The sequence below is a fragment of the Melozone crissalis genome, unplaced genomic scaffold (assembly GCF_028551555.1).
Source record: "Melozone crissalis strain CALT ecotype California unplaced genomic scaffold, PUWL_Pcris_2 ptg000033l_1, whole genome shotgun sequence".
NCBI classification, from domain to species: Eukaryota; Metazoa; Chordata; class Aves; order Passeriformes; family Passerellidae; genus Melozone; species Melozone crissalis.
Window position 1 is genome coordinate 12978202 of NW_026535811.1, and position 72089 is coordinate 13050290.

The 72089-nt window shown below is 39.7% G+C and overlaps 1 protein-coding gene across 1 annotated transcript; it reads right to left on the reverse strand.

The window, feature by feature from the left end:
- Window positions 1–25724: 25724 nt before the first annotated feature.
- Window positions 25725–54485, reverse strand: MTPN (myotrophin). Its single transcript, XM_054282114.1, has 4 exons — window positions 54345–54485; window positions 32841–32954; window positions 31796–31879; window positions 25725–27290 (listed from the first exon to the last, which is right to left on the reverse strand). Exons 1-4 carry the CDS (start codon window positions 54414–54416, stop codon window positions 27204–27206), a joined length of 357 nt encoding a protein of 118 aa, XP_054138089.1. The 5' UTR covers window positions 54417–54485; the 3' UTR covers window positions 25725–27203.
- Window positions 54486–72089: the final 17604 nt, after the last annotated feature.

A 72089-nucleotide genomic window follows, 5' to 3' on the forward strand; every position in this document is an offset into this window, starting at 1 on the left:
CATAGTTTCTATTTTAACAATTTTTATAACCTAAAACTATATTTAACATACTACTTAAAACAATTAATACAGCACTACTTTCTAACATAACATATATAATATTCATCTTAATATTTACCAACAGCCAATAATAAAATACGCATTTTTCACACAGATGTTTCAGGAAAGGTCACTGGACATCTGTGTCACACATAGCTTATGCTGCATTGGACTGGAGGACTGACACAAAAGTAAGGGAGACATAGAAGAGGAGATGCATGGGTAACAGAGCAATGCTGGGAGTTTATCAGCAGCAGCATCCTGCAGAAAGGCACTTCTAGAAAAAACATAGGACTGAGCTCTATCCCCCACACCCTTTGCAAAGTTTTAACAAAATTCTCTTTTCCTCTTGTGACTGAAATGGAAACCTGCAGAGCCGCGGGTCAGAGGCCGGCTCGGAGCTGTGGTTCACAGCCAGGAGCGCTGTGGTCCCCAGGGCTGCAGCAGCACAGAGCCTGTGGCCACCACAGCAAGGGCAGGCAAGGACACTGCACAGCACCCCGGGGCCAGCAGCAGCAGCTGCTGCTCTGTGCACACAGCAGCTCTGCAGGGTGGAGCCCTGTGACCGTGGTCACAAGGGTTTTGAGGTGAAGAGAGAGACGAGAATGTTGATTCCATGATCAGAAGACTTGATTTATTATTTTATGATATATATATTACATTATGACTATACTAAAAAGAATAGAAGGAAAGGTTCTCAGAAGGCTAGCTAAGCTAAGAATAGAAAAGAATGATAACAAAGGAGCTCTCTCTGACTCTGCCCCTGACAGAGCTCGGTCCTTGGTTGGCCATTAATTGTAAACATCCAACATTGGCCAATCACACGTGCACCTGTTGCATTCCACAGCAGCAGATAACCATTGTTTACATTCTTTTTCTGGGGCCTCAGCTTCCCAGAAGGGAAAATCCTAAAGAAAGGATTTTTATGAAAATGTGTCTGCGACAGAGCCCTTTGGTGGAAACCTCCATTAGCTCTGAGCTGCTGCAGGAGCTGCACAGGCACTCGGTGGGGCTGGGCAAACACCAAACACCCCTGGGCACCTTGCTGGAAGGGTTTTCCCGTGGAAACAGATTTCTTCTTGTTCTGCAGAGCACAGAGGGAGCACAAGGAGCCCTACAGGAAGCCATCAGCAGTCAGAGCTGCCCTGGGGTTCAGAGGGGAAGGTCACACACCTCTCATTTTGCTGATGACTTGTTTCCCACAGGGATGGCACTGCTGGTGAACTACTCACTAGCACTGTCCAAAGCCCTGTGCTGTATCTTGTTGGAAAGGATGAAAGTTTGACAAGAAAGTCTCACAGATCTGTGTGCTTAGCAGAAAGATTTTTAAATGTAGAGTCTGATGAAGGAATAGAGATGGAAGCAAGTTTTGATATAGAAGGAAAGAATTGCTGAGCCAGTCTTACTGGATAACCAAGGAGGCAAAGGGTGTTTTAGTTAGAAGGGGTTTTGTGACTTACAGCAAAGGATAAACACACCTCAAACAAGAAGATGTTTTTAACAAGCAGAAAGATAGCACAGGCAAACAAGTGTGCAGATGTTGCAAGTAGAAAAAAGGTCTCAGAATTTTCCACCGCAAGAAAACTGAATAACAACTTCTAGCTTAAACTGTAATGTACTAACTTTAGTGATCGGAGAACAGTAACATGAATATGGTAATTATAGTGGTTATGATAGGCTATAGATAAAAGTTAAGGTATAGATTGGTTCTACTGTATTAAGATGCTCAGAAAAGAAAAATACATAAAGCAATGTAACCAAAACTCAGGGTCTCCAGGCCTGCCTGCAGCTGGAGCTGACAGCTGTAGGCACAGGCTCTGTCACTCACCACCCTGCACTGCTGTAACATCTTGGATGGAATAAACTGCATTTTGGAGAGCCACCTGGAGTCCTGTATCCCTCATTTAGGCTCTTACACTATCTCCCCAGTCTGGGGCTGCTTCTCTCCCCATAATTGTGCAGCCCCTGGGAGCCAGGGCTGGGAAGCTGAGGGAATGATCAGATTACTGAAAGGCAGGGCTGGGGAGAGCAGGTGGAATTGTAAACTGGCAGAGGGAGGAGGCAGAAAGACCAGAGCACAAAGCTGCTGTTTCCAGCTACTGGCACGGTCAGGTTATTCTGTTCAAGGCCAAAATTACAGCTGAGGCAGAGTGTCCCAGGGAATCCATTATTACTGGAGACAAGAGGAATTGGCACCAGCTGCCTACAAGCATTTGTTTGAGGGAAGTGAGGGCTGGCTGAGGACAGAATTCACCTGTGACCTGGCTGGAGAGAGGGACAGAGAATGCCAGGGACAGTGTGGAACATGCCTAAAAGCAAAAAAAAAAAAAAGAAAGAAAAAAAGAAAATATAGAAGAATGAAGGAGACAGAGCAAAAGGGGGTGGGAGAAGGAGTAAAACCACTTCAAAATCCGAAGTGTGTGTTCATCCAGAACAAGGGTACATTGCCTTCTGTCTGCACATGCCCAGCTCTCACCTGAGAGGTGCAGCAAGATAAGGCCATGTCCTTGGCAAATCCCTTTATTTTGCTGTGTGTTGTCTGCTAGCTGGAGATGCCTGCTGGCTGTTCTTTTACCATGGGTCTTGTTTGCCTGACTAGGCTGTAAACTTAGAGGTGCTCATGCACCATGTCTGGCAGCAGGCATGGTCCCTGTGCCTCAGAGGAGCCCAAGGAACTGCTGCAACACAGCAGTGGCACAGACATTTTATGAAAAATCCTTTCCTTAGGATTTTTCCTCCTTAGAAGCTGAGAGGCCTCAGGAACAAAATGTAAACAGTGATTATCTGCTGCTGTGGAATGCAACAGGTGCATCTGGGATTGGTCTCATGTGGTTGTTTCTAATTAATGGCCAGTCACAGTCCAGCTGGCTCAGAGAGAGAGTCCAAGACAGAGCCTTTGTTTTCATTCTTTTCTATTCTATTCTTAGCTAGCCTTCTGATGAAATCCTTTCTTCTATTCTTTTAGTATAGTTTTAATGTAATATATATCATAAAATAATAAATCAGCCTTCTGAAACATGGAGTCAGATCCTCATCTCTTCCCTCATCCTAAGACCCCTGTGAACACCATCACACATCAGTCCATGAGTTCACTTGAATGTTCTGATGCCCTTCAGCTGCAGCAGGAGGGATGCTGCTGCAAGTCCAGCAGCATCCAGAGGGATGTTGCTGAGGCTGAGGATGCTCTGAAGCTGTTAATACCAAAGCAGAGGAGAAAACATGTGAAGGAGTAAGTGAACTCTCATCTTCGCGAGTTTTTAGCAGGGAAGGAAGGAAGAAGAATGGATAAACAGCACTGAAGTGAACAAGGCACTATGATCTACTGAGGACATGCAGATCTAGGCCCAGAAATCTGGAAATAATCAACATTTTGATGCTCCCAGAGCAGAGCTCTGAAGCAGGTGCCCACACTTCTTGCACAGGCCTTGGTGAGCTCAGGAGCCCTCTGCAAATCTTTTCTTTAAGGCACTGTAATGAGGTCAGCATTGTTACTCCCAGTTTACAGATGAGGAAACTGAGGCAGAAGGAGGAGAGGTGAGTGAGCCAAACATGCAGCCTGATCCAGCTACAGGCTTGCTCAAGCTCCTTTTATGATCTCTTCCAAAGAAAAGACAGCATCATGCCATCCGGGAGTGCACACAACCCAAACTTATTTCCTTGCTTCATCAGCAACAAACACTGCAATGACATCAGCTACTGCCACTCTTTTCTGAAAGTTATGGTTTGAAGGGATGGGTAAAGCGTTTTCCAAAATCAACAGAGTGCACTAAGAAAGGAAAAAAGAAAATAAGATCTGCTCTACATACAAATTTCACATCAGAGACAGAACTAATGTTTCCTATGAGCTGGGAAGGGGCAGAGCACAATCCTGCTAAGCAGAGGGTAGAGTACAACACTGCTGAAAGTCTTGTTATGATGTTTAGTTTAACAGTTTCAAAGAGAATTGGGAGGGGAGGTGTTTTCACTCGGTCTGTGGTTTTATTCTGAAGCAATGCTAAGGTTGTGGCAATTCCCAGGCTTGTTCTGATCTCCCTGCAGAGTTGTGGCTTAGTGATGGAGATCTGAGGGGTGAAGCACTGCTTTGTGCAGACTGCTTTTTCACCAGATTCTGGGTGTTGCTGTTCTCTGTTGTACTGGTTGTTTGGTTTCACCTGCCTCACTCTTATCAGAAGAGCACAATCTACTCTGGCAGACTGCATAAACAAGACCAGAACCTTCAAAAACAGTATCTTTGGTATTTTTCTTTCTGCTATGCAAGCTGAAAAATACACATTTCTGACCTCTAGTGCAAGTCAGATGACTCAGAACTGGAGACAGACTTTAATTGGGACATTTAACCTTAAAACACCATTATATCAAAGTCATATCGTTGACCTTGGGAATTTCTTAGAATGGCCTGTGTTTTTGAAGAGATAGATAGAGGTAGATAGAGAGATAGATAGATACAGATAGATAGCTATAGAGATAGATAGATAGATAGATAGATAGATAGATGGATGTACTTTCTTTTTTCTTAGAAGAGGTTCACTATCTATATACACTGTACTTATGTCAGGAAAAGCATAGTGAAGATGCAATAAGCTTAAATGCGCTGAAAATAAGGATGTCACTGCTAGGGCTCCAATGCCAAGCTGGAAGAGAAATAAAATTTGTTTCCATGTGAATTTAGTGGAGCAGTAGAGGGAGTCTGATGTGAAAGGACTCTGGGAAGCAGCAGTGGTGGGCAGGGTGTTGGAAAGGCAAACTCCTCTGAAACCTCTCACCCTAAACCGCAATTGTTTTAATGAGCCAGGACAGGAACCAGCAATTTACTCACTGTTCTCATGCCCTGAAGGTGCTGGGGCAAACAGCTCATTCCGGAGTGGTTTGGACCTAAAAACATATTAGAATGCTACAGACCCAACAGGACTCCGCAGAGAGATGTTGGGATATTGGCATGCTAATTCTGGTGTCCCACCGGGGAGCTGCTCAATCCATTTCGTAGGAAAACAAAGGGAGAGAGGTAGTTGCACAATATGCAAAGGCTTTTGTAATTTTCATTAAAGGCTGGAGAATCCCCAGGGTTTTATTTAAGCGGAGAAGCAGCGGGCAAAGCTATTTCAAATGCACACCAGCACCAGTGCAGAATGGGAAATGAACTAACAGCAGCTATAGGTCAGTGAAGGTTGCAAGGTAAAAAAAAAATAAAATAAAAAAAAAGGAAGACCAGATAATTATCCTTTCTTTCCTAATTGACCCTTGTTTTCAGTTTCTGCGTAGCTTTCCAGCCCTGAGGGAGAATGTGTTTGCAAGACAGATGCCAGGTGATCCAGTTCAAGGTGTCCCATCACTTCTGAAGCTGAAGCAAATTACCTGAACTTGAGAATAAGCTGGCAGCTACAACAAAACCTGCTGCCACTTGTTATTTTTAGATCAAGAAAACGAGATATGTGGCCACAAAGGAAACCCCACCTGCATGCTTCGAGTGTAAGGCTGAGGACATTTTTTTTTCCTCTTAAAGGGCACCACTCCCCTATGTAAGGCAGTTTTGACAGCCTTGCAGAAAGTCAGACTGCCCTCTGCAAACCTCTGCAAACTCTAGTGAGTAATGCTGAAACAAATTTAGAAGCAGCTCTCTCTGGTCCTTATAAAAGAACCTGTAGAACTGTGCTTTTCTATGCTTTCTAATGGCTCTGTATTTTTTTCTCTTTCCTATAAGAAAAGTAGGTCATATCTAGCAAGATAAGATGTTTGTTTGGGGTTTTTTTAATTACATGGAAAAGAAATTCTTGCTTGGCATTCTCTAAAAAAATAAAATAAAATTCTGGAGGAGAAGTAACAAGGTAATGTGACTCATAATCTTCCAAATCTATATTAGGGATAAACCACCTATCCTGCAGGAAAAGGGGTAGTCATAGGTTGATCTAATCCCCACCAATTCCAGACAGTACATAAAATCTTCCAGCACCACCAGAGGTAGACTCAGAATCAGGAGAAAGAGGGGTTTACATGTTGCACCCAGCCCCTGACTCCACAGCATGGAAATAATTCTTCCATGTCACAGAAGATCATAAAGAATAGCTTGAACAGGGCATGAAGCAATTACTGCTATGAGCTCTTCACAGCTCTCTGCTTCTCAATCACTCCTCCCAGCCACAGCCTCCTGGAAAAATTTACATTTCTCTCCCATAGCTCAGGCACATATTCTACAGAGCAGGAAGAATGATGGGAAAATTAAATCCACACATTAGACTAAAGTGCTTCCCTGCTCGAGTAAGATGTGCTACATCCACAGGAGAAGGAGAACAAGCCATTGATCACTGTGTCACAGGACAGGATGGAGCTGCTGAATTAGTATTGAGCTGGAGTGTTCCTTCTCTTAGGAAGCCAAGCTGCATTTCACAGGTGTCATTTATAATGAAAGATAAGGTTTGTATTCATCTGCAGGCTGGGTCTATAAGGAGAGATTCACTTCCCTGGCCTCTGAGTCACGCTGAAGTGACTCCAGCTCTCCAGCAGGCAGTCACGGACCTCAAATACAAAATGCACAGCAAAGCACCCTCCTGGTGTCCCTTATCATCACATATTCACCTGGGCTATGGCACCTCCTGTCACCCACAGAGCCATGGGAAAGGGAGACACTGGAGCGTGACCAGAAGGAGCTTCTGCCTTTGAAAAGGGCTTTGTGTCTTTGAAAAGTGCCTAGTTCACCTGAAACCTCCCCTAGAGAAATAAATGGTGATGCTAAAAGTACTGCCCAAGGGAAGGACGTTTCTAAGACAAGGCCTTTCTTCTTTGCAAATGAGAGTTTGTTGCAAAATAAAATTAGTTTAAAAAAAAAAAAGGGGCAAAAACCCACAACCCTGAACTAGTGTCACAGACATCTTTTCCTTAGGATTTTTCTTCCTGAGAAGCTGAAAGGCCTCAGGAACAAAATGTAAACAATGATTATCTGCTGCTGTGGAATGCAACAGGTGCATCTGTGATTGGCCCATGTTGGTTGTTTCTAATTAATGGCCAATCACAGTCAGCTGGCTCGGACAGAGAGCCCCGAGCTGCAAACCTTTGTTATTCATTCTTTGCTGTTCTGTTCTTAGCTAGCCTTCTCAAGAAATCCTTTCTTGTATTCTTTTAGTATAGTTTTAATGTAATATATACCATAAAATAATAAATCAAGCCTTCTGAAATATGGAGTCAGATCCTTGTCTCTTCCCTCGTCCTGGGATCCCTGTGAACACAGTCACAAACTAGATCACGTGTCTGTCATTTGTGACCCAATCTAGGACTGTGTGTTAGAGAGATGTTAGTTTTTCTAGTGCTCCAGATGCAGAATTTTATATGTACTTCAAATGAATGCAATAGGAAGCTTAATCCAAGTTGCACGTTCTCTTTCCTATTTTTTGAGTGATTTGACAATGTTCCTGAATGCTGTGTTTAGGGCCTCTGATTGTCTGGATGTGCTGCCTGTTTGATGAACCCAAGCACTGTTTCTAACCCACACTTAGCTTGCCACCACTTTAATAACAGTCCTTGAATAATTAATTGTGCACCTGCACAGAGCCTTCACATGAGCTGCTTTGGAGGTGTCACCAGAGTCACACAGCTCAGCCCTCTCCTTTGCAACAACCCTAAAGGTGCTGGCCATCAGAAGCCAGCAGAGTCGCCTGGCATCATCCTGAAAAAGTCAGAAATTTTCACAGGCTCAGATGCTCAGCAGCTTTACAGTCTCCTCCTCAATCTGTCATACAAGCACCAAAGAAGGGAGCAGGACCAGACAGCATGGGGCAGGAGAAGACGCAGAATTATTGAAACCCTAAATAAGACTATTTTGAAGTTTCATCATCAAAATCTCTGTTTCTTTTCCATTTCAGTCTTTTGTGATGCATCCAAAGCTCCTAGGTGTGACTTACACATATAAGGACAGTCAGGTTACCCAGAATGGTTTGGAGCTGGCTTTAAGTAATACTCAAATATTTAATATTGCAGCTGATGACAATGGCTGCCCTCCAAGGGAATTTGATCCACTAATCCAAAATGCAAAGCAAGGAGACAGCAAAATGAAACTGGTCACTTTTTAATTTTTATTTTTTTTGCCATAGCTGTTTGCGTCACTGCTGCTTATTGCTAGAATTGACTGAAATAAGGAGTGCTGAAATATATACAAAATAAGCTACACTATTTTTTGCCACAGCAAAAATACTTGGAAACCAAAGCTAAGCATGCAACACTGTTCTCACTAAATTCAGATGAGGATTAAAGTCAAATTCAGCTTTTGGAAAATCTTACTAGTTCCCAAATGAAATTTCTAAACTTAATAAAGTTTGCTCATTGACAGATATTCTGCTCCAGCCGTGGCCGAGGTGAAACTTCATGAAAAGGGAACCCAGGATTCACCTGGCATGGAATACATGGCTCTGCAAATAATACAAAAATAATACAAAATCCAGATCTAAACATGAGTTGCTTTAAATGTGAGATCACATTGTGAGATTCTTGTGGCTGTCCCATGCAGGGCCAGAGTTGGATTTGGATGGTCCTTGTGTGTCCTTTCCAACTCAGAGTGTTCTGTGATTCTGTAATTCTGAAAGTTATTAACAGAGCCCACATGGTTTTTTCCCACAAGCCTGTTATGTAACAGACTTGTAGAAATAAAGTAAGATCTTGAAGCCAGCTTTTGTTTTCCTTATTTTGCTAATGGTGGGTATGAGAACACATATTTTGGGAAGTAAGCAAGAATTCTTTCATATACAGAAATTAAAATAAAATTAATTAATAAATGAATTCCGTAATAGTAAGGGAAATAAATAACAAAACCATCATATTTTCCCAATATTGCATCTTTCTAAAAGCAAGTAATCCTAAAGCTCTGAGGTTTTCTAAGTTTTCCTCTAGTTTTCCCCTCCTCCCCACTTTCTTCTTTTTATCTTAATTATTTCAAAAACATCCATTTTAGCAGGCAGGAAAGTTTACCTTTCCCTAAAGCCTATTAAAACCAAGTGAACTTTTTATCCTTGAGGTATAGGAGGTCCCTTCTTCAGTTTCAGTGTATCTGATGTCTTCTACTGCCTCCACAAAGGCCTTCTGAAAATGCAAAATAAATGTGTCCAAGTCAACAGGAAGCAAAAAACCTGGGATATAAAAGGTGCCTGTAGTACCTTTGAACTTTTCTCTGGGTATTTTTAAGAGAGCTCTCTACAAATGAAAAGGGCAGATCTCATAATAGCTGAAACAGGGCTTGAAGACATTTAATATCTCAGCATTAACTATTCATTATGAGGCCATATGGATCGGTTCAATAAATGGTGAAAGAAGTTATTGAGAAACCAAGCCAAGAACACTGAACATTCTCTTACCCTGCTCAGCCACAGACTTACACATTTGTTGTTGAAGACCAAAATGCTCTTAGCTCACTGAAGGCCCTGTGTGTCTATCTAGAGTCTCATAATCATTTTTCCCAGTTTGTGGGAAACAGGTTTCCCATTTTCCTCTTTTCCATTCCTTTTTTTGGCCCTTGCTCTGATGATTGATCCTCCTCTCCTCTCTCATCCTCAGCATGACAAAATCTGTACTAAAAATGGCACTGGGAGCTGGACGATTGAGATTGTTCGCTAATGATTCAGATCAAACCATGTGTGGCATGGAACTTGTGCACGAAAAACCTGAATTTTGTCACATCAGGAGATTATAGCTGTCCCAGATGAGTACAGCACAGCAGATCATTTTTCCAGGAAGGAATATGTTATAGCAGCCATGCTGTTAGGTGCTGAAGTAAGTGTTTAATGCGTTATCAGCTGACAAGCAAGGTGAGAACATCCTTAAAATTAGGTACAGTTAAAAGCCCTGCAGAGTCAAAGCTTTATCCCACTTCCAGATATTCTTAGAGCTGTAATTATTTGTATTTGTCTCTTGTAACTTAATAAAAACCTAGTAACTAGAGAAGAAACAGAGTGGATTTGTTTGCAGCATGATAAAATTTAGAATTAACCAACATTTTGTTAAAGTACAGTTGAAATCACCTTCCTGATTATTTACAGCTCCTTGTTTTCTCCCTAATAATGTAGGACTGGCTCAAAGAGGCCACTTTTATGATTGATATGCTTTTGTGTCTTGGAGTCCTTTGAGATTATGATATTTCTTTGTAAGCAGGGTTGCTTTTCAGGTTTTTATACTGCCTCAAATGTGTTTCCTGTAGACGCTGGTGTTGTTGAAGGACAATGGTTTATTCAGTTATTATTTTGCACTGAGTGATTGAAATTTTGCACTGAGTAGTTTTCATATTGCACTAAGTGGTTTGTTTGTATCACATGGTTTGTTCAGTTCTCCCCTGTCACTGTCATATTTCCTGAAAAATCCTCTTTGCCCAGGATTCTTCTCCTGGGAAGCTGAGAAGCCTCAGGGAGAAATGGAAACAATAATTATCTGGTTGCTTCTCCCTGCTTTGCTGCTTTGGATGAGGCTGGAGATTGTTTATCCAACAGGCGCATGTTTGATTAGTTTCATGGGAATTGTTTTGACTTAATGACCAATCACAGCCACCTGTGTCAAGGCTGTGACAGGACAAGGTGAGAATGAGAATTGACTCAAAGTCCTCAGAAGGCCGATTCATTACGTTATGATATTATATTAAAAGAAATGCTATACTAAAACTATACTAAAGAAAGAGAAAGGATACATCAGAAGGCTAGACAAGAATGAATAATAAAAACCTGTGACTGACCAGAGTCCCAACACAGCTGGACTGGGATTGGTCATTAAGTTAAAACAATTCACATGGAACCAATCCAAGATGCACCTGTTGGTAAGCAATGTCCAAACCACATTCCAAGCAATCAGATCATTATTTCTTTTCTGAGGCTTCTCAGCTTCTCAGGAGAAAAATCCTGGCAAAGGGATTTTTCAGAAAATATCATAGTGACACTATACGTCGTATTTGCCTTGACCCTCACCATTGGATAATTTCCAAAACCCCTACACCCTATAAAAATCCCTACTTCTGCCCAGTTCAGGAGAAGAAGCTGTCATCGGGGACCTTTGCAGAAGCTGTCAATAAAAACATCTCTGTGGAGCCTCACACGGCCTTCTCCTCTCTTTCCCTGTCTGCCAAAGGCACTTAGCAAGCAAAGAGCTGAAATCACAAATGAGCTGATAATCCCTAAAGAGCTGATAACACCCAAGAGCTGAGCTTGCTGAGGTTGCCTGTGGCCTTGGAGCCTGCCTGAGGGGCCTGGACAGGTCATGATAAACTGGACATCTCTATTTGGGACACCCATGGCAGCTGCTTTTGGGAGGCCCCAAAACACCAGAGCCGCCTCACGAGACATCCCTGGAGTGGTTCCACCGTGCTATAAATGAATGTTCCGATTTAATAATTAAAGAAATTTATTAAATGATCAAAAGTATAAATTTGGAAAAGGCCACAAGCAATTTGACCCTGAGCCAGGCAGTCAGTGCTGGGGGGACTCAGGACTTGGTCTCTATCTCACCAGATTCCCTGTGGGTCTCCAAGGGTCCCTTCTAAGGGGTCCATTTTTATACAGTCTCTCTGGCTTTGGAAGGGGGTCTTCTTTAGCACATTATCACATTTCCCAGAACCGGTGAAAAATTGCTGGAATCCTGTATCAGGGAAACAATTTCCGGGAATGTCTCTGGCTGGGGTTTAGTCAGATGAAAGAAATCCCTTGGAATGTACATTTCTGGATGTACATCTAAATCTGGATGTGTCTTCTTGGTGTTTGAATCTTTATCACTTAGTCTGTTGCTATTGCTAAAGCCTATCAAAAATGCCTCCTGCTGGGGTCTTGTCAGATGAGAAATTCTTGGGAATGTGCAGCTCTGGTGGCAGTGTCTTCCTGGTGTTTTGAATTTCTATCACTTAACTTGCTTGTTGCCCAACTTTACTTTCATTTGCACATCATTTGCTACTAATAAAAAGTACCAGACTTGTACCTTTGTACCTTGTACCTTTAAGCACAAATGAATAATAGAAGGTAAATTGTCCTGAAATATTTTTTCAAAACTTTGGGAATAGAAGCATAATAGCAGAAAAGAAAAAGGCTTTTACAATCCAAAATGTTTCTATTAAAGGGTAAAACAATACCCCAGGCCATTTCAAATTAATGGGGCCTTTTAACACACATTTCTTGATATATCTTATTTGTATCTGTTGAAGTAAAATAGAGCTGTGAAGCATGGCCAGAAGTGGTGCTCTGCAGAGAAATCTCTGCTGGAGAAGCTGCAGAATTTTCATAATTTCAATTAACTAAAATGAATGGGGGAAATCTCCAAAGCAAGTTGGCAAACGGTTTGTTTTTATAAATCCCATTTTCCTGGAAATAAAGATCCATTAATCAGCAATGATGATTAGTTTCATGAAGAAAACTAAAACCTATTAAAAAACAAAAATAAAAAGTCCTGTCTAGACCTGTAGACCTGTACAGCTAGAGAAGCACAACCTCAGCACTGAGTGAAGAGAGGCCAGTGATGGCAGAAATCATATCTCAGTGGAAATTGAAATAAACTTTACTTCTAGAAGCTGTTTTCACACTGGAGTACAAATACAGCCAGTGTGTAAAATAAAATATTACACTTTGAAATTAATTAATTACACCAGCACATAGCCTGTGCCTGAGTAAGGTATCAGAACTGAACTTTGATCCATTGAACAGCTTTGTGTTTTTAACACTGTTCAACATCCAGTATGGCTCTCAGAGCCATTTTTGAAATATTTTTCAGGTGGTTTGCAATCTGTTTTTCATAGACAGAGCTGTCACAGTGACTCAGTAGGATTCTGCAGAGTAGTCAGTGTTAGAATCAATACAAACAGCTGCAGGGGATGCACCCTTGGAAGAAAGAAGAAAAAAAACCAACCCCATCTTCAAGATTTATAATTTTCTTTTTAAAATTCCAAGCCTTTGTCACTTTTCTTTTTCCATAAGGTCTACACAGAGATTGCCTTCAACAAGCACAATATCTAAAAACATCTGAAAGTATCTGTAAAGTGCACTGAATTACTCAGTTTCAGAGGGTACCAAATCCAAAGCCAACCTTTAACAAGCCCAGAAAGGCAGCTGAACTTCTGATTCTCAATACGACTTTAAAATATGATAATCCATATAAATTGCATAAATATGCCTCCCTTGTATACATCTTTTTTCAGGCATGTATTTTAATGCTGTTTTTAAAAAAATATTTAGCTCCAGTTAATATATATACACCCCCTCAAGAAGATGAAACTTCACAAAATTGTTGGCCTAGGAGGAGTTTGGAAAAAGCACATTGTTGAAAAGGTTTACATGAGTAACTCCTTAAAATAAAAAATAGAAAAAAAAGAAAAAATGTTTTTAAGAGCATTTAGCGATGGAGACTCCATAGGCTTTCTCAGAAATGCTTCAGAAATTCACTATTTCTTGATACCAATTTGATACCCATTTTAGTTTATACCCATTTTTATCTCATCCACCACAGCCATGGAGAAAGGCAGCTTCCCTTCCTCTTTGCAGGAGTGTTTTACATATCAGAAGGGCTGTTATTGCATGTTTTCAGGACCTTTGATCATTCTTGCTGCTTTCCTCTGCATTCAGGGCACTCAGAGTTTATCCTGCTGGAACTGAGGACTTTTGATCTCTCAGAACTATTTGAAGTGGCAGCTGATGTCAAACATTAGCCTGCTATGAGCTGTTTACCTGTGTGCTTTGTATCACAGAGCAGAGACACCAGTGTTTGGCCACCACTTCTGGACACCCCTATAAGGCCCTAAATAAATTTAGTACCAGCAAGCCCCAGAGGAACTTGACTAAGAATTTGGAGGCTGTGAATTTTCCTTCTATTTCTGTCCTTGACCATGGTGCTTTTATCTCCAAGTATCTGCTTCCTCTCTCAAACCTCCCACATGCAAATGGTGCTTAAGAACCAGGCATTACTAATTTTATTTTTCAGCTCTTTGCCCATGCTATCATTGTGTCGGGGAACTCTAGCAAAGTTGATACATTTCCATTCAAAGTATTCCTTCAAATTCCAAAGGAATGGTTTGTATTCACACACAGATGATAAGTAATTGAAACACAAGACACTCTGATGGCTTGTCACAGGCTGTTTGAGATGTCAGCCTGCTGGAAACCTTGGATTTTCAGTTGCAATGCATTTCTGGAACATATTGCAGAGATACAAGTTCACTCCATTCCGGGGCCTGCAAAATTAATGATCTGTCCCAACTTAGTTTAGATGGAGATGAAGTCGTGCATGGAGGCTGCCTGAACAGCCACTGGTAATTTGTTGTTTGCTACAAGAGGCAGGGGCAGGGAATCAATTCATTCATTCATTCATTCATTCATTCATTCATTCATTCAGGAAAGGAATCGATTGCTCCCCTAAGCATATGTTTACCCTTGTAAAGAGCAGTTTATAGAGTAGGATGCTTCACAAGGACTTTGGGGAAAACGAGAACTTTTAATTGCCTGACCATTTACACGTTTGGGACGCTTGCATTCTCTTGCTTCCTTTGAAGTCAGAGTCCAGAGCCTCCAAGGACTGTAAAGTTACAGGATAATTACTGATTGTTAAGGAATTATACTTTGTAAAATAATTGTCCCTATAGTTTCTTCTCTATTGCCCCTCACCCCTGGTAGCCAATTGATTTTAAAGAAGAGAAACTTCTGGATAGAAAATGTTTAAGTTTTCCAAAGACTTTTAACAAAAAAAAAAAAAAAAAAAAAAAAAAAAAAAAATCCCTTCAGAAGAAGCTATTAAAGAAATGTGGCAATCAGCACGGATAAAAGTCATGGCACAGTTTAAAACTGGAGACAGAAAGAATTGGACATCAGGAGCCATTTCTCACTGCTGACAGAGGTTAATACTGGAGCGACCTAGGGACCAGCCTCAGGACAGAGCTGAGCACATTCAACCCAAATCAATGAATTAATGAATTGAAAGGGAAGGTGAGCACCAAGGTGACCATGTCCCCTAGATTATTCTAGATTCTTGTGGCCACTAGCATTTACAATAAACTTTTGAAAGACCCAGCAAAGACCTAGGGAATGTGCCAGATGTGATGAATCCACAGACAGCTACAATTTTTGTCAGTACTGTCAATTAAGAAAGAAAATTTTGCTTCTTCTCCCTAACAGCAGTTAAATTAGTGTGTCAGGATTATCATAGTTTTGCTGTTGTTGTTAGGCTGCATTTTCTGCTACTTTAGCTCTCTTTAGGAGCAGGTGAGAAGTAGTGCTAACGCAGGAAAAGAGGTTGGGGCTCAAACCACAATGAAGAGAGGGGAGGAATTCTGCTTTTTCAGCAGCATTTGTTATTTTAACTGTTTCACCAAACCACAGCACAAATGATTTGTCTGAAGATCAAACAAAATAACAAGGAAATCAGCTCTCCTGAATCCAGAGATGGTCACACCATTCTTCTCAGCAGGGGAAAGCACTGAACAGCAATATTCTCCTGGCTGTGTCTCCACAGTGCCTTTTGGTGGGTATCTGTAACTCTGCCACCACTGCTGCAACGACAGCAACACATTTGTAGGAGCCAGGACAGCTCATGTCACACCAGTGGCATAAGGACCCTTCACACCAGACCCCAATATGCCACTCTTTAAATAAATTTTCCTCTCCCTCCAGTGTGGGAGGCCCTTTCCTTGGGCCAACATCTTTTTGCATGGGAAACCATTGTCTTTCAAAAGATCAGCCATAGACAGATAAATATTAGAGACTCTTTACCTGCATAGATGAATTTGGTTTGCCAGTCACTGAGGAATGGGAGTGAAAGAAATCTGCATTTTGAACTGAGAATATTCCCTCTTGTAGAAAAACTACCCATTAAAAAAAGCCCCAAAGTCACACCAAAAACACTCACAGAACAAAGAATCAGTAATATGAACTCAAGAACTGAAGCCCACACACATCAGTTGCCATTGGCCATTAAACCATTGAACTGCTTTTCAGAGTGAACACACACTTGTTCTCTCCAATATTTGAGTGTAAGGTTGTGCCTACAGCAAGAGAAGTTCTGTAAACTTTTCAAAGTTTAGCAGAGAAAACCAGGAAAATTTAATTTATTTTGAAATATTTTTTTGATACTTATAGTTCTTCTCCTTTGACTCGTGGAAGCTCATCAAGCAAGGCATGCAAGACCACAGAGTATAAAAGGTGTTCAGCAGAGCTTAAAGCAGTCCTGGAGGTGACAGCTGTGAAAAATGAAGTCATTTGCAGCCACCCTATGCAGGCACTCCTGCCACTGAGAGGCAGGAAGGCAGGGAGCTGCCTCAAGGACAGGAGAACCCACAGCTTTGTCACAGTGGATTAGCTCACCTTCAGCCAGATAGATCTGTACTTTCCAACCTCCACTGGGATTGCTGGCTCCAGAGTGGAGAGAGCTTAGTGCTTGTTTATTGCATTGAAACAGGCATTTATCTTTGTTATTTCTGTATTCAGGATTACTGCCTTGGGTGAGTGGCTCTCAGACTTTTCTGTGTTATTTCTGTATTCAGGATTACTGCCTTGGGTGAGTGGTTCTCAAACTTTTCTCCGTAATCGAACCAGAAGGAAGTTTCACAACCTCAAGCCAGCTGTATGTAAATTAAGAGAATGTGGTCATTCTCAGAAAAAGACAGAGTCTGAAAGTGTAGAAAGCCTGTGGAAAGTAGCTCTTGGTAGTTATTGTTTGCTTATACACTGCTAATTTTAAATAGGCTTTTACATTTTATAAGGGCTGCCGTGCTTGCCTGTTTCGGGAAGAAACATTACAACTGCTTTCCTGTGCATTTTGCAATACTATATTTCACAATGCTCTTTCAACTCAGCAGAATATAGTGGTTTTACAGTTCAAGGTTTAAATAATAGCACCATTTGGAAAGCAAATATTGAGCCAAAGAACTTCAAAGCTGCAACATTCGCTAATTCAGCTTCCATGTATTTAAAACTGTCTAAACTTCAATGTATTAAAAACTATTTAAAACTACAATAAATTTAAAAAAAAGCTAAATGAAAAAGCACAATTAATTAATTTGAAAATATTATCTCAAGTTTGGACTAGTTTCTCTTGTTCTCTCCCAAACTGCAGCACAAGTCCCCTGAACTTTATCAACTTTTGCTTTACTATACTGAGTCAAAGCTGTCTGCAGCAGAAACTACTGGACTGTGTAAACATGAAATTTATTAGTGAATGCATTGCAACAGACACTCATTGCTTTCCTTTCCTGTAGGGTTAAAACTCTTTCTCTTGCCCCAGCCACAAAGAAAGCTTTGCTGCAAGAATAATTTTGTTAACCAAATTTTTTGCAATGCACACTGTGCATTATTTTCCTTTTATTGTGTTACCTGATAATTTTCTGGTTTCTCTAATAATACTAAAAATATCCTGCTTTGCCCCTCTTATGTATTACCTCTAGAGATGTTTTCTGTAGCATCACTTTCCAATGCAATTTCCTCCAGAACTCAGCAATTCATAATCAAAAAGAGAGCAATGGTTTGGACCCAGCTGCTGTGACAGCACAGCCACATGAACTGCACATAACCCTGCACACTTCAGCTTCTTCTTTTGTGTCTATTAAAAAGTCCTCCCCACTGAGGCTCCACTTTTTAACCACATCTTATTTTCCGGCCAAGCATTATTTCTTGACATGCAAGCAGGAGAAATTCAGAGTTGTTCAACTTGGCAGTAATACCCTGGGCAACTGCATTGCACAGGTTAACAGTGCTTAAACTCACGAGCATTTCCTCCTTCTGATCCTACCTTCCCAGAGGGAAATCACAACTGGCAAGGTCAAACCAAATCTTGTCAAGGAGGGACTTGCTAAATAACTCTGAAACTCAGGGAGGCACAGATTTTCTGGGCCCTGAGTTTATTTATATGTTGGAGAACCAGAAATCAACAAAATTCTCTTTTTTCCTCTCCCTACATACTTCTTGTATGAGTCTGAATTCCTCTGCTGCAAAAATAACTTGTTGCAGGAACAACGCTCAGAGTTCAACTTTATCTTTGCAAGAGCTAAACGCCACAGATTAAAACAGTGAAACTATTTAACACCCTCCCTAATATTTCCCCCTATTTCTCAAGTGAGGGAAGCACTACATCTCCCAGGCGTAGAAAAGATGAAAGTTTTTGGGAAGTGCTGGCCTCCTGTAGACACCTGTGCCTGGATATCTATGAAAAGAACACCACACAGAAACATTTGCCTCCTGACATGGTGGCAAACAGAGCAGATACATTTTGCTTATTCACAAACCTTTGAGGCTGAGTATCTCATATTTCTCTGATGTAGTCACACAGCCTTGGGGAAACCAGTTATAAGATGCTACCAGTATTGGCATAGGTGTCAAAACACCAATAAGAACTTAAGTAAGTGGCAGAAACACAAAGTCATTTTTCTGGTTGTTTTTGTTCATTGGTTGGTTTTCTTTTTTTTCTTTCTTTGTCTTTCTCTTCTTTCTCTTTGTTTTTTTTTTTTTTTTTTTGTAGTTACTTTTTTTTAATTATTATTATTTTGAGAGGGGAGGGTAGGAGGTTGTTTATTTGTTTTGCATTTGGAAAGGAAGTGGCAGAATACCAAGGTTATTTTCATACCAGCTTTTAATGTTTCTTACCAGCTGCCTCTCAAACCAAAGTACAACCATTTTATTCCTCATTACAAAGAAATTGTTGGGATTAAACAGCCCTAAATTATTCAGTTCTCAAGAGGAAATTCTTACATGTTGGGTACCAATTGTGATAACAGTGATGTCTGATGTGATCCATTTATGTAGCATTCAGTTTTTACAAAAACTTCATCAGTTCTTATTCTTATCTAACCCTGCCAAAGATATAAAGCATCAATTTTTAACCACAAAATTCTATCAAAGTCCAGGAAAATCAGGGAAATTCCTATCTCTTATTACCTGCTAATCAATGGTCCATGAGTAAGATGAATTACCTTTTCTCTTTCTTCCTAAATGAAAGAACAGTAATTAAAGGGGAAAAAAAATCTACTTCTGTGTTAGGTATTACTCTGACTGTTTACACACACAGAAGTTTCCCTCAGGCAACAAGGAATTATTCTACTTTAATCAAAGAACATACACAACACGACTCCCAGCTTTAGAAGACCCAAAAGACACAGAATAATGAATTCATCTACCATTACAGATAGATGAATTTTTGAACACAAAGGAAAAACCTGACTGAATTCCTCATTATGACAAAAGCAACCCTGAAAAATAATCCCAACTGCTGATAATATAATAAAAAGTGACATTTCTTACTATTAACCTGTCAAAAAATACCTCTAGTATGATTTCAAAGCCTCTGCAAGACAAGCTTTGTATTTGTTCTTAGTCAAATACTTTCCAGAGTTGAATCCCTGACTAGATACCTGCCTTCATCACTGCTGCACTTACAGGAAATAAAACTTAAAAAGAAACTTGTTAGCCTCTCAGTGTGCATCCACAGTGATTCCTTCATGGGACTGCTGCCAAGAGCGACAAAGCTTCACACTGGGGGTTTTGGCCACAGAACCTTTGGAGAAACATCCCAAATCCTCAGAAAATCACTGAGGGATGACCCATCCATGGGTGCACCCTAGCACATGTACCTACTGCCTGGCAAAGATTTGAGCATTTCCTTGGGAGAGATTCCAGTAGGATTTGCTTTTTTTTCTGCAGCAAGTTTTCGCCAGGCAGGTCAAACTCACATAAACTGTTTCAAATCAGCGTTTCCTCACTTTGGTATTTTATCACTAGATAAAAATAAACATAGATAAACAATCTGGTTGAAACCTTTTTTTAAAAGGTAATAGCTTTCTGCCTAGATGGCCATGAGATTATTGATGGATTTACCCAGTCACCGGTGCATTTGGAGGCACACAGAGTGTCACAGCTCCTCTCCAGAGTGAAAGTCTTGTGTGTGCAGCAGGCAGCTCTGCACTGGCATGGGCCCCTGCTTCACAGCAAAACTGCAGTGCAATAAAATCAGCATTTTCCAGCCCAAATGGCTGAGGAGCAAGAGACACCTAAGATCTTCTGAAAAAAAAAATTAAATTAAAACTAATAAAACCCAATTCACAGAGAACATGTTTCATCTCTCATTTTGAAGCAGGAAGGCAATGGAATCTATGTTCAGCATGAACATACACAAGTATTACCAAACACTTAAACTCAAAATATAACAAAAGCCAACAATTTTAATTAATTAGACTATATCTCACAGATGCACAAAAAAATTATTCATTAAATTAGCAGGTGCTCAGATTTGTCAAACACAAAACCTGAATGCAATACACCTTTCTTTGCCTTACCTCAGCATGTACTGCCCTCCAACTCCCTAGTCTACAGCTCAGATTTTTATAAACTTGGCTTATAATTGTTACTGAAAAGCATTTAGTCTCCAATAGAAACTGTGAGGAAATCAGCCTGAAATAGAAACTGGTCTGTGAAAAACTACTCAGTCGCTAAGAGATCTTCTTTTTTATCCTTCACTTGCCTGCCTTTTTCATTGGTGCAATATTTTAAAATCCTGCAAAACCCAACTCTAGCTCCTCTTGGGCTCTTTATTTTTTTAAAGAAAGGATGGCCAATATATATTCAGCTTTTTATAGTGAGAACACAGCCTCAGAAGGGTTACACCTCCTTATTAAGTGTACAGGTTATGCAGCCTCATTGCTGTAGGCTGGATTTATTTTTTTCAAGTTACTGTTTAATATGGCTCTGTAAATATTTAAATGTAGAGCTACCTCCAGCAATTTCATTAATTTATAATTTCAGGTCTTGTTCTTATGTTTGCAGCCTCTGACACTAGAAATCTGTGTGTGTTTCCTCCATCTGTCTCATCTCTAAATGCGCTCTTCTGTGCTTCTGAGAACATTACTGATATTGACTGCAAACTGCACTAAAAAACCCTTTTAGGTGTATCAAGACCTGAGAGATAATCCTCCCATCAGCTTACACCTTAAGTGACAAAAAGAGAAGGAAAGAAGTTGATAACTGAGATACAGAGAAGTCTGTGTGATGCCTAGAGAGGCTACCTAGAACAGAAGCTGGACAGTGTTAAAGGAATAAAGTAGTTATTTATTAAAAAGCCTTCCAAGGATACACCTTGGGCAGTATAAGAGCCCAGCCATGGCTCCATCCAAGATGGTCCCAAGTTTTGACACTTATTATAAGTTTTGGTCCATTCACATATGGGATGGAAAGGGATTATTTGGTCTGACTAAACTGTGAAGAGAACTTGCTAGCACTTTATATGAAGTTCAGAGTTAAACATTAATGCAGTAGAGAATCTGCAAAATAGGAAAGCTAAAACTTCTTTAAGTTTTATCTGGCTAAGCATCATGTGCATAGTCACAAAAAAAAAAAAAAAATCAGCTGCTGTTGTATTAATCCCAGTTCTAGTGGCAGCTCACCAGTATCTCAAAAACTGTCCCAGATTTATCTATGGTAGGGGGTGCAGCACTAATTTTTCCTAGCAATCTTTCAAAAGTATAGATGTGAGGTATCCTTGAGCACAAATGTTCTTGTATAACAGATACACACAAATGCAGGCTAATTTTGTTTTTGGCCAAAATATTGTAGAAGATAAATTTTTGTTGTAAAAGGTGAAATTATTGCTTCAAAAAGAGCGATTAAAAAAACTCTTCAAAATAGTGTTGCAACAAAAAGCCCACCAAAATATTTATAAGTAACTAGAATAAACTTTGAGAAAGATTTCTGGAATGTAAAACCAAAATTTATTTGCCATAGATCTGGTTTGGTGGCTGCACTGAGAAGTTGGCAATAACCAACCAACCAACAAGATATTTTGTGTCAATTAAACAGTCTTAGTTTTCCACTGAAAATAATACAAGAATAAATAAAAAGAATAATGAAAGAAAAAAAAAAAAAGGTGGCTGGAAAGGTCACAAGACGCATCTACTCAAAACAAAAGGCTACATATCTTAATTAAAAGTGTAAAAGGAAAGAGGAAGCATAATTTAACTTCCATGAAGAGTTACATACTTTTCAATACTTCCCACCTCCAAATACTTTTCAGACAGAAGAGTTAAAACATTAATCCAAACTAGATCTTGCTTATTTTACTTTGAGATAAAAGCTTTGGTGGAACAAACTAAATATTCTTTCAAATGAGGGATTACTTTCATTTAGAGGAAAAATAGTATGAAACACACAGAAATAAATGTTTCAGAAGTGAATTATTTAATATATGCACCAAAATTGAGCTCACCAGCCAAGAAACTATTTTTGAGACTGAGTTTTGGACCCTTCAAATTTATGTTCAGCTTGAGACAACTGCAATAAATTTTCCTTTAATTAATTTCGATAAATGGATTGAGACATGCAGTCTGTTGTGGTTTTGGCACACTGTCCTGCCTCTTAACTCGAATGGCCACGAGATGAACCTCAGCGCATGAAAGCCTCTATTCTAAATTTTGAAATGCTGCAAAATTGTGTAGTAAACAAGGAGTGACTGAAAGCACAAAAGAATCCTGTGTTCTGTGGCAGCCTGCAGTGCACCCACCCCAGAGACATTCAGGACATGGGAGAATGGAGAGGTGCACTCAGGTGCTCTCCAAACACCACCTGAAGAGTGAAGACACATGAGATTCCAGAATTTCTGTTTAAAAGAAGGCTCTCCAAAACATTAGGTCACAATAGCAAGCAATGGTATTTAAATGCAACACTTCCAAGTTTAAAATTAGAAAACATTGTTTTGACTGCTAAGGTGGGAAGAGAGGAGCCCTGATCCTAGGAAAAAAATGTTCACTTACTTCCCAAGCAGACAAAATCTGCATGGGTTTGAAGACTCTGAAGGCAGTGCATGAAACCAAGTGCTTCTCAAACACTCATCTAGGAAGTTTGTGGCCTAGCTTAGAGTTGAAAGCTGTTTCCAGACGTCACATCATGAGAAAAACATAAATATTTTGAGGAGAGCTCTGAGAGTATAGAGTTCTCCAAACTGAGAGAAACAATCAAGTGGTGCAATTGAAAAAATTCTTTTCAGGGCCCAACATCCTTTTGGATGGGAAACCAAAAGATCAGCCATAGACAGATAAATATTAGAGACTCTTTACCTGCATAGATGAATTTGGTTTGCCAGTCACTGAGGAATGAGAGTGAAAGAAATCTGCATTTTGAACTGAGAATGTTCCCTCTTATAGAAAAACTGCCCATTAAAAAATGCCCCAAAGTCACACCAAAAACACTCACAGAACAAAGAATCAGTAATATGAACTCAAGAACTGAAGCCCACACACATCAGTTGCCATTGGCCATTACACCATTTGAACTGCTTTCCAGAGTGAACACACACTTGTTCTCTCCAATATCTGACTATAAGGTTGTGCCTACAGCAAGAGAAGTTCTGTAAACTTTTCAAAGTTTAGCAGAGAAAACCAGGAAAATTTAATTTATTTTGAAATATTTTTTTGATATTTATAGTTCTTCTACTTTGACACATCTTCCTGTACTTTTCTTTATAAGTGTCTATTTAAAAATAAATCATATCAAACACTTCAGGCAATTAGAGTCAAATCTCTACTGACAAGCAAAGTTAAAAAAGGAAGTCCTGACAAAGTCACTGCAAAGATGTCACAAGAATAATGAATAAACATTTCTATACAATTTTATTCATACTTCACAGCTGCGATTTCTGTTAATAACTGTTTTCAATTTCTTTGATGAAGGAGAAAGCAATTTGCTTCAGTCTTCACAGGTAATAGAAGGAACATTCCTCTCTGTACAGACTGTCTCTTAGAATTTAACATGAATAGAAGGTCTTCAACCTTAACCATTTAATCAGGAAAAGCAGACTACAAGGCCACAAAAATTATCAAAACCCCCTTTAAATGGATGCACTTTAAAACCCCCCCAAAACAACCACAAAGAACATTATATATTTAGTTTTCAAAGCAGCTTCTATTCCATGTTTCTTACAAGCAGCAGCTAAACAGTTTAATCACTGTACATGTGAGCTGGAACTTAGATGCCTTCCAGACAAATAAAAAGTTGTAGCCTGAGGTTAATAAAACACAGGAACAGAAAAAGAAATGAAACTCCAAATTCTCATATCGCACAATTCAAGTTTATTCCATTCATTCTTGCAACACAAACTTAAAAATACAGTATCATTTAGCATTCTGATGTCTATGAACCATGATAATGATGAACCCAACTGTGTCAAAACAGTTAACAATGGTGAAAAGAGAAAGTCAAATATCAAAATGCACAGAGCACTATTTTTCTTCTGTCACTGCGTAGAAAGATGATTGTTTATCCATTTACAAAATATAATTAAGACAAGTTTGTTTTGAAATTTTGCATGCAACACTGCAATTGCTTGACCTAGGACACTCAATTCTTGCCAGCCTCTTCTACAAATAATCAATGTTATGTTCAGTTCCATTTAACTATTGTACTCCTTTTCTCATTCGCTCCCTGTAAGAAAAAGGGAGCAGAGGGTACAAAATTGAAAATATACTTAAGTTTATAACTTATTCAGCACAAATTTCAAAGGAAAAGGTTTAAGAACAGAGTGGATTTCCAAGTATATGCAATTCCAGTCTGACAAAGTATTTAAATTCTGTTTATAGAATGAAAAATAATTTACAGTTTGGTATTTTTATCTAGTTAGGACCTACTCAAAGATAGAGGAAGCCACCCATTATTTTTTCCACAAAATAGCTAACAAGAAAGAAACAAATGAACATGCCCAGTCTTGAGACAATTACAAATGTATAAGCTTTTATTTTTACCTTTTTTTTTAATCCTGGGCAAAATGATTAAACACCTGTTATGTAGTGCAAAAAGCAGAAAAGTATTTCTTCTTTATAAGCAAGCATTAACTGCCATCTTTTTAACTCTCTCAAAAGGCAGCTTGGGTATATATTACAGCCAAATTAACACTTGACTCACTGAAGTCTGTTTGCTTCTTTTTCCCCCCCAAGGGTGAAGTAAGAAAAAATAAGGTGTCCCCATAATTGTAGAAAAAGGGAGGCAAAATTGCCTCAGTGAATCTCCAGAAGAGTTAGTACAAAGATGATGTTTCTTTGCTCACTTAAATGAGAGTTAAAGGGAAGGACAGGAAAGAATACAGAAGAAAAAAAAAAACCAACAAAAAAAATACAAAACCACTATGGCCAGACAACTTGATACTAATCAACACAAAAAACTTGAATAATCAAGTTCTCCCCGTAAAAACAGATTGCAGTTTTCTAGACTAGTATTTGAATAGCTAAGTATTTAATAGCACAATATGGAGGCAAATTGATGCCAAAGATTGTTACTTTCATAGCTGAATAAAGAGTTAAACCTATAGTCTGTGTTCACACTATTACAATGACACGACAATCCAGCACTGATCAGAGACAAGATTAAAGAGTCCTCTTATAAATAGTTATTAAAAGCATTGTTCACCAAATATTCTTGTTCTTTTATCAGCAGTTCATCAATTGATTTATTACTGATTTCCAACCCTCTGTTCTTCCTTGCCACCTACCTCCAAGAAATAGAGTAATTGCACTGTACAGTTTATGGCCAGAGTTGATTGTTTTCTCCATTGCTTTTCTTTTGCTATGTGTAGATGTAAATCAGTTCCTGCTCTCATTTTACACTCTCAATGCAATGCATTTCATATCAGAGACATTCAATCCTAATATGCAAGTTTATTCAAGTAAAACTAAATCTCCATTAAATATGAGTGGTAGTCACCAGTCTACTTCTATATATATCATCTCAATTTCAACAGTGATACCAAAATAATATCAGCTACTTTTGCTTAAGAATTCACCTTGAGAAGTTATATTATATACATTTGTTTTTCTGTATTGTGTTTGTTACCAAAGTTTGAAGTCTGTATTTCAAAAGAGAGGAAGATGTAGAGTTTGTGGAATAGAGCCTGTTACTCAGTTTTAAGTGAACCAGGAGTCTAATGAAAGTTTTCAGGATGAAAGCCAGCAGCTCAGATATTCCTGAGGACCACAAGGTGTGACAGGAGTGCTTACAACATCATTAAATACCTTCCCATCAATGTTCAAGACTGTCATACTAGTATAGTAAATCTTATCTAAAAGTCAATGGTTAATGTGGTATGGTCACACTGGGAACTTCCAGAACAAGCCTCATGCCTTAATGGAATTTAAGAGGTTCGTCCATTTGACAATGAAACACTCATTTGAAGATATGCACAGTTAAAAAAAAATCTGTAGTAGTTAGAGCAAGTTAAGACTTCTGCCTGTACATCTTCCTGCTTCTACATCTGAACTTAGAAAGGTTCTATGTTTACCAGAAAAGTTTAGCAACAATATTCAGCTGATCTGAACGGCTAAATAACTACTGTTCATTTTCCACATTTGCCTTGATTATCCTTGTGTGCCAAACAGCCTGGAGCTTTCACACGTGTCTAGGAATTTTATGCTGATGTGGTGAGTAAAGAAATTTCATCTTACATTCCTTTTGGAAAAAAAACTACAGTGAAATTTTGATGTCTCTCTCAAAAGTAGTTACTTAAAATGTCTGTCCTGGACTGAAACAAATATGGGATAGAAAGACTTCAAATTCAAGCATCCAAAAGTAGCTTGGCAGATATTATGGAGTGTAACACCACCATGCCTCAGCTGGTCTTTCTTGGTTTGCTCAAGAGTCAGAAAACATTAGTGTGACATCCAATTAGTCAATATAAAGAACAGCTCCAATAACTAGTATCAAAAGTCCTCAAAACTGCAACAGAAGCTTTAGGCAGAAGAAGAATAAAGCTACCCAGTGAGAGAGAAGAGAGAAGAGCAACCCAGCCACCTAAATTACTACACTTCAGATTATGGCAGACACTAAGAGCATGGGACTATTGTCCCCTTCACAATTAGTTTCAGGTACATAGCACAGTATTTCCATCTAAAGGAAGTACTTCCATCCATCTAAAAAATCTTAGTACTAATCTAGGAGGCTTACAAGCCAAATATTCAGCATGGTCTGTCTTCCTTCTTCCATTTTCACTAGAAATGGGAAGAGATTGTGCACTGGAAAGAAGTCCTAGAGGGACACTGTTCATAATACTTTTCAACCCTCTCCAACCTGATTATCTTTGATAGAAGCCCCTAACTAGTCTGACTCATAAAGAATTTCCCTCCCCCCAAAGTATTTAGCTGAAGAAGCTGGAAGATGCAAAGAGTGACAGACAGGCAGCAGTGTGAGGCCACAGGAGAGACATTTAAGATATCAGTCCATCCGTCACTGAAGGAGAGTCTTGATTGCCTGGTTGTCAGTGGCTTCAAAGGCAGTTAGTCCATCTGGGCCTTTCACACTCTTATCAGCACCCTGGAAACACAATGGGAAGGACTGTCAGTTCATAAAGCCAGGCTAAATCAGTACAAATTGTGTCAAAAGACACAAAATTTGAATCATTATATTGATTACATACAGCTTTTCACTGCAGTGCCTTGTTTTCATTCGGAAACCAACCAGACCAGATTTATGCACAGAGCTTTTCAGCATACAGCTAATCTGAGTTTCCAACTTGGTCATTTAAAAATAAGGAAAAAAACCACAATTTTTGTTACACAGAAAGTTGCAAGTCCAACAAATTATCAGTTAATCTTAGACGTATTTCTTATTTCCAGCAACTACTACTCTTACAAAAGCAAAAATTCAGTGTTACACACTTCTACAAAATCTATGGTGCAAGAAGCTCTCACATGCTAAATTACACAGGTAATACTTGGAAGAGTTGATTTACTAACAAATCATACTATATTAGTTTTATATAATAAAATTTATATCATCAAGGATTTTTCTTCTCTTCCATTCTGAAAAAAAAATGTCCCTATTGATACATCAGAAAAACAACACAAAATCATTCCAAGTCCAAAACTGCTCAGGTTTGTTTTGAAAGAGTTACATCTACACTTAAAAGGCAACCAAACAGAACAGGGAGGCAACAGGAAAATGAAGGATAATGCACCAACTGGATAAATTGGAGGATAATGCACCAACTGGATAAATCAAAGAATTAGAATAAACTGCTGCAAGTAAGCACAAGCACTGTGCCAGATTTATGGGAGGAGAACAAAAGAAGGGAAACAGAGTGATTAACTAGTCATGTTTGCTTTGAGCACTGTGTAATCACATTCATGAAAGGGAAAACACAGGCTAAACTGTAAATAGGGTAGCTAAATAAGGGGACAAAAGTTATTAGAGATCACAGGACTGATTTCAGAACAACTCTGCAAGATGATATGCAAATCTCGCTTGAAAATGACAGGAAAAACACCTTGGGTACAAACACATTTTGTCAAAAGTGTGTACAGCAGAGGCTTGTCTTCAGTTTATGCATAAGCTCTCCACAGAGTAGGTACAAATCCCTTCTCAATTACAAGGAAGACTGTTAGTTACTACTAAGGACACTGAATAGTTTAGGGACATAATGTACCTAGAATTTCCATAGCTTCTTCACTAATTAAACACACAAATCCCCACAGAACTTCCATACATAATACCATGGCTGTTCCCAAGACAACTCTCACTTCCTTAAACTTCTCTAACAGTCTAATAAACTGGATCTGATCCCACTGTGATGTGCTACCAATGCTACTTTTCACAATGCAGCATATTTCCCTCTCTGAAATTTGTACACTCTCTACTTGAATGTACTCAACCTGCCATTTGAGAAAGATGGTTTTGCAGTGGTTTTTATGGCAGCACTGACAGTCTTGTGGTCCACTGGCCAAACTGATCCTCTTGGAGCTGCTCATCTTCCTTGTGGCCCCTAGAGACTCTCAGTGCAAGAGATGCATTGAGCTCACTCCAGTGACAGGAGCAATTTTTAGTATTTCCTCTCTCCTATCACTGTGTAACACTCTTGGCCCAAACAGTACAAGGATGTTGCAGTTCTTTGGCATATGAACATGAGCTGAATTAGCCTGTTCCCAACAAATGACAGTTTGGTTACTGCAAACACACACTTGGGCTGAAACCATGGGAACATGGCTTCTAAAACATTTATCTTTCCCCTAAGAAAATCCAAAGAGATTTAGCAGGTATTCAACACTTGTAATCTTACTTGTCCAGGGAAAAGAAAGGCAAATAAGAGTACAAACAGCTTCTTCTGCAGGTGTTGATTATTTCTACTGTTTAGATAGCACTCAGATTAAAATCTATGTGGAAATCCGGAAGGCTTCAAAGCTGTTCATTGATGGAAAATCCTGATTTGAAGAAAAATGGAACTATCCAGTAATTGACCTGACAGAATTTAAAGAACTTTAATTTATAAAACTCTCCACCAGTGTACCAGAACTTAGGGTACCAAAGATAACAGTTAACTGAGGTAACTTTGAAGTATAAAGAGAGGTTTTAATCTTAACATAGGACTGATCTCCCCCTCTCACAAAAATACTTCTGAAAAATTATTGACATTGAAGACCTGGGTTTCTAAAACAGCTTTACTGATTGCAGGATAAGAGGGTCATGACTACCTAAGGAGGACACCGTTTATTAAACTCAGTACTAATAAATTTAGAAAATTGGCCATTAGCTAGACAGAAAGACTCCTGCCTACATTCAATAAAAAGAGAAGGAAACAATAAAGGTCAGGTCAAGAGGACTTTAATTGGTAGAAGTACAACACTGCCTGGAAGCAACTTTATTAAAAAACTCATGGAAGTACAATGATTTCATAGTATTCTCTACTTCCCCAAAGTAAAAAGTTCCTAATATTTGTGTTATGTTCTACTCCGAAAATACACATACACAAATAAATATAAACCCTCTCTCCTGGGCAGGGTAATAACAAACAAGGATGTTTGCCCACTTAAGTCACCAGGCAAAGCACAAATGTTAAACAGGCTCTGACAGCCATACATGAGCTACTTGGCTCCAGCTGTAGTTCTGGAAAAAACCCAAAGCAACAAGCACAGAACCCATGATGAGAGCTGAGCTCCCACCAAACTGTGAAACCAGAACTGGGGGCACTTAACGAAGCTGGGAGAAGATTGATTTACACAGCAAGCAGCAAACTGCTAAAAAGAGTTGCCAGATGACACAACAGAGGCAGATGTCTTCTTGTTCAAAAAGTACATGGATGAAGTCATGGCCAACAGATCTGCCAACACTTCTGAACAGGGGACAGATGGATGCACCTCTGAAATCCCCAGTACAGCAACCATGAATGAGGGAAATGAGTGAGCAGATGTGGTCATACTCACAGCTCTTCTTTTTGCCACTGTCAGAGAAGAAAAAAGGGGCTAAACTGCCCAGCTTAACAGGATATTTCTTGTAAAACAAAAGAAGAACTATTTTGGAAGTTGAACAAATGGATGAAGTTTGTTGCATCCTATGCAATAGCCCTCATTCTCTAAGCGTTCAAAACTGTTGTCTATTTTAACATATTGGCTTCTCTGACACTAAAGAAATCACAACTTTTTACATTACAAATCAAACACCAGATTATTAAAGAAAAACATGGATCAATGTCTGAAACATTTCTTGAAATACTCCTCCTCCTCCTCCCTTCAGTAGCTTGAGAGTCTCACATAAAAGGTTTCCAACACCTCCACAGTCCATTCACCACACAAAGCAATGGAGAATTTGGCTGAGTAACTGGGAAGAACATTAAACAGTCAGGAATTTTCAGGTCTTTCAGTAAGGGCTGACTCCTGATTCCCAGGTATCTGCTACCAAAGAACATATGACTATGGTACAAACAAGGCATGATTAAACTAATGTTTAAACAAGGTTCATAAAATAACTGTGTTAAGAGACAGAACAATCTCTACACATAAGCCCTGCCTCAAACAGACAGAGCTGATAAGCCAACTTCCAGTTTATAAATATTTTATCAGCTAGCCCATGTAAATGGAAACAATCAACATTTAACTCTGCATGAAGAAATCTGAAAGTAATTTATTATTTGAACTAATCTAGGTTGGAAAACCCTCCAAACCAGAAATGGAAATAAATCAACATGGGATAAAGGATACCTTATTTTCTGATGATCCTAAATGAAGGATCAATCCTCAGAATAAATTTAAGCAAGTCGGACACACCATTTGAATTGTAAATTAAGAATCACTGCATTTGGTTACAAAAAAGCGAAAGTAATATCAGACAAGATCAAAGTTAAGTGAAATTCATGCAGCATTAAGGCAGTTAAGGAAAACTTTACCCTGGAAGTGGCACATGACAGTATTACAAGGAAAGAATTCCTTTGGCCAAATGATTTAAGTGTAATCAAGAAGGAGTGTATGTGAATGGGTAAAAAAGATTGCTTGAATTAACTACTGGCTTTGTAAAATTGATCACTTTTGTAGTACAAATCGAAGTGCAAACAGAGACAGATTCGGCTTATTCTCCTCAGGACAAAATTTACAAGCTGTAGGACAGGGAAAGCTTGGCTTACTACTTTGATTTCCCCTCCCTCTGCCAACCCAGATGGGTTCTCAGTCATCTGGCACAAGTCGAGGGAAACCACACCTCTGAGCAACTTCACAGCAGACACTGCATCACATGAAGCACTCAAACAGCTGCCAAAGCCAAATCCACTGAAGGAATGCATTTTTTTTCCCCTTACTGATTTGCAGTTCTGCTCTCTAGCTGGAGCCCACAATACTCTTATGGTCACTGCTACCTTTGCTACACAACAGAAATCCTTCAACTTTCAACTATCTTTCACCATGATCAGAGTACCCTCTCTGTTTTAGCAACACAAATGGCATTTGTTTGATGCTCTGAATATATCATCTAGAGCATCATAATCTTAATGCAAAAAAAAAAAATCCCAGTAATATGCTTTGCTAATGGATAACTTGTTCAAAACATTCCTATCTCACCTTTGACAGAAGCAATTTCACACAGGAAACGTGGCCCTCATAGACTGCTGATAGGAGTGGTGTGATATTGTGTTTGTCTGGAGCCTGCAAATTGAGATACAATTACTTGAAGGACAATTTCATACAGCATTATAATGTTTCACATAACTATTTAATTTTCTTTAATCAGTAAGGAAGTAAAAAATATTAAGGAAGCAAAAACTTAAGAATATTATTTAAGAAATGCATTCCACAGGATTTTTTACCTCTTTTTTAATACAGGAAAGTTATCATTTAGAAAAGAGGTAATAGCAAGATATATCTTCCACAAGACTTCAAGGTGTCCCAAAGCTTGTCCATAATTTTAGGCCAATTGTACAGTTTCAGCTGACAAATTTTGCCCAATTTAAAAACACTACTCCTAATTCTCACATTTCACAGGCAGCATCACTTCAGAAAACAGTTTTGGCTGAAATATTCTTTTGGCTGTCTTCTCTCTAACTACAGTTCTGGAAAGAATAAGAAATAGAGCAACTGAAATGCTATTTTTAACTCTTCCCCAGCTAGGAAAATTCCTAAGGAAGAGATAAACTTTCCAGACATCCAGGAGCAACATCTTAGCATTTTCGTTATGAACTAAAGCAAATTCAGGTAAGATGTCTTACATGTTAACTTTTGGGCGAGCATTCTAAGGTTTGTCAACATTTAGGGTGTATGGTTGAAGTATTTAGGAACTTAACTTCTGGAGGGCTGATATAGCTTAGTCAAATCTTTTCAAAACAAGAAACCACGCATGTCAAGCTACAGCTAAATGTCTTAAACAAGAAAGAATGCCTCCAAAAAAGAGACACGCTTCTTTTTCAGTGTATCCAAAGAGAATTAAAACATTTAATAAGCATAATTGTGAACTTCTAACCTCTAGAATCCCACCTCTCAAATATTTTGAAATGCATCAAATTGTTTAGTTTGATTTAGATCATTCAGTGACCATTTAGGCACTTACACCAATCTCTTTGGTGTGTGGGGGAAGACTTTAGGACCCATTTGCAAATACAATAATACATACATTAATGTCAGCTCCTTTCAAGAGCAAAAATTCCAGAATCTCAAGCTGCCCACAGTCTGCTGCATAGTGAAGAGGCTTCCTCCCACCTTCGAGTGTCCGGTTGACATCTTCACCCTTTAAAATAAACACAACCTCATCAGCAAAATTTTAGAGTTAACACAAGAGGAAGAGCTTGATAGAGATCCAACACCTTTAAACATCCTGAAGAATATTCCACCCAAATATTTCACTCACTGCCCCAAGAAAAATGAAAATTAAGTAGTTCAATTTCTATTCCCTCACATCTGCACTTATGACTATAAGACAACCTTGATCCCTTTTTCTGTACTGCATCTCAGGTGTCCCTGTACACAAGGTACAAGTGCACTAGTTTTTTTTAACTCGATTGGAAAAACCAAAGCAATTAAAAAAAAATCATTAGAGCTTGTACATAATGCTCCTCTTGGCTCATTTTGCTTCTCTTGCCCCACAACTAGGAACATAATTATCTGGCTAAGTTCCTTTATCTGCTTCTATGAATACTGAAGCTTTGCATAATGACAAACCAGCTGCATAGAAGTAAGTCAGCATCATAACTACCAGCAAGTGAGTCCAGGCCATCCATAATTTAAAACCCAATTATGAAACTGTCCACCCTGTTTTATAAATAGCACTTCCCAATTCTACATGATACAAACAAGTCTGAAGAGTCAAGCAGATCAGGCCACAGGAAGTTGTACTCTAATGCCTCTCATACGAGTGGATTGAGACATCTCTTAAGGCGTAAACAAAATTGAATTTACTGAGTACCTAATCAGCTTTGTTTCCTCACCTTGGGTTGTGCAACTAAGGATAAACTGATTTACTGCCCTTCCTTAGTGACAAGAAGTTACTGGAAACCAGCTAGAGACAAGCTGTGTGGTAAGTGGCTTCTTGTTCTTATGTGCAGGGAATCTTAGTATTTTAGGAAGTGGCTGAATTTTGCATCATACCTCAAGCCCTGTATCTCCACAGAAAAACAATCAGAAGAATTTCAGCTGCAGCACCAATTCATACTTCTCCATAGAGCCCCTGCAGTTCCTCCACTCCTGTCCTAAAGTTTTGGAAAGTGCACAGAATAGAGGGATTGACATACATCTTCTAGACATTATTTCCCTTCTAAGAATGGAAGGGAAGATTGCCAGAAGGAAATCTTATTCTGCTTTTGATGTTCTATATAATCAGAGTTTTACACTACTAGTCAAATAACAAGATGACCTCGTTATTCTCCTCTCTTCTCAATAGAATATTCAATTATTCATCATATACCCTTGTAGCAGATAGTATTGTGATGTAGCTGAATTTCATTGACAATTAAGTTCCAATTAAAAAAAAAACCCACCCAGATCAAAGTAGGGTAATAGCACATAAATAGTCTGGGAAAGCACATAAAGAAGCAGCATATATTTCTCTTGAACATTAAACTCTACCCATACTTTTATTTGCACATGGACTCTTCCCATAATTTTAAAACAACTGGCATTTACATAACCCATCATGTTTGCTGATACATTAGGGATTGGGTGCACAGGTTTGAGAAGCCAACCACATGAAAGCCACACAATAACCAACCCAAACCAAAACAATCTCCAAAAACCCTTGTAAAGCCTGACACATGCCAAGTGAAGGAGCCTGGGAGAAGGGTAGGCAAGCTAAGTCCTGGGACAGCACACAGTCAAGCCATAAAGTTCACAGTCCAAAGGAAAGTTAGAGTCATCACTTCTCAAGATTACGACAGTCCAGCAAAGCTCTCACTTCGTTAAGCTTATAAATGTTATTCGGCTCACTGGCTTATACTATAGTAATTTTTCTTTTGTTTTTAAAAAATAAAACAAAGTTCCTCTGTTCTCTCCCTAAGCTGTCTGTGGAATAAATTCCTGCTGGATGATGAACTTTCAGAGGAAAAAAAAAATATCCAAACTCCTAGTTTAAGATACCCATAAAGATGATGAAAACTTGTTTATAGGGGAGTACCTAGCAAAAGGTTTGCAAATAAAAATGTCTCAAACACAGATTACATGGTGTTGAATATTGGCACTGAGAACACGTATCATTAATATTCCAAGTTAAACATCAGAACATTTTAGTCTGAATTAACAGAACACAGACATCGCCTAAGTTACAAAAATTAAAAGAAACCAAGAACTCCTATATTCTGCAATAAACCAAGTCAAACATCCAGTTGTTTCATAGGTTTGAAAAGCCACTGTAAAACAAACCACTGAATGTCATGAAGCTTTAACTGGCCCTTCCTACTCCCAGTCCAAGAAATACAGAAGTAGGAAGGGAAGATAAACCAATGCATTTAACATGCAGGGATCAAACTCTGGCAAAACCACTTGTTTCAAATGCAGTCACCAACACATATACATTAAAAAAAAAAACTTGCAGGACTCTTCACAGGTAATTTTTCTCAGGTCTTTAGGTCTCCTATTTATATTGCCTAGGGCATCTCTCTGTAGGACAAGCAGTGTTTTCCAAAGTAAGGTGTGAAAACCCAGAGAAGTGTGCAAGACAATCCACTGGGGTGTGAAAATAAACTATATATTGTACTATCAATAAAATGTAAAAATAGCATTTATTTCACCTTTAGTTCATCTTTAATTTCCATTTTTGGGTATATTTTATAATGTGCACATTACACAGTACACGAGTACATACTGAAGCTGACTTAAATATCAAGTCCCAATCCACCTGCTCAGGGCCAGGCTGGATGGGGCTTTAAGCAACCTGGTCTTGTGGAAGGTGCCCCTGCCCATGCAGGGGGGTTGGAATTAAATCTTTAGGCATAAGATAAAGACTTGAGCCCTTGCCTCATAAAAGAGACAGCTCTGGTGAAGGTGTGGCTGATTATACCAACACAATGAGACGAAGTTTTCTCTCAAGCCTTGTCATAGGTTGGGTCAGGAAACAGCACACAAGTAAAGACTCAAAGAAAAATATTACCTCTGCATCAAGTTTTCCAAATTTAGTGTGGTTTTGAGTAATACTGGCCAAACATGCCATAAAGAATGTTATGAACAGCAATCTTATGAGGTGATGATTCTCAATACAGAACTCTGAGACAGCAAAGTAACCAATATATTGGTGGGCTGAAAGGAAGCTGCTAAAGGGTTTATACTAAAAATCACCATCTCCTGCAGAGGCACATGGTCAGAATCCACAGCAACTCAAAAAATGGACCTTAATTTTTCCTTTACACCCACAGGAGCAAAATCTTCTGTGCACTAGACCAAAAGTGACAGAATGATTCTTCAAGGAAGTTTTATGGGACTTCTGCCATTTTCTAGAGTCTAACAGAGCAGTAAGGAGGCTAACCTGTGTATTTGGAGGAGCTAAAATTAAGCCAGGATCAAAGAATCATATCACCCTCAAAATAAAATGTAGCTCCAGTCAAAGGTCAGGCTTCTCCTGAAAGAAGACTATTTTCACTTTCTAGTGTAGACCCACACATGCAGTAACAATGGTGCAAATATTTCTGTACAGCTTCAGAAAGTAATTTGCCCATGCAAAAGAAAGACATGATCACCTCTATAATGACCTTCCAGAATACACTGAATTTACTCAGTCAGCCATTTAAGGCTAAGTCTGCCATAAACCACAATAGTCACATTTTTCTTTTCAGATCACAGATCCAGGGCACCAGCTATGTATTAGCACTAAAAACACGTTACACCCATGAAACATCAGTTCCCAGGTATCTGCTTTAATCCCCTCTATTAAAATCTGATTAGGAGTAAAGAAAAGCCTTGAATTACTAAACAAGATGACATAAAAGAAGACTTTTATACCCTATTTCAAAAAGTCACCTAAAATGGCTAACAGAAGAACTTTAAATTAGGAGATCTTAAGGTATCAGTTGAAACATGGCTTTCAATTTTTCACTGCAGGACAAGAAAATAAAAACTGGAAACTCACTTTCAAATACTTTTAAGAACTTTGCTTTTTAAGTAACTAAGAGTAGGAATCATTACAGCACCCTATGAATGCAACTATCACCCACTTTCTGCAATGGAGCAATTTAATCCATAAAAACATCTGTTCTAACTAATTTCTTAAGTGACTACTGTCAAAAATAGTTATTCTTGAACTTAATTCTTTCATTACCCTCTCTCTCACACATTTTCCTTGCTTTACCTTCTCTTGCCAATATACCTACACAAAATCCCTTGTTATATCTCATGTCCTTTTCCAGTTTAGCTCTAGTCAAGGCTTTGGATTTTTTAGTTCCATCCCTGCACACCCTGGGGAAGTGACTATGTTCTTCTTGGATACCCACTCCCAAATGCCATTTTTATGCTCCCCTCTTCCTTTCTGAGCTCAGAGAGGAGATCCTGACAGCCAAGCTGCTCTGAGTAAATTGTGCCAAATTTAATTCCTTTTTCTTTTGCAGCCCTTGTTAAAAGAATGAAAACCAGAGTTTGCTGACTCTGTCCCTAATGCACATTATGACATCAGCTCCATGCAAATGAACAAGTTTAGTCATGAAGTACACATTCTGAAGCTCATTATTTTCCAGGGAGATTATTTAACCACACCTAACTGACTCCATCCTTCAACTGCCCCTGCCTTTCTGCAGCCTTTATTACACAAGGCTGTATTCAATGCCTGCTTTGGTCTCCCTTTATCTGCAAACTCCCTCTTTTCCCAGCTCCTGCCAGTTTCAGAAGCATCAAATGAGCTAAACTCAAGTTTAACCTAATCTAGGCTAAACTTCACCATTAACCTAATCTAGGTTAAAGCTAATCACCATTCTAGCACCCTCCAGCACACTCCAGGTGCTTCAAGCACAGGCTTATTTTGCAGTGGCACACGAACTGAAACCAAACCTGAGGCGGGTGTTCACGCGAGCACTGTGGTTTGTCAGAAGTGTTGTTCTAGAACATTAACTGCCAGGCTACAAATGCCACAGCTCACCCTTCACTTTAGCACCAGCTTTTCTCCTGTGCGGCAGCAACAGCTTTGCTACTTCCAGCCAAAGTTTGACCCTTCCCACCCCTGCACCAGAATTAGTGGCTGAATGATGAATTCAATGAGGGAACTAATCAGTGTGAGAATTTATTTGATCATTTCCTTCATGTGTTCCATGACTTGGCATCTGAACACACCAGCAATTAGTAGCTGGGATTTACACTGTAGTGCTACCACAGGAATAGAAACTGACAATTGTGGCCTCATTAAATCCTATTGCATAGGTTAACTGTATTAGTAGAGCAGTGCCTGTAATACTTATGGCATTAAAATGCTCTTTCAGATTTAGAAACAACTCCACATCCCCATCTGCGCTTATCATGCAAAAATAACTGCATCTCCCCTTTTCATGCATTCCTTTCATTTCAGTTTTAATGAAGGAAATCAGACTAAATGCAGTCAGATGTCCTTAGAGGGCAGGGAAGCCTCTTGCAGGAGCTACTGTGTAATTCCTGTCTTCATTACACTAGGAAAGAAAATAACTCACTGTACAGTCTGCTGCATTACTTCCATCTCTTTGCACACAAGGGATGGCCACCCTTACAGTGTATTAGATAACTCTGACATTTAAAGCATAGCAACAACTTTGCTGTCTCAGTGGGAAAGAGGAAGAGTAAAAAATCCTCTTTCTATAAAGAAAAGTTTAGGCCCTATGCATGAGATACGTTTATCATTTTGCTGCACATTGAAAACACTAATACCAAAACCTTTATATTTACTATTTTCTCCACAGGCTTTGTTTATGCTGGTTGTATTTTGTAGTGGAACATATATAAACTGAGCTCTGACATCACTTAAGAACAATCTATTCCTTAGTCTTCTGAAGGAAGAGCAAGCTTGGATAAATCACCCCTGTAGAAAAAATTATTTGCCATATACTCAAACAGTTTAGAAAACAATCTTGCACTTCCACAGTTGGTATGTGGGGGCATGGATGAACTGATTATGACTTAATCTTCCCCAAACACTCTATTTCATTTTCTCAGGGCTTGAGTCTGCTCACACCCCTTCATTCATTCTCCACTGTAACTTTATCCAGATTCATTCATCACTGGAAAGACTTTTACAAAAACCCACAAACCCACTCTCCCACCCCTCAAAAATCCACAAACACCAGGTAAGTACTCTGAAATTGGAAATACCTTAAGCTATTTTTGCCATTCTATTTAAATTCTCAAAATGGTTGTATTTTAAGTGCATAAGCCAAAGTACTTTACTGTTTAACCTGTGTTTGTTTCAGTTGTATGTTCATAGAGTTTTCAAATGTTTACTGCTGCCACATGGCAGCTCTGGGTCTCATCTAACCAAAAGTTACATCTCTAGTAAGGAAAATGTAAACACCTTGACTGAGAATCCCTAAAAACAATACAGTAGAAACAACTGAAAAAAAACACCCAAGGTAAATCATTCTACAATTTCTAAAATAACTGGGAGCTCATAAATATTGTAAGCCAAGCACAAACTTCAGTCCATATTCAAACAGCAAAAACAACATGATGTTTTTTATATAGCGAATCCACGGGTCATAAACACTGGTGCAAATGAGGGAAAACTTAAATACCACACTTCTGAAATCTGACTAATAATCTAAAAATATAAAGAGAGTTTAATTCTACAGGCTTGTCAGTCTAGTGACTCATGCCATTGTGGACTATTTAAGGCTGAAAGGGAACTTTGGAGGTTATGCAGTCAACCATTTGCTCTTAAGTAGGTCCAATCAGATCAGGATGCTCAGCTGAGTTCCATAGACCTCCAAGGAGCGAGGATTCCAAAAGTTCTCCAGGCATAACCCCTTTCATTTTGATCATCCTCACAGGGAGTATTTTTTCTCTTACACCTAATCAGAATTTCTTGTATTTGAACTGGAACTTTTGTCTCTTTCACTGTGCACAGCTAAGCAAACTTCTCTATATCCTGCCCTTTTCCACAGAAAGATAATTATAAAATCTTCCCAAAAGGAAAAACCCCAAAAACAAACAACAAAACCCAAAATAGCAAGCTACGACAATTCTAATAACATCAACTTGTACATCCTTCACCTACCAATAAAACTAGAGGTAAAGAAGCTTTTATAATTTTTTCAGTAGGTCCTATATTTCATAAAACAGTTGGTACAGATCTTCCTACGCCTTCCACATTCCTAACTAATTTGAACTGCACTTCAGCTGTCATACCTCCTCCATCTCTGCACATTTGTACAATACTTCTAGATTCCTTCCAGTGGATCTTTTTGCTTTCCCCTTCTCAGTAACTCCGAGTATTTGTTATAATTCCTCAAAGTATGTGACATGGGATGCAAGCTGCAGTAGTGAAAAACACTCAGCATTTCTCCTGCTCTCATGTAAGAGAGCTCCAAGCTCTAAAGAAATGTCCCTGCAGGATCTTCTTCTCTTTAGAGAGGCTGCAGTACCATCTTATTTGTATTCCAACAGCACAAGCAGAGCTAAGCACAGGTACAGTCTGGGCAGAGAATGGATGGAGAGCTGCCCTGGGGAGAAGGACCTGGGGGTGTTGGTGGATGAGAAGCTTTGACACATCCCTGAGAGCCAAATGCACCCTGGACCCCAAAGCCATGGGGCCACAGGGCAATTCTGCCCCTCTTCACTCACCTGGAGTGCTGTGTTCAGCTCTGGGAAACATTTAGATGAGATATTAGGAGGAAATTCTTTACTGAGGGGGTGGTGAGGCACTGGAACAGGTGGCTGTGGATGCCCCATCCCTGGAAATTTTCAGGGCCAGGGAGGATGGAGCTCTGAACAACCTGGTCTAGGGGAAGCTGTCTGTGTCCATGTCAGGGAGGCTGGAGCTAGATGATGTTTTAATTTCTTTCCAACTCAACCATTCTATGATTCTATGAAATAACACAGAAAAGAGTAATCTGACCTTTCATCATGGAAACAGAACTTAATGTATCTTTCCTCCTCTGAATTCTTCTTCCACAAATCAGTTGATCAAGCACAGAACTGGAACCTCAAATAGTCTGTTTTCAATTAACTTTGAAGATTTGAGATAAACTAAAACTGATTATAAGCCTCAAACAAAAAGTCAACTCAGCAGACTGAGTTTTACCAATGAAGACTCAACTGCTACTACCCCAATTTTCTTACTATTGGAATTTTATTGAAACAATCCTTGGGCTTATGTGCAGAAGTACTAGATTTCCCATATGACCTGAACAAGAGTGCTTTCCTGCTCCTCAGTCTGCCTCTGGAATGATTCTGTACAGATTCCATTCTGCAAACCTTGTTCTCACCTAAAGCACCAATTCACACACTGCCAACCCTAACTGCAAACTGGAATGAAATACACCTACACACCCAAGGGATGCATTTTTATAAAATATACTGAAGAAATCTGACAGCATTGTAGAATACCAGCTTGCTACAGAAAACCAGTCACCTGGTCTGCCCTTTAGGCCTTCACTTCAGTGATCCCAGAACATTCCATCAGCCCAGAACAGCCTCAGAGTCTAAAAAGCAGCACGGACTTTGATGAAGTAATTTTCATTCTTGCCAAGACAAACTGATTTAGCCAACCAAAATCCATGCTAGCACTTTCACAGGTCCCTGGAGATTACCAATAGGAAAAGACTTTAGGTATGAATTACTGAATCTATTTTATGGTGTATCTAAAAAAATCATTCATTGTTTTTAAGTATCAAATTAACATTACTCTAAACACCTTTGACTCGCAGGCAAAATAAATTAATTTCTTCTTCCAAGCTGGTTATAAAATTTCCTTTAAATACTTTGTTATGGTAACTGAAATGAGCACCAGCCTGAAGCAGTTTTTGCTGGGTAGAGGTTAAATTTTTGCATCTGTGACAGGAACTGAAACAGCTTTACATTGATACAGCAGACAGACCCTCACATCATCTGCCTTAATACAAATGTGAAGGTAACTGAACCACCAGTCCAATACTTTAGACAAGGAAATAATTTAAGTAAGCTTTTGTGCATTTCATCATAACACTAATCCAGTGCGCTGATTTCACATTCCCATCTGTTTTAGCTAAGAACAATTCAAATGACCAGCTCAAAACAAGTCAGTGCAACATATCATTTAAACTTCTGTACATTTCTTTTCCTATAAATGGAAGAAAACTCTTGCCATATGATGCCTCAAGGGTTGCAGACCTAAGAACTGGACAGAGCAGAAAAGATAAATTTCACATTTCCACTCAACCTGTTTTATTGAAAAAACTTCTAAAACAATGCATGAAGCCTAAGAAGAAGCAACAGTATTTCATAATTTCTGCCCAGCATGTTTATGGAGTCTGAAGTTTTCTTGTCTCTATCTTCTGATTCACAAGAAAAATGACCATGTTTTACTTATAGTCACTAAATATTCCAACCAAGAACAAGAGTGGAACCTGGTGAAATAACTAGTAACTCAAAGTCTGGGTTAAGCCAAAGAGCAGAAGGGGAAGTAAAAAGATTAATGTTGTAAGCTGTGAATTGTTTATGATTTTGAAGCTGATTTCTTCAGTTAAAAACTTGCAATAAAATCCTTCCAGAGCCGAGGAAATCAACTCACTGCAACTGAAAGTAGGCAGTTCCCAACTGCAACTGCAAAAATTTTGTGCCAGATCCAAATTTTCATGTGAATCCTCTATATTTTCAAAAACGACTTACTTTCAGTCTACCCAAAAAGCTCAGTGTAACCCAGCCTCACTCAGCCTGCACAGAGACAACAGCTATTGCTGCTCAGTGGTTCAGCATATTCCAACCATTCCAGAGTTCTCTAACTGCAGCCTGAGTGGACAACACTTATCAGCAGACAACTGAACTGAAGCAAATGACCTAGATTTGTTATGTGGGATAACCACTTTGCACTTGGAAAACTTCAGAAAACCTAGAAGTTTGTTGGTTTTTGTTTAACAGCTGAGTGTGACTGCATTAGCAAAGCCTTCCTACTGATTATTTAATGACTCTTTTCAACTCCTCTGGGTGTTTTATTCCCCGTCCTCTAAATTTTATAACTTGAAGCAAAAAGGAATTTTCTCCCAGATGTCTTCTTTCTACCCTGTATGCTTTGGGAAATATATGGGACAAGCTGATTTAACACCTCCCCCTTATCACATCTTACTGAAACAAACAGAAATAGCAAAAACATCCACAAGAAATCCTGTAGAGATAGTGATCAAAAACCAAATCCAAGTTAACAGATGTTGAGAAGGGAACTTGAATACAGAAAGTTAAATCCCTGTGGAAGAGAATACATGAGTATCAAATTTTCATTATTTTTCTGGACTAATTTCTAGTATTTACTATTAGTATATCCTGCAATATCCAACTGAGCTTCTGTTTAAAAAAAAATATGAAAAAAAGGCTATTCAAATAATTTCAGGACAACATTCCCCCTAAAAAATGCTCATCAGTTTATCAAAAAGGGGTTTCTGTTCTGAGGATAGTGTGTGTCTCCAGCTGGCATGAGGTAGCAAGTTGTACAACCAGAGCAAACAGATGTAGATGTCCATGTAAAAAATGTATATCTACTTTGCAGTTCTCCACTTAAGGAGAAGCCTTAATTGCTAATAATAAGACCAATACTTGGTCTATAAAAGTTAAGAAAATGAATTACGAACCTGATGATGAATTTTGCCTGTCTTGATATTATATCTAAAGTACTCTGAAAAGCTTTTAAAGCACTGCTACAATTATTCTGGCTTAAGCCAACAAAAAGGTGCTTAACAAGCATACTTTTCAGGTTTTGTTGGTGGTAAACAAGTATCTAGCTTATCCACCATAATCAAATGCAATCTGAAGTCCTTTGTCTCAGTCAAACTAATACAATTCCAGAAACAACTGCTAAATAAACTGAACTACTGAGCCATCTGTGCTTCAGTTGTATCAGCACTTTGGGAGACAAACAAACCTGATACATGAGTTGTTCTGTAGAACAGCAATGAACCAACTGTTTCCTAGCTACAGCTTCTAGAAGTTCATGCTTCAATCCCAGCTTCAAAGATGTGCCAAACACTGTTATTGAAAACAGTTGTTCTCCACCACCCCCCCCCCAAAAAATGCTTAACCTGTGTAAGATTTGAGTGAGAAACCATGCAATCCACTCACTACTTGCACCAGCAAGGGATGAAACAGGAATGAAGGGTCCAATTGCGCAGCTTCTCTTAGCTCCTAGGAATTCCCATTTATAAGTTTGGTCCAAAACTCCCATTTTTAAGTTTGTTTCTTAGGCAACAGCTCAGAGTAATGGCAGCAGTAGTTCTGACAGAATAAGCTGCTGCAGAGAAAGGTATCATTGCTCTCTGTTCAGATTACCCTTTAACTGATGAATGTTAGTGCATGAAATACTCTGGATGATGAACTGAAGCAGCCGATGATTAGACACTTCCCAAACTGTCTCTGCTTAGAAAGATTGTTAGAATTAAGAATTAAAGTTCAAATGCTTTAGTTACAGCATCAGGACTCACCTGTCAGCCCTGATATGGAGGGCAAACATAAATAAAAGCCTTTAACCACTAATTCTAAAGAAGTAGAGATCAATCTAATGCCTTTATACCTTAAGTTGACACAAACCTAATGTTCAGTGTTAAGCACTGCATCTAGTGCACACAGTGCAGTGTCCATTTTCATAGGCAACACTGAGCTGACCTAAAGGGATTGGATTTTTTATTGCAAAAATAATTGGCCAGACTTCATATTTTACCAGTGTATTTTGGATGATGTGATTTGCATAATACCTATTCTAAGAGTACACTAAGCAGAAGATATTCCAGCTCACATGGGTGCCAGACAACTGCTAAACAGGAGCCATCAACCATACACAAACCAGAATCAGAGCATTAATTCTGTTTCAGTACTCAACCATCAGCAAACTGACAACAGATGACACAATGAAAACAGAAAAATCTACAAAACAACACCTGTTCTTGCAAAAAGGAATTTTTTTTCCAAGCTTAACATGTCAGAAACTGCTCCAAAAGTTAAGCAGCTGAGCAAAGGATCCCAGCCATTGCCATGCATTCTGCATTGAGTGTTAACTGCCAATTAAAACACTTTCAGTTTCTGGAAGAGCCCCACATCAAGTTCTGCATTAAGCTGCTCAGGACATGTTGTCCAAGGAATGAACAGGAAGTGGATGTTTTCCTTTGAGGCAAACACGCGGCGCCAGCTACTGGGTTTCAGTTTCAATAGATGCCAGCTTGATATTTTGAATTCTCTGTATGATCTAAAGACACAATAAGTAAAAACCCCTGCAACAATAATAAATATAAATTCTCAAAGCTCAGGTTGTACTGTACCAGGAAGAGATGAGAGAATAAACAGGAAGATGAGTCTATCTCCCAAAGATTATTGCTATGGTTAAAAATTCCCTGAATTTAAGTGCTTTAATTGGGGCTTAGCACCATAAGCAGGAATTAGCTCTCCAGAAACTGAACAAAAGATATGTCCAAGGCAAAATCAAGTGTTCTATCAATCAAGTGTTCTATCAAATCCAAAGCAATGAAGCTTAGCTTCTAAAAAGGTTTTCCTATAAGATTAACAAGCGTTATTTTCCTGTGCACAGTGAATTTCCATTTTCTTCATTCAGCAATGCATAAAAAGATATGAAACGTCAAAAGCAGCATTAATGAGTTCTAGAAGTTTTGTGCCTTAATGCAGAGTTTTGTTGACATGATGAAGCAGTTGGTGATTGGAGTCATGCAAAAACAAAGCACAGAAGCAAAAAACTAGATCAGAAAAGCTATTTTTACATCCGTAAAATAAATGCTGCTTTCTAAGCAGTATATACTTAAAAACATATGCATTAACAACTACTGAATGGCTCCTAAAACAGTTATACACACTTGGAATATTCAGCTTCACTGTAATACTTTCCTTAAAATTTAAAAGATTGGCATTGTACTTTTAAGTTTGAAATAATCCACTTACAAAAGTTAAGCTATTTTCTTCAGGAATTACTGTTGAAAATGCTTTAGTAACTACAGTCTATTGACTTGTCACAGACATGGAACAAAATTGCACCTCATGTTATACTCTGATTAGAGGACCCTATTTTGAAAGTAATTATATTTACTGTCATTATACCCAAGATAAATTTAAATAACAGACAATTACTGTTTTTATCATGAGAAAAATTCAAGTTTTTTAAACTATGCTAAATATCCAAGACTTTAGCCAAGAAACAGTTAACAGCATTACTGAAGTTATTGAGAAATCAGCAGTCCAAGAAATAAAGATTTTCAGAAATGCCTCACTTGAGTACAAAGGATTCTGTGGGGTTTTTTGTGAATTTGGTTTTTCTTAATACAGGGCACAAACAGAAATGCAGATCTCACCGCACAGGGACTCTCCTGGTCTCTTTCTTATTTGACTTGAAATCTACTTTCAATTATCTGAATCAAGCACTGGAAGCATTTTTGAACAAAGAGAAAAATACTTTTTAAACATTTATTGCCTATGGTATTTGTTTTCATAGTGTCATTAACAAATCAGTTTAAATGAGAGATGCTGATGGTAACTGTTCTATGGACAGCTCTCTATCTATTGTCTCAAATGGCCTAACAGCTCATCTTTCCCGCTTGAAGCTAATCACTAATTTATAGGTCACAAGTGTGTTCAAAAGCAAGTTCATAAATGACCAGTTTGGGAAATGAAAGAACCAGTCATCCAACAGTAATTATCAAGACTTGATCTGAGCTTATCGGAAACTCCGAGCACACAATTTTGTTGTATGAAGTGAGTCAGAACATTCTCTGAACTTTGGCTGCAAGTGTGGCAGGGCAATCTCCAGAACACCTATCCAGTGATGCTTTCGTCTGCTCAGCTCATTAGCCACAGCATGCAATTACTCTCTTTGATTTCCAAAGCATAGCTGAAGGCTAAGTGAAAGGATTTCACCATTTCCCTTCAGGCCTGTAACCATTGAGGAAGGCAGCAATGTCTGTAAGCAAAGACAAAACTGCAGACCATATTCTAATTCTTGGTGCAGCAAGAAAAACACAAAAATTCATTCTTTGAAGAAATGCAATGCCCTTGGCAAACAATGTATCTGAACTGAGCTACAGAATTACACTGCATATGAAATACTAATAAAGAATGTAAAAATGGGCAAAGTGCTAAAAGCACCAAATCCCAGCTCCCTCAAGCTACTTCAAAGCCATATTCATGTGCATTATGAGTTTTCAAGACCATATTTTTCTTTCCCTTCCTACTCTCCCTCATCAGAATTTCAGTTGCTTTTGGGAAAACAAATTATTTGCTACCCTAGTCTTTATTAAAAAGAGGGGAAAAAAAAAAAAACCAACCCAAACAAAAAAACCCCACAAAACACACCCAAGTACATTCCAATCAGAGAATTAAGACAAATACTGTAGCTTGTTCAATAGGATTTATTAATACTGATTGCATTCCAAGTCAAAATAGCAACATGACAGATAGGAGTTCCTTAACCATTTAAATGAAAATACTGTTTTCTTCCCCATCTGTAGTCTGTGACTGTAGAATTTGCCATCATTGGTCATGGTCAACATAGGCTTTAACACCAGTATACTCTAAAAAGAAGTCCATCTCCTACCCAGCATCCAATAAAAGTTTAAAATTCACTTTAATATGAGCTGTACTGATTTGTACCTACCCCTCCTCATAATGAGCTAAAGCAGAAGAACATCTAATTGTTCAAAACTGCTGAAACTGCAACTTGTAAGAAAAACAACTGTTGTATAACCAACTGGTCAGTTATTGGCACTTATTAATTCCAGCTCATGCTTTTGTCCCTAGCAATAAATCTGTCTATGAAAAGGACAACTGCTTCCTTCCACAGAATTGTACTGGGAAATTAAACATTCATTTTACCATGGAATTAAAAATTAGGGATAATTTAACACAAGCCTTCAACTTGAGAAGTGGGAAAATTACGTAGAAAGAAGTAACTTTGCTCACACTTTTGTGTGGAAACATATTCAGAAGTTCAAACAAGTATTAACATGAAACCATAAAAAAACATACTAAATTCAACTGATGCTTCACATAAAACTGGATCCCCATCACTTCAGCAATACAATCATACACATCCCCTGGTTTTCTGCATCTTTCCTTAATTTTCTCTTCTGACCCTTAATCAGACATAAAAATTCTTGGACATGAGAACCCTCAGTCCACAATGTTCTCCTTGAACTTAAGTAGAATATTTGATCTTCAAATCCTGATATATTACCAGCTGAGCCCATGGTCCTTCAGAAAAACCACACAGAAGTTGTTTGGGCTGTTGAGAACTACCCAAAGGAATCCTTATTTATGCATTTTGACACTGCTGCAAGATCCACTCATTCAGGATTTTTTACTTCTGTGGCCTGCATGAGTCACCCATGCCACGGTACCCAAGTCAACACTCACTGCATGATCTTCACATCTAACTCAACTTTCCACATATTATTCCAAATGGATACAGATCCACACCACTTCAGAACTGTTATCCTGGAGTTTTAGAAAGCTTATCTCATCTCCTGTAAGCCTTCTGTTGAAGTCAAAATAGCTAATTGAGCTAGGCTTGAAAAACAAGGATTTATTAAAGGTAAAACTGATACAAGAGAGAAAACTGTGGTTAGAATAAAGGAGGGCAGAAAAAAGAAGAGCAGTAGTAGAATTAAGTATTTTCCTCACACCACCAAATTCTCTGCTTGTTATTCATAACCCATTCTCAACTTTGTCATACTTAGGAATGCATATGCTGTATACCACAAACTTGGACAAACAGGATATATTTCAGAGATAAAATTTGCTTTCAATTTAGGGAATGGAATACATTAGTACATCAGCAAAAAGAAAAAAAGATTAAATTCAATGTTTTATTATCTGGTCTTAATATAACTCTACTTTTTGCAGCCATGAGGCACAGGACAAATCAGCACAGTAAGAACAGCCCAGACAGAATCAAGTAAGTAAGTACTTAACTTGGGTTTTAAGCATGGAAAGGTCAATTATGAATCACTTAGCAATATGTTAAAGCCACCAAGATTTTCACAGCACAGACACGAACTCAATGAATAAAATCACCACAGCCTGACATCAACATCCCAAAGAAAATATTACATTTTGCAGTTCCAGATTCATGATCATTCAAATGATCACAGCTGGAATGAGCTCTATTTACATTTCAAATTGAAATGGCTGAAGAATCAATTCTATCTGTACTTTCACAAAAAAAAGGGAGAGATTTGAGAATCCTGGGATGTTCATTCAGTCAGTGAGTCACACATTCCATCACAATGCCAGGTTTGCAGGCAAGTTTGTTACTTCATGCTGCTCCTATAAACTACTTAAGAACTGAGGCACCAACTATTAATATCTTTGAATAATTCTTTGCCACATGTCCTCAGATACTCTTGGATCAGACTGGGGAAATTAATTAGCCATCCTGAAGAGGTGGTTTTCAACAACCTCATGCATTTTATTGCGCACACTACTAAGAAGTGGCAGCTGTGCTGTCTGTGTTTTTCTGAAAGTTTTTCTAGTACATTCCTGGGATTTTGGTTAAGAGCAGCTCCACCATGAAAATGGAACCTGCTAATGGCAGGTTACAGTAGCAAACAATTATCTTGTTCCATAAAATAAGGATTTAGGCCATCATGTTAAAATTTGCAAAATGTAAAGTGAACACCAAGTTTAATTAGAACCACACAGTAAAACAAAATTATCTTTAGCAATCACACTTCCGCAGACTCAACAGTAATCAAGTGGAAAATGACACAACTCCTAGAATCTGCAAATAAAAACAAATCCTCATAGTAAAAGTGCTAACACTGGGGAGTGTTACAGAGATATCCAAGAGGCCCCAGAGGGAATAAGCTCAGTCCAGCAGCTCCCAGATCAGGGATATGCTCCTGGACAAGGCAGTGAGGTCGAGCTGCCCTGCACTGTAATCCAGACAGGCTTCCAGGCTGTCACTCAAGAGCAGGAAACCTGTTACCTGACCAGAGGCAATTCAGGTATCAATGCAGCCATAATAACAATGTGCACATCAGCATGATGAGATAAGGGGAATTTCAATGTATCCATTATATGCTTTATCTGTAAATCAAGTAATCCTCTCATATACAGCAACCATTTAAGCACACACTTTCATTTAGTTTGTAACTGAATGTGTAATAGTCATTGGAATGGACATTAAAGAGAACAGAGGTTATCCCCAAGAATTAAAAGCTATTTATAACTTCATGTTAATCTCTCTTCTTGCAGATATATTTAAGTCTCTTCTTTTTCACAACACTTAACTTTACCCCTGACTGCTGCTTCATGTTCAAAAAGTTACTTCTAGACATTTTTTTTTAATTTTAGCCTCCATAGTTAGTTAGTTTAGCAGTAGTCAAGTTTTATGCATTTTTCAAGACATGTATTCAAACTTCACTATATCCCAAAGAACTGCAGACTGCAGCATCACAGCTTTGTCAGGAACACACAGGTGGTCGCTGTTGTCAAGTTGAGTTATTGGAGGTGCTCCAGGAATCTGCTTTTGTTTGTTTTGTTATTTAAAAGAACAAGACTCCACACCAGAAATGCCTATGAGGCCACCTTCTACAGACATCCATTTCACAGCCTGCCACAGCTTCAACCTCCCAGTCCTCTGAGCAGTAAAAATGTGGTGCTTCCAGCTTTGTTTCCTGTCCTATCTTCTTATGGTATTAGGCTAGTTGATTTGCCAAACTTAAATGTAAGCAGTGGTAGGTTTAGGAAACGATGCAAAGGATTAAATCAGCTCATGGAAGTGGGGAATTCTCATTTAAGCTATGGGAGATGAAATTACTTCAGAACAAATATTTATTGAAGCCTCTCCTACAAATCTAAGTTTATCCTGCCAAAAACTTTATGCCTAGTGAATAAAAGAAATTGTACTTCACCTCAGAAATCTACTGCTGATTGGAAATGCTATGTGCACAGGCTGATAGAGAAGTCCTTTCTAAGCAAATGCACAGTTTATCTAATTCCACTGGGGAGGAAGGCTAAAGAAAAGAAAAAAGAGCAAACACTATTCATATTAAGAAATTCTGTAGGCTTAATACAACTTGCTCTTTTTCTAACTAGTACTTTTTAACCCACTCCCTACCTTGAGGGAGGTAAATTTCTTTCAGCTGCGTGGGTCCTCCTCACCCATTAAACTGCACATTTGATTCACTTGTTCCCATGGAAGTTTCTGCCTTTTTGAGGAATTCTAAAAATTTGAGGGGATGTACGTGGGAAGAGTGCAGAATTCCTTCAATCCCTGAGATTCCTGTAGGCATCTCTGAAGCTAACATATGCTGGCTATATTAAAAAGGGAGACATCAAAGAAAGCAAACAGTAAAAACTACTTTTTAATCTAGTCATCATAAAAATAGCTGACACTGTACTTGCTACCATAACACACTAGATACACTATTCCAGGAGAAATTTACATTTACCACGAGAAATTTACATTTACCATAAAGAAAAAGTTGACACTGTTTTAAGTTGAGAAATGTAGACGCTAATCATGTCTCTTACAAAAACAGAAATAAGACTTACATGGCTATTCAAACTATAAAAATAATCTTTCATATTTTAATCAGAAAGAAGTCACCAGTATCTTTCAAATGCAGACTGGCAACACTGAGATCTCTTTTGCTAATCAACAGGGCAGTATCACTTGGCATTGTCTGTTTCATTGGCACCCCTCAGAACTACTCTTTCTGTGAAAAGTTTTATTCCTGAAGAAAGTACCCTCAGGAGAATGCAAAACCCCTATGTAGAAAAATATGTAATGCAAATGGAGACCCTTGCTTCTGTTTCGGTATCCTTTCTTTGTCCAGGAACTGTTGAAGTGGCAGAAACATTCACATTCTTCTTGGTACTTACTAGCCAAACCTCAGATTAAAAGGAAAAAAAAAAAAGATACTTATGACTCCACAGACAGAACCTCCACAGCTTATTACACACAAGTGAAGAAAAGTCCAGTCTGATTAAGGGAGTTCAATTCCTACATTCCCACTGATAACATCCATTTATATTATTATTTTTAGAGCACCCAGGGTCACCTAGTTTGCATTTCAAGCCCTGCCATTCAAACATGAAACAAAATCAGAGGTCAAACCCTTCATGTGGTAATTGGTGGCAAAACTGCAAGATCATAGTTAAAGGCTGTATTGTTTCCAAACAAATAATGAGGAAACAAGATTAGAACAAGAAACAAAACAAATGAGAAGCTGGGAACCAAAAGTTTCAGGAAGAAAGACAAGGAAGAATTTTATGAAGATGCAGACTGTAAGATATATATGACTGCCTCCCCCATCACAGGGAGAGGAAATTTATGCCACTGCAAAGTTTATATAAGTAAAATTCCTGAACATTAAATCATACTCAGAGCAGGAAAGCAGCAGGGAGCAGAAGCCATGTAACTGATAAGGAAGAAAGTCAGAAAGAACATAGAGCACAGAACAGATACTTTCCTGAGAACTCCAACTACCAAAGCATGATTTGCCTTCACATATTTCATTAATCTCAGAACTGAGAATGTGAAGTTCCAGCTGAGGCTTCTCCTACATTCAGATGATTTACAGAATTCTCTTGCCCCTCCTCAACGTGCATTTCCTGTCATACAGTAAAACCTAAACTCATTCTTGTACTCTTCCCTTCCCTGAAGGCATCCCCTCCATTTCATTTACCTTAACAAAACTGACCGACCTGCACCTCTGTGAAACTTACAAAAAAAATCAGACAGAAAAAAAATTTACAAACCACTAGGAAGGATAAGGATCAGCCAAAACTTGCTTATATAAGCTTTGTTTCCACAGGAAACCAGCCTAGGAGTTTACTAGCCCACTAGTTTGTCAAGGAAACAAAAAGGACTGAAAACATTTGACTTCTTGCAGGTTGTTTAACGACTGAAGACACAACACATTCTTGGAAGTGTGAGAAAAGTATGAATAAGATTAGATCACGAACCAACAGAAAACACCCAGAGTTTATTCAACTTCTACATCAGGAGCAGTTCTACAGTGTAAGAGTACTCAAGGATTGCAGGCTCCTTTTGCACTAACCATCTAACTCCAGTGAGTATCTCTCTTTTAAGGATTCCTGCCTCATTAGTGCAGTTAGATGAGAGACTTCAGTCTCTCCACTACAGCAGCATCCAGGCTAGCCCAAGCCTCTTTGAGTAGCAGATGGAACCAAGTATTTGACTGGGCACTGGGGCAGATGAGGAGTGATCACATAAATCCATTTGCTACATGAGTTGCAGTGACACTCAGCAAGAGTGGGAATACAGAAAAACCTTTCTAATTAGCACTGCAGTGAACTTGTAGATAGAAACTGAACCAAGACAATGCCACAGCCTTGAAGCTTTTGCCTCAGCAAAAGATACACAAGGAACCAATAATTACTAGCGTGCAGTGAATTTTCTAGACATAGAAACCATTTAAAAGCAGTAGGAAAATCCAAATATGCTGCTGACACACTCTGCAAATCCCCAAATCTGAGAAGATACTAGACATACCAATGTATTACCCAACTCTTATTACACAGACATAGGTACACAACCCTTGGCAAACAGCTGAAGTGGGATAATTGTTCCCAGTAATTTCCTCTAGAACTTTATGGGCAGAGCATGTGAGTGCGCAGCCACTTTGATGCAAAGTCCAGAAGCTTAGCTGGAACTGTCAGAGAAGACTATTCAGGCTAAGCTGTTGGACTTTGCACTAAGGCAGCTGGAAGTACTTGCACAGTTTTCTTTCTGCCAGGAGCACTACGAGTTTGAAAGTTGACAACTGGAGTAGAAAGAACTTAAATCATCACGGCAAGTTGTGTCAGCATGTGTCAAGCTCCCAAAGACAATCATTAACTTGTTTGGAGATCAAAATAATTACAGGTAAATTAGATGTACACCTCTGCTCTGATGTAACAGCTCCCAGACAATCTTCCTGAACAGCAAGGATTCACTGAAGCAGGATGTTGCCCTTGTGTGCTTTTCCCAGCGACAAGAGAAGGCGAATGAGGACAGAATGCAGCTTTCCAACCCTGCCGTGTACCTGAGGAGTGTTCAGCCATCACACAGGTGTCAGCTATTCCCGAGTGCTCGCCCTGCCCAGCCACCAGCACACTTCCCAGAAGGTTAATGGATTAAGCCTCAGCACACCCAGCAGCTTAGCATCACCCTACTAAGGACGAGCCCTGAGGCACCGAGGGGAAGGATAACCAAACGCAGGCCACAAATCCACACACGATCAGGGGCCGGGATCCTGCCTGTCAATCCATTAAGTTTCCCTAGTGACACGGAATGACTCCAGCGGCATACACGGGGCGGCGGGGGCAGGAGAGAAGGAGGAAGCCGAGGAGCCGAGAGGCCCCGCGGAGGGGGAGGGGGCGCTGGGCTCCGCACGGAGCTCAGCCCACAGACAAGGAGCGCAGCCCAGGGCCACGGAGCTCAGCCCGTACCCGTCCAGGCCGCGGCTCCCGCCGCCCCGGGCCCATCCCGGGGGCTGCGCGCACATCCCTCCCTCCCCTCCTCCCTCCCTCCTCCGCCCGCGCCGCCGCCGCCTCCTACCTTGGCCACGTAGTCCTTCACCTCATCCAAGTCTCCGTTTTTGAGGGCCCACATGAACTCCTTGTCGGACATCGCGGCCGCCGGGCGGGGGGACGCGGGCGCTGAGCGGCGAGGGGCCGGCGGCAGCAGCCGGGAGCGCGGGCGGCGGCGCGGGCGGGCGGCGGGAGCCCCTCCCCGGCTGCCGGGCGGGGCGGGGCCGGGCTCGGCGCAGCGCGGGAAGGCGCGCGGGCAGCGCGGGGCGGGGCCGGGCCGGGCACGAGGCAGCGCGGGCGGTCCCGCCGGGGCGAGGAGCGGCTTCACTCGCGCGCGGCCGCGCTTCCGCTTCCGGTTCCCGTGCCCGGCCCCCCGCTCCACCACGACGCCCACGCGGGACGGCGGCACACGGGGCGCAGGGGGCATGCGCGCGCCGCCGGCGTCCCCGCGTTGCCCCGGATACCGCGGGGGGAAGGGGGAGAGCGAGCAGGGAGGGCTGCGCATGCGCCCTGAGCCCCGCCCGGGCCCCGCGGTTGCCATGGAGACGCGGCCTAGGCCGGGCCCGCCCGGACCGAACCGTGCCGAGCTCGGCCGGGACGCGGGACCCGCCCTCACAGGCTGGTCCCGCTGCGGGAACCACGTGTGTGAATAGCTGTTCTGCAAACCCCGAGGCTCTAAGCTGCGGGTAATTATCATAATGCTTCCAAAGCAGCAGCGGGGAGACATGAAAGGAAGGATGTGGTGGTTGATTAATATGTTGGCACTCGGCGGTTGCATCTGTTTAACGAAGCCACATGTTTTGCCTACGAAACATGCAGCCTGCTGTGTGACTCAGGCTTGGCTGCCAGCAGGCAGCCGCTTTCCCTAATCCTCCCTGGCAAACAGCATCCCAAACACCCTCGGAGCTGGAGCTGCTCTGCAGTGCCTGTAGCCAGTCTGAATCACAGAGCAGTTTGGTTGGAAGAGGCTTCTGGGATCATCCAGTGTGACCTGTAACCACCATGCCTGCCAGACCATGGCATGTGTGCCACATCCAGGCTTTCCTTGAACTCCTCCAGGTGACTGGAGGTAGTATGAAAATGTGAAAAATGCCAATCACTTGTCTTTAAAATTTTAAAAGTTTAATAGTAATAAAATGGTTATAAAAATAGTAACACAATTAGAGTAATAACAATTTGGACAAATTGAATTAAGACAATATGAGACAATAAAAACAAAGAGTTATGGATGCCCGGGTACCTTTTTCTGGGCATCACGAGCCCAAAAAAGGACACACGTTAACAGAGGATTAACCTTTAAAAACAATAGCCTGTTGCATATTCATGCATCTCATACACAATGCATAAATTCTATTCAAACACAGGATTCTGTCTGGTCAGTGTCAACTTCTTCCCTCTAATCCTAACAGCGCCTTTGAGGTGGGAAGAAGTTTGTTTCTTCCGATAAGAAGGCCCTAAATTCTTTTTCTCTGAAAGATCTAGGTGCCCTGTGGCTGCTATCTCGATGCAAGTCCTTCCTTTTAAACAAAGCATCTTACATAGCATAGTTTCTATTTCAACAATTTTTATAGCCTAAAACTATATTTAACACAGTACTTAAGAAAATTAATACAGCACTGCTTTCTAACACAACACATATAATATTCATTTTAATATTTGCAAAAAGCCAGTCATAAAATACATGCATTTTTCACAAAAACGCACAGGTTAGGAAGAATATCCTTACTGTGAGGGTTGTGAGTCACTGGGACGGTTGCCCAAGTTTCAGAGACAACTGCTCACTTTGAAAATTTCAAAAGGTTTACTAAACCTTAACAAAAATACAACAAAAGGACTACATAAGGAAAAAGCTGCAGTGCTGAGAACTGCCTCTTGTGCACACCACATGGCCAGTTCATCTTCAAGATGGATGCTCAGTCTTTGAGCATCCATCCCTGCGACCCAATACCCCTGGGGTTGCATCAGCCAGCCCCAGCTGGGTCTGCCAGTCAGCTCCTCTTTGCCATTTATCAGTGCAGATGCTTTCTTGTCACTGGATTGGAGGTCAGGTGCTGCCATGCTGCCCCCCTGAGCACCCCCAAGCTTTTCCATTCCCCCCTGCCCCATGCCAGGGACACCTGTGCAGCTTCTTTGTACCTGTCCTGGACAGCCCAGGCTGTGTGATGGCAGCAATACAGGGGGAAAGGGAACTGTGGAGAGAACAGAGGCCATCTAAACTACAATAACATAACTGTACAGCACTAAAGCTTTTCTTAATACTCACACAGTAGTTATCTGTTGTATTTCATATTTCTAGAGTCCCATACTGTTGCAATTATATTTCTAAAGTCCCCTACCTTCTCAGTGGTATTTCTTGGGGACAGTTCTTCACAGCACAGACTTGTTCTTCTGCATATTCCTGCTTCTTGGCCACAGCTCCTTCCAGGCTCTCCCTGACTGGCCAAGTCCACCCCCTTTTGTCAGTTACCTTCACTAGCTACAGCTGCCACCCAATTAAGGACATCACAGCTGCAGCCCATCAAGAACAACCAGGGCTTATCAGGGCAAGGCCTATATACAGGTATTCAAATACAATATAGATATTCAGGTACAATATTTCCCCTTTTACTTTTAACAATTGTACAATTACAATACATATATTTACTAGGACTCCTACTATAGTTATCTTTTAATTGTGAGAGCCAATCATCTCATTAACCATCTATAATGCCAAGGAAGTTAATAGATGTCCCATCCCTGGAAGTGTCAGGACCAAACTGGATAGGGCTTGAAGCAATGTGGACTAATTTAAGTTGTCCCTGCTCATGGCACAGGGCTTGGAGCTAGATATCTTTTTCAGGTCTTTCCAACCCAAACTATTCTATGATTCTATGAATCCTTCATTCTGTAATAATGAGCTAAAGTGTAGGGAGACTGCCTTTTCTGGCCCAGTTACTCCCTTTGAGATAAAATACAACTCTCTGCTTACTAGTTAAGCTTTGTTTTGAAGTCCTACCTTACTGCTAAAGTGTCCCAATCTCATTTAATAAATAAATTGGAATTCATTGTTGCAGCCTGTTATATGCTGCTGGTATTCTGTAATGTACCCACTTGTATAAATTATAAATACAGTACACAAACAGTCTAGAATAAAAGATAATCTAATTAATTCAGCTATCCATCTAAAAAAAAAAAACCAAACCAAGCCAACAAAACCCAAAGAACAAACAACATAAAAATCCAAGAAGGAGATTGGAATACATATTGGTCCCATTGCAGGTTTGATTTAAAAACACGAGTTTGATCTCATACTTGCTATATTCCCTTTGTGCAATCCTGAACAATTCATACACAACAGCTGTTAGTTCAGCAACAACAGCCAAGCAGTAATATAAAATACCCTCATATAGAACTCAGTCTGTTGAGGAGAAAATAATAAAGGTGACAGATAGCAGCCTAGATAAAGTTATGGAACTGACACAAGAGTGACAAGTGAAAATTGAGCAATTGATTTTCTTTCTGTTTATTAGCTTGTATTTATACTAAAGGAAGAGGGAGTGGAAAGGAAAAGGAAAGAAGAGTTATTTTTTTCTTTCCCAAGGTCAAGTGAAGCTTGCAGACAGGGAAACCCAACAATTAATGGCTGCTTTCATTGTGGGACTCGAAGCAGGAGGGGAAGCAGACAAAGTCAGACACACACCACCCATTCTTTGGTGCTTGTTCATGAATCCCAGTGAGGCTGGGCCTCAGAAAGTCACTTGGGACCAGCCTTCAGTGGTGAGGAAGGGTGTCAGTCTATGGAAATGCCTTTTCCTTGGACGCCGTATAGTAAACACAATTAGCAATTGTTAAGCAAGGGGCTGGCTCTGAAAACTAAACCAGGGGATGATTCAATGTTGACAAATACTCTCAGCCAAATCAAAAGGCGAATAATGGTTTGGAAGTTTGACCCATAATACATAACCAGGCTGGACTTACTTATTAACACAGAGTACAAATCTCCTTTTGGCTGTAGGTTTCCTTTTTTGCATTATTATAATTTCCTTTGTTTATTTCACATCTAAGTGCTGCTGTAGGCACACAGTTTGTGGTAATTGGGAGTGGGGCTGTGGCTGAGCCTCATCCCCAATGGGCTGCAGCTGTGCAGGACAGGTGAGCAGCATTGAGGGCAATGAGTGCCCAGGGGCACTGACCAATCACCAAGGGGAACAGAGGGCACACAGGTGCAATGCATGAGCGTGAGGGGTATAAAAAGTTGGGATGAAGCGTAAGAAGGACAGATGCTTGCAGCCCTGTGCAGTTGTGTGGTGTTACTCTGTGTGGGTAAGTCCTTAAAGCCTTCTGAAATTGTATGGTGGTACGCTGTGCATTATGGCTATCTCAACTGTGATATATTGCACCTTTTATTTACAAAAGTATGTATGTAAGTCACTGTTATGTTATTCTCTTCTCAATGGCTAAATCTCATTAAAATCTTTGTGCCTTCATGTACAAGACAAGTTATCTTTTATTTCTACAACCTTATTTTTCTTTTCAAGAGTAGGCCATAGGAAATAGCAGTTCAAGAAATTATCATTTGTTAATCTCTGTTATTTCTTTAAATCAAAGTCATAAGATTCTAGACACACAGAATAATTTATGTTGGAAGGAACCCCTGGAGGTTATACCTGATCTAATCCCTGCTCAAAGCAGGACTAGTTTAGATGTGGCTGCACAGGGCAACCAGTCAAGTTCTGAATATCTTAAAGTGTGATGAAACCACAACTTTTTCTGGTAGATTTTTCTGATGTTTGACTGCTTTCACAAAACAAACAAAAAGTCTTTCTTTCTAGTTCCAATTTCACTCCTTTAGATTTTTGTTATTTCTTTTACTATCTCTACCGCTTCAGAAGTGTTTCCCTCTATCTCCTCTATGTATTCTCATGAGATAGGTGATGATAGCAGTAAGATCTCCTACTTTAACCTTGTCATCTTAGGGCTAAGCAAGGCAATTCCTTTGAGCTTTTTGTCACACATCAATTACTTAAGTCAGCTTGTCCTCTTCCAATGGACTCAATCCAATATGCCCCTGTCTCTTTTACCCTGGAAGTGCAAACCTGGAAGCACTACTCCATCTGCAGCATCACAAGGGATTACTAAAAAGGGTCAGTCCTTGATTTTCCTTGGGAGGCTGGATTTGCCTTCAAGCAAACCCTTGAAATGAAGGGTTAAGCATCAAGGTATCCAACTCTGCCATGCTGTGAGTGTCAACACATCTCTGTTCCAAAGCAGGGGCTGTCCAGCACAGCTGAGCATCACAATCAGGTGAACTTAGCCTGAAGCTTTACTGATGGGGCCAGAGCCTGAATAGGTTGCAGTTTGGGTTTTTTTCCACAACAGCTTGGGCTTTGCAGTGCTGACACAGGTGAAATCTTCTGCTAGTAAGCAAATGAGAGTTGCATGCATTAGGGGCTGATGCTAACAAAGAGGAAGTGTAACAACATCATTTCCCTCCCAGTACTTATTGTTAAAGCAATAAACAACTGACTACTAAAAGTGATACTGATGTGATTTTTTTTTTTCTGCCAAATGAAAATAAATTATTATTACATTTTCTCAGCTGCCTAAAATAACACTGTAAATGACATTCTAGAATTTTATGAGCACTTAGAAAACGGGAAAATTCCCAGCTCTTTATGAAATAATTGGAGAGCAAAATTCTGTCTTTTGTGGAAATGGTGGCCATTGAGAAAAAGAATGTATTTTTAGCCTAATTCAGAAGAAATTTTTGTGTGAAAGTTGCATTTGGAAAGTGAACATAAATGTCTATTTTGAATGCTGGGTGAAAGATGAACCAGAGAGATTGAGTAATGCCAGAAGTAGGACAAAAACCAAGGAAATGTCTAAAAGTTTCAAGGAAACTGCCTCATAATCTCTGCTTGCTAGATCTGCAGTTTTCCACTCGTGAACTATGTACTTCATTGTGTGTTTTGGTTTCCTTACCCTTAATAGGAATTTTCTGAGACCTTTTTTTCCATGGTGGAAAGATCTTACAAGTGAGAGAGACATTGACTGCTGGCTTCCAAATCTTGTTATTTTTGAGAGTTTCATATTTTAAGTGTATTAAGCACTATCTGAAACTCTACAATGTGTATACTCTGCATGGGTACAGTAAGCTGTCATTGTTCTAGAAAATACAGAAGTTGTGATTACAAGATACAGACTAAAACTGCTTTAATCAAACCAACAGTTTTCAAGTTCAGAATGTCCAAATTAATCATACAGATTATACGCAGGGGATTTAATATTTGAGCATTTGACAACAGTGATGAAAAATTTATGCTCATAGTCCACTCAGTATCATATTTAAATTGGGACTACTGAGGTACCACTCAGGGTTCCACACTGAGATCTACATTTTCAGAGCAGTGTGGTGCTGGATTTATGTAGGCTCATCATAGCTATACTGGTGGTTCTATAAGCATCAGAAGATAAAAAAACAAACCAAAATCTGAAAATCCCCCAATCAATCAAAAATTTTTTAAAAATCCTCAAAACTGCGAAAATCCCCTCATTCAGTTGTGTGTTTTTCCTAATTGGTATAGTCTAATACTTTGAGTATATTTTGATTATTCCAATGTGTTTGATAAGCCAAGTATCTCCTTATAACTATAAGGGCAAGAACAGTAAATTCCTTATTTTCTTGCATTTTGCCTTATTAACTAGTGTTGTTTAACAAACAAGAAGCAGTAACAGTCACACTCAGTGCCACAGGGAGACTCCATTGTCCCAGCCATCATTTTTTACACCTTCATTTTCCCATCCATAATCCAATACTTTTCTGCAATGGAGAGCCTTGAGACTCTCAGATGAAGAATGTTGTATCAGTGAAAAATACTGCAACTATTGATGTGGTTTTTCCTGACAATCATATGCTGAGATGCAGAATAGACAAGTCTAAGGAATCAGTTACAGTTATTACCTGCCTTTGTACCAGAATTGGAAAAAAATAGGATACTTTGACCTGTAGATTTCTTCACAATTTGGAACGCATCCTGTTTTTTGACTCTTTGTTTCAAAAATTAAGCGTGCTTGGAAACAGATGCAAGAAAGACCATAGCCACACTACAAGTTCTTTTTTGTGGTACAGCACTGAAGAAATTTAGTTTTCTACATTATGATTAATGTTATTGTTTCACAGTAGCTACCCATATTCTTATGTCACTTGTATTTCAGTTGTGTCTTCAGTTGGGTTTTTCCTGTAAAAATCTGACAGTTTACATAAACTGAAAATGTTGTGCTTGAGAACTCTCCAGTGTTTTTCAGCTAACCATAATTACTTAATGTCCATTTTTAATCAGCCTTTTCCTTACTTTGAAGCAGCAGCTGGGGTTTATCTGTTTTTCCTGCTTTTCTCGCTGTCCATATTTTTCTCTTGTCCTTTTCCTATTTAATACACGGGCTATCCCTTTATATTAACAGAGGCAGAACTGTGGTAATGCTCTTACCATAATCTATGTAAGAGTTTGTGCCTCCTTTTGCAGAAGGGAATAGCTTTGAGTGGGTGTATATTCATCTTGCTGCATTGGTTGTATGGATTATGAAACATTTTGTTCTCAGTTTGGAGTGCATCTCTGGAGCAGTGTTGTGCTGCAATGCTGCCCCTTCTATCTTCCCAGGGAATGTTTTTGCTGCATTTTCCATGGTCCTAGCAGGCAGTGGAAGGTCTAAATGCCATCCTAAATTGAAATGGCTTAAAATTTTATCTTTCACCTTAATAGTGCAGTTACTGAAGGCCCCAGCAAACCTGTAACATTCATTATTCCAGCATTGTAGTGGGAATACTGCAGGAGTATTTCAAGAGAACAGCTGAGCCTTGCTCAGTGTGCTCTGTCAGGCTGCTCCTGTTGTGTATGTGTGTGTCACACTGCAAAAGCACAGCTGCTGATGTTTGTAGTGACAGGGTACAGCCATCACCACTGTTAGCAGACTGCAGCTCTCCATCACTGTGTGCCCTTTGCACAAAAGCACCTGGATTGCTCTTTCTTGTCCTAGGAGATGCCTGCTGGAGCAGTGGAGCCAGCTCAGGTGCCTCTGCTCTGTGCTGTCCCATGCCTCCCACAGTGCCTGCAGTGCCCCCAGTAATGGAGAAGATGGGCTGTGGTAGCCCCTCCTGATTCTCATGGTTTATTTGTACTTTCAGTTAACCAGCCTTCTGCTAATAGGACACTTCTGTTTATTTCCTTAGCAGATTAATGAAATTATAAAGTCTCCCTCTCTGGAAAATGAGAGGGAGAGTCCTCTGCCTGGAAGAGGCAGCTATAGATAATCTTAAGGCTTTGTGCTCATCCCTCATGATTTGGCAGAGCCACTTTTTATCCATGTTTTTCTCCATCGAGCCAATATGCTCAGGGGCTCTGTCACTTTTCTTGTGGTGGTGTCTACTCTGTCTCTGCCAGAGAGGATAGAATATAGGAGCAGTGTGCTAATATAGCCTCTGTGGATAAAGCAACACATGCTGTGTATGCCTTATCCCATATCTGTTCCCTCTTTCTGGAATGGTCTTCCTTATCTTGCAGAACCACTAATGGCACCTGATTGAGTATTTGGGGTGTTTTCTCACAGTTCCCATTTGAAGGGCAATTGCAGATTACATTATATACATGCTAATAACAAAGCCTGTGCACAGAGACGTGACATTTTTCTCTATCCATCCACCAGGTGTTACTCTCTAATTTCGAGCTGCTATTCAATATGAAATTCAGGGTGTAGCAGTGGAGCTAAAATACAAGTAAGAGAAAAGAATGAATTTTCCTATGTCTGTGTGTTCTTGTTCCTCTTCATGGAAACTGATGAACAGTTGACCCTCTGATTTGTTTGGTTGGTGTGTTTTGGTTTGTTTGGGGGTTGTTTTGGGGGATTCTTGTTTATTTTTTGAATCTAAGGAAATGGAAGTATACATGAATTTTGGCAATGTATATGGTTTAGAAGTATTAAAACAGCAATGCCACATTATATGTAATGTATAGGGACACAGGATGCAGAGCAGACTTCAGTAGCACTTTTCAATTTGCCTCTGTAGACCCTGTTTATAGTGGTAAGAGGCAAATAATCAAGTCACTATTAGCCACAGTTTCAGAAACAACTTTTAGATTGTTACAGAGAGCAATTAGACCTTAATTTTTGTGTGTCTATTAGGACATAAATCAGAACAGAGGAGTTCTCAGCTTTGAGAACTCCTCTCAAAGAGGAGTTTTCTGCTTTGTGTAAGTTTGGTTCTGACATTGAAACAGCTAAATAGAAGACTTAGGACTGACTTTTTAATATCTGTTAGAGATGACATCAGCTGTCAGAAATCAGTAAGTATTAAAAGATTAGCAGATTCTCTCTTAATGAGTAACATATGTTTGCATGTTTTCTCTATTTCCCATCATATTGTGGCAAGTACATGTAAATTTTTTGTTTCTGTTTTTGTCTAATACCATTAAGGACTTCAGACAGCTATCTCAGAGTCTAGTAGATGGCAAGTGCCTATACAGATTTTGGTTAATTTAAGTGATATTTCTCCTGAATGTGCTGTTTTTCACAGAACTATCAGAGATAGGTATCACTAAATATAGATTTACAGATCTATACTGAATTATGAATGTAGGAGATACAGTTTGATGTGAAGCTTAGTAAATGTTACTGAGTTTTCAATCATCTCTTCTGTTTACTGAGGACATGATAGCTGATAAAAAAATATGGCTATTTTCAAGGGAGTAAACAAACCAAAGCTATTGTGGCCTTCTTGTTGATAACTAAGCCTACCTTAATGTCAGTGTTGGTGAAATTACTCTGGATGCTTCCTGGGAAATAAGCTTCCAGAAAATATAGAAGTGCTGTTAGAGTGCACAGTTCCAAATCAGGCAGGATGATGAGTGCACCAGGTAGTGAAGTGGCACAGGGGAAAAGGAAACATGATTGTTTGATGAAATGCTCTGAATCATTCTCTGGCATCAACAAGATGCCATCTAGTCTTTGAGCTTACAGCCCTGTAGATGATGCAGGGGAATAGGAGTATCCATATCAGAAGGGAATGATATTTTTTGGCAGACATAGCACTTTTCCTGTGGCCAGGAAAACCTAAAGGAGGCTGTGGCAGCTGCAGGTCAGCTCTCCCACTGAGTGGTGCTTCTGGTTTTGTGACACTGAGTGGTCACCCCTGAGCCTGTGAGCTTGGTGTCCCTGAGGAGGTCACCAGAACACTGACAACTGACTGGGAGATTCAGGGAAGCAGCTGCTGAGCAGTTGTGCTCATTTCAGTATGATTTTCTACGTGTATTCTGAGACTGGGACTGCAGCAGTTTTCATGCAGTCTCCTTCTCATTCAGAGGAGAAAAAAAAGTGTTACAATGTTTTTCTATATATATTGTCCTGTCCAGACACTTTAGTATAACAAAAGCAAGGTGGAAAACCTGTTTCAGATGGCAACTGAAGATAAGTAAATTTGGGGTAGATTTTAGCATTTTCTGAGTGTTTGCTCAGCAGCTGTGTTTACTGGGAACAACTTCAGCTTATATAGAACACTTGTATTTACCTGCACACCTGTTTTCTATCTAATAAACTCTTTTCTCTCTGATAATTTCATACCAGTGCATGTGATCTGTCTTGAATGTATCAGTTTAAGTATATATAATCAGTTTTGCTTCCTGACATGAAAAGTAGCCAGTTTTCTTTTTTTTTAATGTGTCCCTCTGGTCCCTCATTTCTCTTGCTAATGACACTGAGCAATCTCCCTTCTCATTGTGTCCATGATTATACCCTGCCTGACCTCTAGTGGATTTTTCCCGAAGTGAACCTCCTGCATGCAGAGTGTGTAACACGAAGAGAAGCTAAATGGGATTTCAGGAGCGTGCCAGTGGCATCCCAGCATGTATCAGCTGGGATGTGGCCACCAGGACCAGGGAACTGATTGTCCCCATGTGCTGGTTGCTGGTGAGGCCACACCTCGAGTGCTGTGTCCAGTTTTGGACCTTTCACTACAAGAAAGACATGGACACACCTGCTGGAGTGTGTCCAGAGGAGCTGGGGAAGGGTCTGGAGCACAAATCCTATGAGAGGGAGCTGGGGGTGGAGAAAAGGAGACCTTACTGCTCTTACAGCTCCCTGAAAGGAGGCTGTGGCCAGGTGAGGTTTGGTCTCTTCTCCCAAGGAAATAAGCAATAGGAGAAGAGGAAATGGGCTCAAGTTGCCCAGCAGGGTTTAGGTTGGATAGTAGGAAAAATTTCCTTACTGAAAGGGTTGATGAGCATTGGAACAGACTGTCCAGGGAAATGATGGAATCACCATCCCTGGAGGTATGTAAAAGACATGTAAATATGGCACTTAAGAACATGGTTAAGTTGTAGGACTTTACATCATTAAGTTAATGGTTGGACTAGATGATTTTAGAGGTATTTTCCTGTGGGATCTCAGTCTCTCAGAACTGGGGGGCTTGGGAGTCCTGGAATGCTGCCAGAAATGTCTGGTGGCTGGACTTTGATCCCACATGGGAGATGACATCAGTATGAGGACGGGAGGATTTCACTGGGGTGAATGGTGAAGGGACAAGTTAATTGGAGTGTGAGATACAGGGTTTAAGATCCCTGTACAGGGGGGTCTAGAGAGGCAAGATGGAGGGATTGGGGCGTGCCCTTCTCCTTCTTCTTCTTCCTCTAGGCCTCCATCTTCTGTGGTGATGTTGGCACTCCGGGATTGGACCTTACTAGGGGAACACTGGTTAATAAGGGTAGAGGGTATTGGAGAAAAATGATAAATATTGTATACGTAACTCCGGGTATAAAGATAGGTGACCACCCCAGGGGCTCTCAGTGTGTGCCCATGGCTGACTGCTGAGCAGAACTCCGTCAGGCCAAGAGAAAATCTTTTAGATAAGCAATTAATAAACACCAAGACCAAGAACAAATCTGAAGCTTCCTCTCGTCCTTTCGAACCCGGGGGCCCAAGGCCATCTTTGGGCTTTTCCCCAGACCATCTAAACAGCCGGGAAATCCCACATTTTCCCACCAAAATGGTTTTATGATTCTTTCTCAGAGTTGTTGCGTAATTGTGTGTAGATAAAGACTTGAAACCCCTAGCATGAGTTTAGTCTTGCCTTCTACATCTGTTGAGCTGAAATAATACCTCTCCATCTTTATAAAGTACTTTAAGATCTATGGATAGATTTTTCATGGGTTTAGATTGACTTGATGTAGCAGAGATAAAGTTGGACACAAAATAGAAGCTATCCTGACCTAATGTTATAAAGCAGGAATGACTTTCTTGAGCTATGTTAGGGTGTGTGTTCTCTCAGTGTGTTATGTCCATATTTATCACACACCACTGCCTGGGTACTCAAAGGTTGTCTCTATTGCTTGTAAAATCAAATGAAGCCATCATTGTAATTATAGGTCTTATCTCTTTGCAGATCTGTTCACGTGCATGTATGTGTAAGTTATGCAGAGAAGTGTTAGAACATATTTCTGCAGGTTGAATCTTCATGCAGATTTCTGCTTGCTTTAATCCTATTTCAGTGGGTGCACAATCAGCCTGATGTCCTCAAACCTGGTTTTCCTATGAGGATTAGTCATGTTCCTTTTCTGGGAATTTGAACCTTTCATAACCGTCTGCTTACTTAACAAGTGCTATAACGAACTATGGATGAAGCATAAATAATTCATATTCACCAGAACAGACATGTTTATAACCAAGTCACCTGAGAAAGCAATGGGCAAGTATTCACACTGCTCTTCCAGTCACTTGTATCTCAGCAGCTCAGCTCTGCAGATTCCCACATGCTGCTGCACTTTTCTATCCAGACTCTTGCTGGCTACATTTGCCTTGCTAATAATAAAAGTTTTGCTTTTTAGTATGTACCTAATCCTAAAAATGATCTCTATGTATAGGTTTTTCTCCCAGAAGAATGAATGTGGCTTTAAAATGGTTAATGTTGGTGCCTGCACCAATTTCTCTTGGTAATGATTTTAATATAAACAGTTCAGCTTAGAAATGTTGACATTACTAATTTCTTTTAGCCTGGTATTAATGTTTGCTGTCTGTATTGCAATACTAAAATTGGTAGGATAAGCCTTCCTGCATTTGGAAGGGGTTTGGGGTTGATAGATCCACCAGACTGGGTAATGGTGTAAAATCCCAGTGCATCATGGTCTGAACAACTGAAAGGGAATAAGTTTTCCTATGCAAGTAGGGAGAGAAAATAGGAGAAAATGTGGGAATGTACTCTGAGAAACAGTAAACAGATTTTTTTTTTTCCTTTTCTCTGGAGTCTGTCCCTGTTGTATCTAACTAGTTCTTTAATATATTAAATTTTAAATTTAATTTTCTGCTATTGAACCTTGCATGGTTGATGAACCAGCACAGTATTTGAAGCATTACCTTAGTAAACTGCAGATTTGGAGCTGAGCTGAATGTTCTCTGTAATATTCCACACTACCATCAATGGGTAGCTGTTCTATTTGCCTGCAGTTAGGGGAATTTTACTCCATAACCATCTGACTTTAGAAGGGTAACTAATGCTTGAAGTCAGCATCATAAGAATAGAATCTGAATTAAAACTCTATTTAATAAAAAAAAAAATAGTGGATGAATCATGACGTTGGAGGCATAAAACTTCTGTAATCTATTGGCAATTCTCATATTAGTGACTTATAGCCTTGGGCTAGTAATATTAAGCATTTTCTGTCAAGACTTTCTGAATCTGGCAGTTGTGTAATTGAAGTAGCTGTGCAGAGTTTTGGCCATCATAAATTGGCTTTACCTGCTTGAGATCATTATTGAGAGTAGATTAAAAATGCAAGGTCAAGCACTTCTAAATTAGGGTGTACCGCACTTATTATTGTTCTCTTTATTATTATTAACCAGTGCCTACAATTTAGCAAAATTAAGAAGTGGGATAATGAGGCGTCAGCCTTAATTAAAATCACCATTTGCAGCTGCTGTAAGAAAAAAAATGTATACAGGGAAAGAGTAAACCCAGCTTTAGTCTTGCTAGCTAGCAGTGATTCCAGCTGTTTGGTTTGGTGGTACTGAAGTTCATTTTCTAAGAAGCTAAGAACTGGATTTAATCTGCACTGATGTTTTGAATTGATTTTGTTTTTCTAGTGAACCTCATATAAACCATAGTATTCCCTATCCATGATTCATTATGTATCTAAAATGATACAATGCCCTTTTTTTGGTAGTCATATATGTTTTACTGCTGTCCTGAAAGGAGAAGTTCCAATTGGAGGAAGCAGGAAGGGTTAATTTATAGATGTCAGTGCAGCACCTGTAATGGGATGCAGATGGAAGCTTTGTTCTGTTATCCTGTCAGTAAACTGCCTGTGCCTTCTGCAAAAAGACAGATTCTGCATTACCTTCCTGTCAGAGTGGATGGAGGTGGCAGTTAGCTCGAGCTCCCATCCTCAGTGCAATGTTAGTGTTAATTTTGGAGGAGTTAGCACTGTGAGAAATGCTTGGAGATATTTTTGGGGAGTGGCAGAATGATTTTGTGCCCTTTTAAATGAGATGACACTAGACAGTGTTCATCTGGAAGCTCTTCTGTATGGGGGTGGAGAGGTGAGAGAAGAGGGGGATGATGCAGGATCCTCTCTGAACCTCAACAGGAAAAACAAATGTCTTAAGAGAACTGCTTTAATAGGAAAAAATAATAAGAATTTAGAAGGCCAGTAAATCTCATTTCCCTTCACATTTTTGTCACACTATGTTTGTGGGGCATCTGATGGAGCCTGGGTAGATTTTCCCACAGCATTGCACAGAGCAGAACAGAAGAGAGAAAAATTCTCCCTTTTTGTCATTCAAGCTAGTATTTAAGAAAAAAACCCCTCTGTTTCTACAGGATGCTCTCATGAGAACTTCTTGCTGCACTTTTAGTTAAAGTCAAGGTGTGGAAGGCAGAGGATACCAGGGCAGGCACCACATGGGATCTGCCTACAGGTTCCAGTGAAAGGAGGGCATGGAGATGCTCAGAGAGCTGGAGCACCTCTGCTCTGAAAATAGACTGAGAGAGCTGGGGTTGTTTCTCCTGTAGAAGAGAAGGCTCTGGGGAGACCCTGGTGCACCTTCCAGTGCCTGAAGGGAGCCAAAGAGAGGGATGGAGAGACCCTTTTTACGAGGGCATGTGCTGGCTTTAAACTGAAAGATGGCAGGTGTAGATTAGATATTAAAAGAGAGGAAAAGAAATGTTTAAACTCTCATTGCTATAGCTTCTCTTCAAACCTGCAAACCTCAGCAGAGACCACAGACAAATTAACATTGTTTTGTGCAGTGTGTTGCCAGCACAGGGACTGAGTAACTAACCCCAAAGGACTGTCATTTCTTTCCCTGGTTTTCTCATGGCATTACAGGAAGTAAATTGTGATTTTTCTCACCAATACATGCACGTTTTCTCCTGTTTCCTGGCTTTGCTTTATTAGTATTTTCTGTGTTTAAACCATGTTTTTCTGACTAAGCCTTTCAGATGCAGGAAAATCTGTAGAAATGCTGTTTTTGTATAAAGCACTTCTGACAGGCTATAGAATTTTCATGCAGTGTTTATAGAGTTTTGCTATTTTTTTTCCAGATCAGAAGCTAGGATGTCACTCCATTCATTACAAACTCTAGCAAAACTTCAGGCATAAACTTTGGAATGGATGGAACATTTAAAATTTTCTCTGCAATATGTCCAAGGAATGAATTATCATGAAAATTAAGTGAAAAATTGACACTTGTAATTTTAAAAAGTCTATTAAACTAATGATAGTTTTCAAACAAACTGTGTACAAATTTTACAGTTGAACATCCCTAAGATATTAGAGGAGGCAAAATCCCTCCTTCAGCTTCTGCAGCTTCAAGGTAACTTTTCAGTTCTTACTATAGGAATGGAAGGGATCAAGTAGCCAGAAATGACAAGGTACATTATAAAATCTGCGATGATGGCCAAATTTTAGACCTCAGCTCTCTAGAAAATCCATATTTGCTGTCAGGTTCAAAAAGAAAACCGTTGTGCATGAGGGAGCCATGTTGGCTACAACCAGCTGGAGAAGGTGAGAATAACACCCTGTGTTGTCACTGTCACTTCTGGTGGATTGCAAAGGGATGGGAAGCAGGCTGTGTGTGAAGGTCATCAGCACCACTGTTTATTTTGTTCCAGAAGCAGCAGTGGTGACTGCATCCATGCATCTGTCAAGTCTTGGCCACTCTGTGTGAGCTTCATCCTTCTGACTTCTCCTTCTCTGCTCCCTGCACAAACAGATTTTGTCTGTCTTTGACAGGGCTTGTCTCTGACATTTTCTCCTGATAAACCTGCTGAGGGGCCATCACCTGTGGGGTCATGGGCTGAGATCACAAAATGGAGCAGAAACAGGGACGCTGTGTTGCTGCCAAGGGGCTAGTTACCCATCAGTAAAGCATGGAGTAAAACATTGTCCTGCCAAGTGGCGCAATCTGCATCCAAAGCCCAGGGTCTGGGGCTTTTCCCACCTACATGAGCTGAAGCACAAGGAATGCCTCCTGTCTGATGGGAAGATGCATTTCTGTCTTGTACCTCAGAAGAAGAAATCTAAAATGTCAGTGTGTGCTTAGCAGGATGGCTGAAGGTGTTTACTGAATCTGATTTCTAGCATGAATTTTCTGAACTAAAATATTGGTGTTTCCCAACTGAAATATCATTTTAGATGTCCCTGGAATCTAAAAGATTCACATCCTCCTTCTGGACTGTGGTTGGAACCGTCTCTAGTCACTACAGGTTTTTAATCTGGGATTTTTTTCCCCAAGGTTTATAGCTATGTGATGTGATAGCTGTCAAGGTTCAATGTAGAAAACAAACCTCAGTTTTTAAATAGGAGCTTTGAAGAGCCTATAAAATATATAATGCTATTTTGTGAATCAATTTTTCATTTAATACAACTTTTTATGTATGGACAGGCTTCCTTTGATCTGTATTTATTATCTGTCACTTGCCTTGAAATGAGAAACGTAACTACTTCGATAAATGGATTTGAAAGGTTATCTAGTTTCATGGTAGCTTCTCTAAGTTACCATTGCATGCTTTGCTAAAGTGCTATTTGCAACTTTCACACAGAAGGGATGTCTGTGTGCTCTGGGGTAGTTATAACTTTAGTTTTTTTCATTGTATGGATATACATGTGAGAGGCAGGCACTGTTTCACTTTCCTCTCTGCAGACAATCATTAAAATAGTCCAGCAATTATTTAATTGGGATGTGAGGTCATTCATTCAACCTCTTCAGACCTTTAGAAACCACCCTAAGTCACTTCTTTCTCAAACTTAACATGATCCATGACATTTAGTTTTATCTGGGGCTGAATTTCTCAGACAGAAGATAAACCTACATGCTTGCTGCTTTGCTTATTACATGACATACACCTCAAGTATGTACCTTAGGGCTTCTGAAAATGTCTCTATGACCCAACCCAAAAGTTCATGAACCAATGGGAGTCTTTCCTGCACCTTGGCATGAAAGAGCCTGAGAAGATTCCATATGCAGATTATGACCCTTTGTACTTTGATACATCCAGAGACTTAAACCTGACAGTTTAGGAGAGCAATTCCCTAAGTGCTTTTATTCCTTCAGCCTCCCTGTAAGGAGGTAGAGGATTGGGAAAAGTAAATAAGGTACTTATCTGGGGAAACAGTCCAAAAAGTAATGCTTTCAGGTACTTTCTGTACTTTGTTTCAGCTAAAGGCACTGCTATCTTGCTCCCTGGTAGGAAAGGACAGTTTTTCACTATGGCAAATAACATTCTTTGCTGTTGACCCACCATTTATCTTATGCA

Bases quoted from the DNA above. Each gene is read 5' to 3' on its own strand.
- MTPN (XM_054282114.1), bottom strand. From the start codon at position 54,416: ATGTCCGACAAGGAGTTCATGTGGGCCCTCAAAAACGGAGACTTGGAT. The intron at 32,955-54,344 runs GTAGGAGGCGGC...TTTATTTTAAAG, and splicing joins TGAAGGACTACGTGGCCAAG to GGTGAAGATGTCAACCGGAC. The intron at 31,880-32,840 runs GTATGTATTATT...CTCAATTTGCAG, and splicing joins TGAAAGGAGCTGACATTAAT to GCTCCAGACAAACACAATAT.